General features: G+C 36.8%; 1 pseudogene; it reads right to left on the reverse strand.

Annotated features, from left to right (window-relative positions):
• Positions 1 to 47585: 47585 nt before the first annotated feature.
• On the reverse strand, positions 47586 to 55740 carry LOC148001563 (endogenous retrovirus group K member 19 Env polyprotein-like; annotated as a pseudogene).
• Positions 55741 to 72089: the final 16349 nt, after the last annotated feature.

Genomic DNA, 72089 nt, shown 5'->3' on the forward strand with positions numbered 1-72089 from the left:
CTTTCTGATTTCTTTCTTTTTTCTTTTTTCATTTTAATATCCTGGATGGGTTTGTTCAATTCCTCCACCTGTTTGGTTGTGTTTTCCAGAGATTTTTGTGTTTCCTCTTTAAGAGCTTCTTGCTTTTTACATTTGTTTTTCTGTATTTCTTTAAGAGAGTTATTTATGTACATTTTAAAGTCCTATATCATCATCATGAGATGTGATTTTAAATCCAAATCTTGCTTTTTTGGTGCACTGGAATACCCAGTGTTTGCTCTGTTGGGAGGACTGAGCTCTCATGATAGCAAGTAGTCTTTGTTTCTGTAGTTTAGGTTCTTATACTTGCCTCTTGCAATCTTGTTGTCTCTGGCATTAGCTGGTCTTGCTGTCTCTGACATTGGTTTGACCCTCCTGTAAACCTGTGTATCCGCATTCCTGGAGACTGGCTTTCTTCCAGTTGGTTCTGGGTACAGAGAACTGTGGGACTGTGTCAGCTCTGGGTGCAGGCAGAAACTGGAGGGCTCCTGTCCCAGACTGCAACTTGGTTCATGTGTCCTGAGGGCTCAAGGCAGGTCCCTCAGAGCAGAAGTGTTGGTCTTACCTCTGCTCTCAGGTGTGTCAACACTCGTTGTTACTAGCTTTCAGCTCTGAGCACAAGCAGAGACTGGAAGCATCCTCTCCCTGACTGTTTCTAGGTTTCTATGTGCAGAGGGCTGTAGGTAGGCTCGTCTTATACCAGGAATGTAAGCATAAGTGATGGTTTTCCCTGAGCTCTAAGGATTGTCCACACTTCGGAGCCCAGCAATTGCTTCTTGGCATCAGCAAAAGAGTCTGAGTTTCGTATCTGCAGGTGGGATGAATATCTAGGTGAGGCAGTCTGTGTATGATCAGTTGTGTAGTTCTATTCAGGAAGATAATTACCTTTCAAATGTTCACCTATTTATATGAGTACAGTATGAGTTTGTGTTTTTAAATATACATGTTGTAGAAGCTGCCAGTAACATTCATTCTGTAGAATAAGTTTTCTGTAGAATATATTTGCTATTATTTGAAAACATGGAGAAAAATATCACAAAATTTTGAATTATCCCAAGATTTTATGTACCAGAGGAAAAATGTGTAGGTTTAATCCTTTCAGTAACCCCTACTCTGGGTACTTTCAAAGTCAGACATTGATTTTGAATACAATAAAGAGTTAAGGACAAAATGTTCATTGGATGAATATATTTAGGTAATAATATTCATCCTAATTTTATCCTTTAATTTATTCTTATTCATAATATATACATAGAATACCTAATTTAAACTATGATGAATTTTTAAATTAGAATATAATTATGTGTTATTTTAGTTAACTGAAGAGACCTTATCTGATGACTCACATGACTCACATATGCAAGGATGAGATACACAAAATTAGGTTCTTACTGCAGAAAAAATTTGAACTGATCCATTTTCTTCATATGCTTTTTCAGTTCACAGAAATCAAATACTACATTTTCTATTTTCTTTGCTACACTTTAGATTTCTCAGTTGAAGTATCAGAACATTTCTTGAAACACTTGTTCTTACAATAGTTATTTAAGTAAAGTTCAAAGTAATAAAAATATTAAATAATGAAATAAATATGATTATTAAGTGTAATATAGTTAAATGCATAGATTAGGGCTCAATATGTTGTCCAAAGCCTTGATATCTTGTTTATTTTTTAAATTTTCTTTTTCTTGGATATTTTATGTATTTGCATTTCAAATGTTATCCCCTTTCTCCCTTCTCCCATACCTCCTACCCCTGCTTCTATGAGGATGCTCCCATTCCCACCTCAACATGCTGTCATTGCCCTACATTGGGAAATGAGCCTTATCAGACAGAACCAAGGACTTTTCCTCCTATTGATGCTGGAAAATGACAACCTCTGCTACATATGTGGCTGGAGTCATGGGTCCCTCCATGGGTACTCATTAGGTCATGGTTTAGTCCCTGGGAAATAGACCTTTTAGGACAAATACAAGTTACAATAAGTCAAAGAAATCCATAGAGATCCTCTACAGTTTTTGGTGCCTGAATCCTTAAAAACTGTTAAATAGTAACAATCACTTAAAAAATACTAAAGTTTAGGTAGAATCATTTCCAAACATCTCTTTATTATTTTAGTATTGTTGGTAAATAGAAGCATTGAGAAAGTTTTAAATACTCTGTCTAACAAAAATCGAAATATATAGGTAACTTGTCATATATTTTGTGGTTTTACATAACAGTTATTTCAGTATTTCTAATACTATTGTCCCTAAACAAAGATCAGCTCCAAGCTTTACTGTTTTTCACAGCATTAATAGTCATCTGACCATTTTGAATAAACTGTTACTAACTTATGTCTCTTAAAAATAAGTATTATTTTTATATAAAAACACACAGTATCTCAGTGGCTGAAAATTTGATGCCATGTGCTTCCTTTTCAATATGTATCACACAGCTCAGAAAAATAAGTAAAAGACACATAAAAATAGAAATTTCATAATATTATTAGACATGGGTAAAATTCATGCATTTACCTATAGTATAGAATTTAAAGAGATAGAAATAATGATAAAATGTTTGAACAACATATAGAGAAGCCATTGAATCATACTTTATAGTTACATAGTTGAAATGTCAGCTTTGTTTCACATTTAAAAAAAATGCCTGAAAAAATAGAACAGAACATTCCATGCATTCTGTGGTATACATTTGTCAGTAGTTCAAGTGTAAAATGACATGCTTTTTTAAAGTGTTTCTCCAAGGTATATATTTGATAAGTGTGATTACACTGTTTAAGAAATGTGCAGTGGTACAAGCTTTCAATGAGAGTCAATACACTTTTAGAAAGGAATCACTTCTTGCCCTATATTTGTGTGGTTAGCATGATTTTGGGCATAGTCCTTGGGTGCTTAATATGAAGTGCATCCGACTCTGCATATTACTAGCATCATAGAATTACCTCATAGATATATAGTGTGCTACAATAATGCTTTGTCCACACAATGGTTGCTATAAAACCATTGTGTTCCTTTATTAAGAGTATTTATTACAACAAAATGGAGAAGCTAACAGTGTAATTTACTCAAGGAATAACATCTTGTCTAAAAAACACATTGGCATTAAATTCTTTGGGATTTTATATTTATAACTTACCTTATCATACTCCCTAAGATAGGTCAATGGAAAGAATAGTAAAAAAATAGGTAAAATTTATAGACTGCTAATTCATTTAGTAGGATGTATTATGAATTTAAAATGACAGATTTAATGAACTATTTGAATTTAGCCAAGTCTTGCCATGTCTATTTCTGTATTTCAGTAATTTATAAAGTTCATGAATATTTTCTAAAACTGACAGAAACAAAACAATATTTAGATGAACTGGATATTGCTTTGGCCATCTGTCTTCTACATTCTATGTGGAGCTCTTCCTTTAGCCAGCTTATATTTTCATAATTGGCCCTTTAATCTGAATATCAAATGATCAGTGGTGACTGCCAGCTGGACCATGACAAGAATTACTAGCATATGTATCATACCTCAGCTTATTATTGTCAAACAACTACAAAGTATGTCTGCAATTTGTGTATATAAATACACTCTGGATTCATTATAGTAGATAATAATGTGATCTTTTATTCAAGTCAGGATTACTGTGGATGCAGTACAAATGTTACTAAGTTATATTAAGTCATTCTGTACAACGGTGTCACTGCACAATGTTGGGAACAATAAGAGCAGAACTAGCAGATTCAGTACCACAGACGGCTGAGGGAGACGGATTGTGACTAGATTCACATAGTGTTTGAAAATTTTATGTTTTATGTACACATATACTTTCCATCATGTATTTAATGTGCTATCTATCCTAGTGAAGTGGTACAGTAACTGGTTGGATGTACTTTGTTTATAGACTTGTCATATAGAAAGGCTGGCATCTCATATAATAAAGTGCGATTTTTGAAGTGATAATCATCTTGTTTTTAATCTCCTAAGTGCTCAAATGGCATTAATGTGTCACTGGCATATTTATTTGGCTTAAAATACAGTCAATGAACAACCAAAACAAACAGACAACCAACATAATCTAGACTTTTAACTTATAATTCTTTGGCCAAGACTGATGAGAACAGAATGAGTATAAAACAAAAAATTACTTTTTATGTTATCTTTATTATCAGCAGTTACCAATCACAAAGTGATAGGAAATGTAACATTTTAAACCTTGCGACAAAATCTGAAGTTGGATCCAAATTGTATTTACTTGTAATTTATATTTACTTATTTCATTCAGTCAACGACCCTCAGACCTATCCTTCCCATATATTGTACTCTTAGGAGAATGATAGTTCTTCAGAACTATCTCCTACTCCTCATTTTCTGTATTTCCTCTTGTAGAAAATTAAGAATCATGAATATCCTGCATCAGTTTCTTTCTTTATGGCACTTATCATAATATTTCACTAATGTAATTATTTCTTTTTCTTCTTTATTATATCTAAGGAGACATCCCAGAATTTCACATGGGGGTGGTTATGCAGTATCACTTAAAAGTCACTGTTCAATTAAAATAATATGCAAGAGTCATACAACACACTGAAAAAAATTTCTTAAGAAGTTTTTCTATATTTAAATTATTCTTACTGGGAAGACAGTACACTAGTTCTTTATTATTTTATTCCAAGGCAATTATTGGTCACTAGTTCTATGAGTTATATAGTGTTTCAAAATTTCCTCAGCTTGGATATCCACACAAGTTAAACATGAATGTCACTGTCTTGAATTAAGCAGGAATGGTTGTAGGTATACTAAGACAATTGACTCCTGTTAGTTTAATAATGTTTCCAGATTGTTTTTCCTAATGTAAGGAAAGTGTATGAGGACAATTCGATATGCGTTGGCTTCCTACATCTTTCTCCCTAGCATTTTCTTACATTCCCAAGTTCTGAAATACTTTGTGCTTTGGGACCTTTTCTTTCTGGACATTCAGAGATAATCCATTTCCTCAGTTAATTTTCTCCATTTTATGATTGTTTTATGTTTATTGTATTATTTGTTCTATTCTTTGCAACCAACATTATTTTTATAGAATTTTATTTGAGATTATTCTATCCTGTAATCCAACATTTCTCCCTTTCTTCCACCTTGAAAATTCTCCATGTACCCCTTACTGCACTTCTTCAAATCTGTGATTTTTTTACTAAATATTACTGCATTAACAGCCCTTTTCTTTCACATATTGTAAGCAAAATGTAGAACATATTAAATATGTATTTAAGTAAACACTAAATATGAATGAGTGTTGAATAAATGTTACATAAAAGAAATTGTTGAAATTATAAATGATATGCAGAAAGAAATTGTTGGGATATGTACTTATTTTTAATAAAAATAAGATTGAAAAGTTAAGCAAATTTCTATGTAAGCAAGATATTTAATTTCCCATAATTGTTGTACTACTTGTGTTTAAAACATAAATGTCTTCTGTGATTTATTTTTGCATAAAATAAATATTTTTGCTTTCTTCATCGAATATAAGCTAAATTCTCAAATAATATATTTCCAAATTTCTTGCCAAGTATTAGACTTATTAAAACATTTTACATACTTTCATTTAAATGAATATTAGACTACTTTAAAGATATTTGATCACAAATGTAACCCACAAATATTTAATGGAAATAATACAATCTTATAACTGACTCCTATGTTACTTATAATTTTAATTTCTTAGCACCATTTATTATTTTACCTAAATGCAATACTATATATTTCAGTGCTTATTTCTTTCTTTAACATTTCTTTTATTTTTAATATTATTATATCATTTACCTGTTCCCTTTCCTCCCTCTAAACCTACCCATATACACATTCTTGCTTTCTTCCAAATTCATGACCTTTTTTCAATAATATTTGTTATACATATTATGCATATATATATACATAAATTTCTAAATATATAATACACCTTGCTCAACTTGTCTAATGTTTCTTGTGTATATATGTTTTCTGGACTCATCATTTGGTATTGGATAATCAATTTGTATGTTATTTCCTTGGGAAGATCATTTCTCTCCTCTCAGCATTTTTCTTGTCTATAATATTTGGTTATGATTTAGGCCTTGTCAGTTTTACCCTATCTACTCTAGCATAACTATTGGTGTCATTTTTTTTCAACTCATGTTTAGGAGGTCACAAAGTATATGGGTGTAACTTCTTGATATGATAAACATAAAGGACAAAAAATATCCTCTTCATTACCCTTTAAGTGTAAAATTTTGTAAAAATGATTCCATGTAGTCATTTTAAATTATACTTACCAGAAATTACAATACTAAATGAAGAACCAGTTGGTCAAGTGAGTTATGGAACAACATTATCAGTTCTACACATTTTCATAGCACAAAATGATCTGTCTCCTAACAGTGTAAGAAGATAATTCGTTAATTTTTTTTATCTTTTCAATAGAATTTATAAAATACTAGAACCCTGAAATGTGTCCTGTGTTGCCGTCCAAAAAGAAACTTGTGATTGTTCAAATCCTATCATAATTGACATTCCTAACAAGATGCAGAGGTTTAAAAGTCACAAATGCTCTGAACACAGTATTTCACTAGTAGAGAAAACACCATGTAAAAGTAGAAAAATGACACACAAGCTTAAGTGTGGAACAAATAAATCCTGTGTTGAGGTATGCATGATGCTGATAGTGCTGAATATGTTGCATTTTTATCTTAACCCTGGGACAAGGGAACCAGGGGGTTATCTCAGTATAATAGTATCCCATCCGTCATTGGTTCATGCTCCTCTTGGCAGAGTATTATAAGGCTTCATTTTTGGTTGTGAGCCTAGGACTCGAACGGATGAGCCATCTTGAAAAAGTGGCCATTCAGAGCCTACAGCACCTGGAGCTCCAGCCCATATACATACAGCCACCAAACCCAGACAATAGTGCTCATGCCAAGAAGTGCATGCTGACAGGAGACTGAAAGAGCTGTCTCCTGAGAGGCTCAGCTCGAGCATGACAAGTACAGAGGCAAATGTTCTCAGCCAACTATTGAAGTGAGAATGGGGTACCCATTGGAGGAGTTTTAGAAAGGATTGAAGGGGCTGAAGGGGTTTGCAACCCCATAAGAACAACAATACCACCCAACCAGAGCTCCCAGGGACTAAACCACCATCCAAAGAGTACACACACAGACAGACCCTTTACTTGAGCTGCATATGTAGCAGAGGATGGCTTTGTTGGGCAGCAGTGAGAGGAGAAGTCCTTGATCCTACCCTGGCTGGAGCTCACAGTGTAGGGGAATTTCAGGACCGGGGAAGGGGTGTGTGGTTGGGTGGGGGAACACCCTCATAGAAGGAGGAGGGGGATTGGGATAGGGGGTTTATGGACAGGAAACCGGGAAAGAGAATAACATTTGAAATGTAAATAAAAATATCCAATAAAAATAAAAGCCAGCATTTTTAAAAAGGAATAGAGTGAGTTTTCATGATCATAATTTGGCATTCGTTTCTTTCTTTTTTTCTCCATCTTTATTAAATTGGGTATTTCTTATTTATATTTCAATTGTTATTACCTTTCCCAGTTTCCAGGCAAACATCCCCATAACCTCTCCCCTTCCCCTTCTATGTGTGTTCCCCTCCCTATCCTCCTCCCATTACCGCCCTCCCCCCAACAATCACGTTCACTGGGGGTTCAGTCTTGGCAGGACCAAGGGCTTCCACTTCCACTGGTGCCCTTATTAGGGTATTCATTGCTATCTATGCAGTTGGAGCCCAGGGTCAGTCTATGTATAGTCTTTGGGTAGTAGCTTAGTCCCTGGAAGCTCTGGTTGGTTGGCATTGTTGTTCATATGGGATCTCAAGCCCCTTCAAGCTCTTTCAGTCCTTTCTCTGATTCCTTCAACGAGGGTCCAGTTCTTAGTTCAGTGATTTGCTGCTGCCATTCGCCTCTGTATTTGCTGTATTCTGGCCGTGTCTCTCAGGAGAGATCTTCACCTGGTTCCTGTTGGCCTGCACTTCATTGCTTCATCCGTCTTATCTAGTTTGGTGGCTGTATATATATGTATTGGTCATATGTGGGGCAGGCTCTGAATGGGTGTTCCTTCAGCCTCTGTTCTAAACTTTGCCTGCCTATTCCCTCCCAAGGGTAGTTTTCCCCTTTTAAAGAAAGAGAAGCATTCACATTTTGGTCATGCTTCTTGAGTTTCATGTGTTCTGTGCATCTAGGGTAATTTGAGCATTTGGGATAATATCCACTTATCATGAGTGCATACCATGTGTGTTTTCTGTGATTAGGTTACCTCACTCAGTATGGCATTCGTTTCTAATGCCATTAATTTGGCTAATTAACCACAGACGTGATATGCACGTAGTTCCTCAGGTCTTTGTCTGTTGTACCAATCCTGAAACCCTTTCATAGAATTTATGATAAATCAGTTACTCTGAGATAGTCTAACATAATTCACAAATACTGAAATTATCAAAGAAAACTGACAATGTATTTTTCACAAGAAAATATTTCTGTTATAGTATAGTTTCTAGGAATATGGTATATTTAATGAGATATTATCTTAATATCAACAGAAGAAAAAGGCATACAGATGCAGTAAGTTTCCCAAATTTTACTTTTATTTTTGTATTTATTACACATTTCTCAACACCTAAAATTTAATTTTATATTTTGAATATTGGCCATTTTGCACTTGAGCTGGAAAACTTAAAAGTAAGTCAAATATAACGTTTCAAGAAATGTATGCACATCAAATCATGAATTCAAATCTTGTATATTTCTAACTATGTTCTATTTTGTTGTAAATAGTTGTTTGAAGTTTTGAAACAGTTTAGGAGATTCACCTTAATAATGACTCTGATATGGTTAGTGTCCCTTATTTAATTCTAATTATTTGAATACTCTCAATACTAAATATGCCTATTAGTATAGAACTCTGTAATTTCCTTTTAAGTTTCTGAGCCCCTTCAGAACTTCAGGTGTTTTTAATCTTACTCTGGCTTTATAATATGTGCCACAATATTTACCATATACTTTAAGCGACGTACAATTTAAACAAGAGAGAAATGACCTACATCAGCTTCAAAATGGCATATAAATGTCAAATTGATTGCTCCAAGATTAAGAATCAATAAATGGTATATACAAAAATTTACAGCAGATGTCCTTTCTTACTTTCTTTCAGATCCTAAACTTTGACCAATTATTAGAAGCTAAGTTGCATGGTAAAATAGCAATGGTAATGCCGGCCCTTGAGGTTTTAAAAGTCAAATAAAAAAAAAGATTAGAAAAATAAAGTGCTTTTTTTTTTTAAAGTTTACAAGCTGCAGTTTTCTAACAAATAGTTGCTTTTCTGTTTTGATGGATGTTAAGACAAGGTAACAGACTTGCATTCCCATAGTTCTAGCCAGTTAATGGAATACCCTACTAGATAAAGTGCTTTTGACAGTCAATGTACTGCTCTGTTTATAAATCAATATTTTTCCTTAATTTTGTAATTTCCAGTTTATTCTCTGTAGACAAATATGAATTTGACTTTGCAGGATCAAATGCTTTCTTTTCTGAGTGTTCTTTGCTAGCAAACCTCATCAAGTTGCTGACCAAATACATCTTGTCATCTGAAAATTCTCTTTAGAATAATTTCAGCATTTATTCTATATGGAAATTGGAATTTTATTGTAATGCATATGCCCAAATATCCTCAGAGAAGAGAAACTAAAGTAACAAAAAACCAAATAAACAAAAGAAAAAAAGCAGAAAATTTGTGTGTGCTTGATCAACTAATAGCTAGTTGATATTACAATTATCAGATGTGTTGTATTTTCTGTGTAATTTACTTAAATATCCTAATATATACATTAGTATTAAAATTCTAAGTTTCCTTATATTTATGTATTTTGATGATTACAAATTACTTTTAAAATGTGAATGTTTCATGCAAGTAGACATGAAATTATTTGCATTATTAGGCCTGATTTTGAAGTTACATTAAGAAGAGATATTTTTACCAAGGCTGGAGGAAGCACGTTATATTATGTAGTGTTCTCTTGATATCCAGTGGAAGGCCTGGTCTTTCTGAAGGGAAACTTAGGAACTGTGGTCATGATAGTGATATATTATGTGAAAGAAGAATGAAGAAAGAAATGTTACAAATAAAAAAGAATAGTCACTTTTATTCTGTTGCTCCTTGAAAATCTTTGCCACGAAACTCTAAGATAAGGTTGATAAGAATTTTGCTACTTTTGATAATTTTAGAAGAGTTTTATTATCCTTGTAAAATATTGTCTATTATACATTTTTTGTAAATTATTGGTCATATCAATTAAAAATGGAAGTGAAAGAAAAACATGTTTTCATAGTTTGACCCTGCCAAATTTGATTGATCATATAATTATTATCAGCTTAATTAAGCCCTCGACAGCAATTCTATCTATTTGAATTACAGAAAATTCACAATGAAATCCTTCACAATTTAAAAAAGTGTCATATTTCCACTAAAACTTTTGGCACACTTAAAAATATATGCTTTCTTCACCTTGCCTTTGATTTTTCTTACATGCCTACTATATTTACTGATTTAGTAAGCAGCTAGACACACACTGGAAAAAAAGACAAATGTTTTGTTAAATACTAGCTCTACATTGTGAGAGTGATCAGGCTAACAGGAAAATAGTAAGGTTTTTTCTTCCCTTTATATCATTAAAACATCTCTGTATAATTTCAAACCTACCAATAATAAATATGATTGCTGAACATAAAACATTTAAGACAAAATGCTTCATTATTAATTTAGGAAGTTTACATAGAAACATTTTTAATATGTACTAATAATGAACAGGGCCTCTCATTGTTGTTCGTATTTTTTATACATCAAATGATTTATGGTTAGGCTTAAAACTCTTTTTTATCTGAAACAAAGGGTCACTAAACTATGTGTTGTTTTTTTAAATCTTTGGCATGTCACAGACACACAGTACCTAAAAGAGAACCTGCTATCAGCATCATCTAATGATAACCAGAGAACTTAATTTATGTACATATTTTCATTTTACTTCAAGATATTCACATACATGAAAAACATTAAATAAATCAAGGTACACATTCTAATAGAGTGACACATTTAAGAGTGTCATGAGATCACATTTTTTGTATACTTTCAAGTCAGTCAATTCTAAGTTCATATAAATATCTTCAGTAACTCACTTCTGGAATATGTTCAGTCGCTACAACTAAATACTACTTGTTTTAACCAGAATTTGTGACCCTATTGTTTTCCCTAAATATGCATTCTGAGGAGAATTAATTAATGCCTAATTTAAGAGTGAATTCTTAGTTTGTATTCAGTTTATTATCTATCCATCAAGGTTGAGACAAAAATTCTTTTTTTTTATTGCCTTAATGAGCATCTTTTCTCATTGAATTCAGGTTCCTTTCTGTTTGGGTAAAACCTCCTTTGCAGGTGTCATGCTTGCTACTTATGTTTAGGGAAATGATTTTCTTAGTCCCCTAGTTCTCTAGTATATTTGCCTGTGATAGCTGCTTAGATAACTACTAGATGCTTCTGCAAATAAAATGTATATTAATGCTAAGATTTTTATTAAGTTTTGGAGTATGTTATTATGACTTTTTATGTACAATTATCTATTTTCTTTTTTAATTGGATATTTTATGTATTTACATTTCAAATGTTATTGCCTTTCCCAGGTTCCCCTCCAGAACCCCACCATCTCACCCCCCTTCTCCTGCTTCTATGAAGGTGCTCCCCTTCCACCCAACCACCAGAGCATTCCCCTAATTGGGGAATTGATCCTACACAGGATCATTCGTTGATGCCAGTCAATGCCATCCTCTGCTACATATGAAGTGGGAGCCATGGTTCTCTCCCTGGGTAGTTTTTGGTTGGTGTTTTATTTCCTGGGAGCTCCGGGGTGTCTGGTTGGTTGATAATGTTGTTCTTCTTATGGGGATGCAAACCCTTTCTCCTTCTTCAGTCCTTTCTCCAACTCCTCCATTGGGATCTGCATGCTCTGTCTGATGTTTGGCTGTGAGTATCTGCCTCTGTTTTGTCAGGCTCTGGCAGAGCCTCTGAGGAGACATCTATAACAGGCTCCAGTCAACAAGCATTTCTGGGTTTGTGAAATAGTGTCTGGGTTTGGTGTATATGGGACAGATCCCCAAAAGTGGAAGTCTGTGGATGACCTTTCCTTCAGTCTCTGTTCCACACTTTGTCTCCATGTCTTTAGACAGGAGCAATTCTGGGTTAAAAATTTGCAGGTGACTAGGTGACCTCATCCCCCAATCCAGGGCCTTGCCTAACCTCTGGATAAGGTCTCTACAGGTTCTCTCTCCCCATTGTTGGGCGTTTAATCTAATCTCATTTCTGCTAGGTCCTGAGAGCTTCTTGCTTTTCTGGCCTCTGGGACTTGCTGGTGGCTACCTCGAGTTCCACCATTGAGAATATATGTATATATATATATATATATATATATATATATATATATATAGAGAGAGAGAGAGAGAGAGAAAGTTTACTAATTCTCATTGCAAGTATCTAAAGTATCTATATATACAGATAAACCTATATATTCCTATATGTAACATGCTCACCTAGTTTAATGCTACTTGTCTATATATTTTCAGGACTGACTCTTTGGCACTGAAACACCAATTGGTGACCTTTCTGGGGAAGAATACCTTTTCTTCTCCCAGATTTCCTTACTTGACAGTATTCTTTTTATAGCGCTGAGGCCTCATGGGCTTTTTCCCGTCCATTCTGTTATAACCATTGGTATTGTCTTCATTCAGTTCTTAATTAGGCAATCATGAGTACAAGATTTTTATGGCCATAACTTCTGATACCACATGGGACAAAATTCTCATGGCAAACTCTGATGCTTCAGTATTCCAGTCTTTCTGCCCCATCTCCTGAAATGTTCCCTGAGCCTTAGGTACAGGGGTGTTTTCTAAAATGTAGCCATTTATACTTAACTCTTCAACTCTACATTTTGGTTGGCTGTGATTTTCTCAGGTGATCTAGACTGTTTGTTGCAAAAAGAAATTTCCTTAACAAGAAGTAAAGAGTACATAATCTGTGAGGATTACGCTAAATGTTTATAGACTGCCTCAGAAATAATGCCAGTTTACTAAATTTTTGGTTTTAGATATTTCTCCACTATCCATGACTTCACTATTACTAAATAGGTAGCTAGGTGTCCACTACCAGCCATGTTTTCTATTTTGTTGAGCAGGTCTTAAGTAAGTATAAGTAGAGACATTATAGTACCTCCAAGATATGAGTGATGTTATTTCACTGGTAGTGTTTTCATGTTGATTATTGTCATAGGTAACTGCCATAGGTTTCAAAGTTGTGTATAACAGTTTCTTGACTTTAGAAGACTAAATACTAATTTCTGCTACCATGAAAAACTAGTCTTCAAGGACGGGTCATGTAGATTAGGTGATGTCCTCAACAATGAATATTCACCTTCACCTTCTACAATGTTTTCAAAAGCAAAAAGTAAGATAGTGCAATTTCTGGGAGTCTTATGTAAGCCCTGGCCAATAACTCAAAAAGAGCTATTTAAGAAAGAATCATCAGCTCACACATCTTTAAAATTTACACATGCATAAATATACATGTAATTTCATGTGTTATAATTAATTTTAGGTACATTGCTAACTACTTAACTGAAATGTAAAATGGGACCATTGCCAGAATTGGTGGAGGAGTTTTGAAACAATAGGTAGGGGAACAACAGGTTCCAAGAGATCTAATTAGGGAAAGTGACAATAGGGGCATTCTTGGAAGGGAAGGAAAGGTAAATACAGAAGAAAGTAAGAGTATCCATAGCAGAAGACAAAGGATCTTATAGAGAAAATGAGAAAAAAAATGTGCTTCTCTAGGAATTGAGGGGGGGTGTGAATACTGAAGGAAAAATTTGGGTAAATAATAATAAGGATGCCTGAGAAAGCCAAAATTATGCTGAACTATTTTGATCATTTTTTCATTTCAAAATCGTCTTGTGGTTCTTTTCCTTAAGTAAAACACCCAGATACCATTCAGAATCTACTAACTTGAACCATACAGGAAAAGCACATTTTGTTTTCATCATTTGCTGTGACAGATACTTTCTGGTTGTTCTCATACTTAAAATGAAGGAGTGAAAGTACTCTTTCATAGATTCTTCAGTGCAGTTATTCAGAAAGTGAAAAGAAAGCACACGAGGCACCAGTGTGGCTCTCAGAAGACAAATGCTCAAGACACATTATTTTCAAATTACTTACATATTGCAACTTGTTTAATCTATGCCAGGAGGCCCCTAATTCTCAGTTTGGATGCACATATTTGTAATTTGACTGATGATATAAATTTGCATGTTTAAATTTTATCTGTTACTCTGCCTTTGAAAATCAGAAATCTTGTTGTCTCTGAGAATTAGTAAGCACATTATTAGTTTTAAATTTTCATAGAAATTTTTCAGAAAAAATAATAAAACCAAGGAGATATAAGGAGAATCTAGTAGTTATAGAACCATTTATTCTACTTCCATTGGTAGTACACATCCATAATTGCAGCATGTAGGTATAAAGACATACTGACTTTAATTTGAAGGCTAATCAAGTTTTACATAAATCAAAGGCATTTTGAGATTCACAATTGGATTTTACATATATGCATTCTTATTTTTAAGAGCAAGTACAAAATCATTAAAGTGTTTTATCCAGTGTCTTCTCTCAGAGATGTTGCAACCATCCGGGCATTTTTAGCATAATACGAGCCCACAAATAATGTGAATAGATTAAATCCTGTTATATTTTTTTTGCAACATATCTTTGACAGACTATAATTTCTGCCACAATGAATTGATTTCTAGAATCTGGAAATGATAGAGTAAATGAAAACAATGATAAAGTGTTGCTTTTAATTTGCAACAGCTTCCAAAGCCAAACCTGTTCTTCATATCCACAGGGTTTATATCAATTGTAGATGTCTTTTCCATAAATGCTGTCTAGTTTTAACTTTTGTTAGTCCAAAGTGAGGAACAGATCTTTCTTTCCATTGCAAGCTAGTGGTGTTCACTTTAGCTTCGTTCTGTACTATCTACACTACTTTTCATTTTTCCCCCTTGAGAAAATACCACTTTCAGCTGATTTTCTCCATTGTCACTGTCTATCTTGTGCTCTAAAACATAATGCAGTTAAGTGATTCCACTGTGTTAAGTAATTCTGTGAACTTTCAGTGTCTTCAGTTTAGAGATGAATAACTTCCATACGATAGTAAGCCTTTGATATGACACTAAACTAGCTGTATATTAGTCCACACCCCCCTCTGCAAATGAGATCTCAGCAGGGAAAACTGGTAATGAATGAATCTTCCAAAATAGTATGGTCCTTTCTGCTGGGACAGACTGCTAGCTAGTCTGCTCCCTGGAAGAGTCAATATCTTCAGACATACCAGAGGATCCCCTGCTCTCAGAACATTTGACATATCCTGAAGCATACCAGAAGAACTACTGTACACAAAACATCTGATACCACATCCTTAGGCATCCGAGGAGATATGCTATACACAGGGCATAACATATCACAACTGGAGACATCCCAGAATATCCACTGCACCGAGGACACCATAGCTTGAAGTCATTCCAGGAGTTCCTTTGTACAGAGAGAAACTGGGCAAATGATACCTTTGAAGATCTCCCAGTGGCTCTGAGGTATGCAGTGAAATTGATGAAGACTGAAGGCCTCCCTGGAGTGTGGCTACACACAGGGAAACAAAAACCACAGTCCATTGATATTCCCATCCCAGAACATCTTCTCAGATGACAAGAGTGTGTCTGCTTCTCTGAAGACTCAACAGTCTGAAGGCTTCCCAGCAGGCAGGCAAGAAGTTAGCACCCCCCCCACCAAGCTCCCCAAATACCCTCCAATTGGTAGGCTCCAGAGGAGATCTGCTACATCCAGATTCACATGCCTACAAGGAGATCTGAAGCAAACCAGGGATAAAAGAGGCACTCCAGACAGAGTCACACAGACCAGAAAACACCAGGGATATCCAGGTGGCTAGAAGCAAGAGCAAGATCATAAGCAACAGAAGCCAATACACGTGGTCATCATCAGAACCCAGTTCTTCCAATATAGCAAGGCTTGAATATACCAACACACCTAAAAATCAGGAAGCTGAACTAAAATCCTGTCTCATAAAGATAATAGATTCCTTTAAGGGAGATGTAAATAATTCAATGAAAGAAATGCAGGAAAACATTGGTAAACAGGTAGAGGCCCTTAAAGAGGAAACAAATAAATCCCTAAAGAAACACAGGAAAACACAGTCAAACAGGTGAAGGGAATGTATAAAGCAGTCTAAGACCTAAAAGTGGAAGCAGAAACAATAAAGAAAACAAAGATGGAGGCAATCCAGTAAATGGAAAACTTAGAAAAGAGGTCAGGACTTACAGATATAAGTATCCCCAACCAAAAAAAAATAAGTATCCCCAACAGAATACAAGAGATAGGAGAGCTAATCTCAGCTATAGAAGATGCCTTAGAAGAGATTGACACAACAGTCAAAGAAGATTCAAGGCATAAAAAACTCCTAATCCAAAACAGCTAGGAAATTCAGGACACAATGAAAAGACCAAATCGAAGAATAATTGGAATAGAGGAGAATGAAGATTCCCAGCCCAAAGGATCTTCAACAAAATCATAGAAGAAAACTTTCCCAACTTAAAGAGTTGCCATAAAGATACAAAAAGCCTAGATAACACCAAATAAATGGCACCCGAAAAGAAAATCCTCTCCTCACATAATAGTCAAAACACTAAAAACACAGAACAGTTAAAGAATATTAAATGCTACAAGGAAAAGAGCCAAGCAACATACAAAGGCAGACCTATCATAATTATACCACACTTCTCAACAGAGACTATGAAAGCCAGAAGAGCCTGGTCAGAGGTCATGCAGAGTGTAAGAACACAAATGCCAGCTCAGGCTACTATACCCAGCAAAACTCTCAATTAACATAGATGGAGAATCCAAAATTGATGGACTCATCTCACCTATAAAAGGGCATAAACTAACAGAATAGTTAAGCAAACAAAATCCAGCATTTTGGTTCAGAAAAAAAAAAACCTCACTAACAATGACAGACAATATCTAATAGGAAAAGGATATAAAAATGTGTACCAAGCAAATGGTCCCAAGAAACAAACTGGAGTTGCCATTCTATATCCAATAAAATAGATTTCAACTAAAAGTTATTAAGCATGATGAGGAAGGACACTGCATATACATAAAAGTGCAAACTCACCAAGAGAAATTCTCAAGGCCTCAAATGCAAGAGCACCAACATTCATAAAATAACTTTAGGAAAGTTTAACACACATATTGAACCCCAAACAGTAATAGTGGAAGATTTCAACACCACAGTCATACCCATGGACAGGTCATTGAAACAGAAACTAAACAGAAACACAGTGAAACTAATAGAGGTTATGGGCCAGATATCTACAGAACATTTCACCTTAAAACAAAAGAATACACCTTCTTTTTCAACACCTCATAGTACTTTCTCCACGATTGACAATATAATTGTTCACAAAAAAACCCTCAACCTATAAAAGAAGATTAAAATAATCCCATGCACTCTATCAGACCACCATGGCCTGAGGATGGTCACCAATAACAACAAAAGCAACAGAAATACACATATATGTGGAAACTGAACACTCTCTATTCAATTATAATTTGGACAAGGATGAAAAAAAGAAAGAAATTGAAGACATCCTGGAATTTAATGAAAATGTTGACATGTCATACCCAATCTTATGAGACACAATGAAAGCAGTGCTAAGAGGAAAATGCATAACACTAAGTGTACTGTTAAAGAAACTGGAGAGATCCCACACTAGCAACTTAACAACACACCTGAGAGCTCTAGAATGAAAAGAAGCAAATTCACACAAGAGGAGTAGAAGGCAGGAAATAATCAAACCCAGGACTGAAGTCAATGAAGCAGAAACAAAGAGAACAATATAAAGAATCACCAAAATCAAAACTTGGTTCTTAGAGAGAATCAACAAGGTAGATAAAGCACTAGCCAAACAAATTAAAGGGCCCAGCGGCAGTATCTAAATTAACAAAATCAGAAATGAAAAGGGATACGTAACAACAGAAAAGGAGGAAATTTAAAAAATCATCAGGTCTTACTAGAAAAGCCTATACTCAACAAAACTGGAAAATCTAGATGAAATGGATGATTTTTTTCCATCTTCATTATATTTCTTATTTACATTTCAAATGTTAATACCTTTCCCAGTTTCCAGGCCAATATCCCCTCAAACCCTCCCAGTCCCCTTTAATATGGATGTTACCCTCCCCATCCTCCTCCCTTTACTGCCTTTCCCCCAACAATCACGTTCACTAGAGGTCCAGTTTGACAGGACCAAGGGCTGCCCCTTCCACTGGTGCCATTACTATTCATAGCTATTCATTGCTACCTATGAGGTTTGAGCCCAGATTCAGTCCATGAATAGTCTTTGGGTAGAGGCTTAGTCCCTGGAAGCTCTGTTTGGTTGGCATTGTTGTTCATATGGGGTCTAAAGCCCCTTCGAGCTCTTTCAGTCCTTTCTGTGATTCCTTCAACAGGAGTCCCGATCACAGTTCAGTGGTTTGCTGCTGGCATTCGCCTATGTATTTGCCATATTCTGGTCCTGTCTCTCAGCAGAGATATACATCTGGTTCCTGTCAGCCTGAACTTCTTTGCTTCACCCATCTTATCTAGTTTGGTGGCTGTCTATGTATGGGCCACAGGTGAGTGGGTTCATTTCTGGGTCTTCAATTCTATTCCACTGGTCTATCTGCTTGTCTCTGTCCCAATACCATACAGTTTTTATCAGTATTGCTCTGTAGTATTTCTTGAGTTGAGGGATAGTGATCCCCCAGAAGTCCTTTAATTATTGAGGATAGTTTTAGAAATCCTGAAATTTTTGTTACTCCAGATGAAATTGTAAATTGTTCTGTCTATGTCTTCAAAGAATTGGATTACAATTTTGATGGGGATTGCAGTGAATCTTTAGATCGCTTTTGGTACAATGGTCATTTCTACTAAATTAATCCTGCCAATCCATGAACATGGGTTATCTTTCCATCTTCTGAGATCTTCCTCAATTTATTTCTTCAGAGGCTTGAAGTCCTTGTCATACAGATTTTTCACTAGCTTAGTTAAAGTCACACCGAGGTATTTTATATTATTTGGGACTATTGTGAAGGGTGTCGTTTCCCTAATTTCTTTCTCAGCTCATTTCTCTTTTGTGAAGAGGAAGGTTACTTATTTATTTGTGTTAATTTTATACCTAGGCATGTTGCTGAAGGTGTTTATAAGGTATAGTAGTTCTCTGGTGGAACTTTTGGGATCACTTAAATATACTATGATATCATCTGCAAACAGTGATATTTTGACTTCTTCCTTTCCAATCTGTATCCCTTTAATCTCCTTTGGTTTTCTGATTGCTCTGACTAAGACTTTGAGAACTATCTTGAATAAGTCGGGAGAGAGTGGGCAGCCTTGTCTAGTCCCCGATTTTCAAGACTCATACATAAACATAATAAAAGCAGTTTACTGTAAACCAAAAGCGAATATCAAATAAAATGAAGATACTTGAAGCAATCCCAGTAAAATCAGGGACAATACAAAGATGCTCACTCTCCCCATATCTATTCAATATAGTACTCAAAATGCTAGCAAGAATAATAATACAACTAAAAGAGATCAAGTGAATACATATTGGCAAAGAAAATTAAAGGTATCATATTTGCAAATGATATGATAATATACATAAGTGACCCCAAAAATTATACCAGAGAACTTCTCCAGCTGATAAACAACCTAGCCAAAGTGGCCAGACAAAAAAATTAGCTCAAATAAATCAGTAGTCTTCACTAATATAATTGATAAACAGGCTGAAAAAGAAAGTACGGAAACAATTCCCTTCAAAATAGCCACAGATAATATAAAATATCTTGGGATGATTCTAACCAAACAAGTGAATGATCTTTATGATAATAAAGTCAAGTCTCTCAAGAAATAAATCAAAGATCTCAGAAAATGGAGAGATCTTCCATTCTCATGGATTGACAGAATTAACATGGTAAAAATGGCCATCCTACCAAAGGCAATCTACAGATTCAGTGAAATCCCCATCAAAATCCCAACTCAATTCTGCAAAGACATGGCATGGACAATTCTCAAATTCATCTGGAAAGGCATAAAACAAAAAACAAAAAAACAAAAACAAAAAACCAAAAAAAAATCAATAAAAAAAACAACAAAAAATAACATAATAGTGAAAAGAATACTTAACATTAACAGAAAGCCTAGGGGAGTCACCATCCCTGACTTCAAGCTCTACTACAAAGCAATAGTGATTAAAAAATAAACCTGCATGGTATTGGTACAAAGACAGCAGGTTGATCAGTGGAATAATACTCAAGGCACTGAAGTAAAACCACACACTTATGCAACTTGATCTTTGACAAAGAAGTCAAAAATATACAGTGGAAAAAAAGAAAGCATCTTCAATAAATGGTGCCAGACGTCTATATGTAGAAAAATGAAAATATCCCTGTATTTGTCAACATTCACAAAGCTTAAGTCCAAGTGGATCAAGGACCTCAAGATAAAACCAAATACACTGAATCTAATAGAAGAGAAAGTGGGAAAAAGTCTTGAACTCATTGGCACAAGCAGAAATTTCCTAAACAGAACTCCAATGGCTCAAGCTGCAAGATCAAGAATTCATAAATGTGATCTCATGAAACTAGAAACTCTGTAAGACAAAGGACATGGTCAGTAAGATAAATCAGCATCCTACATATTGGGAAAAAACTTCACTAACCCTACGTCTGATAGAGGACTAAAATTCAAAATAGATAAAGAACTCGAGAAGCTTATCACAAAAATCCAAACAACAAAATCAAAAAATTAGGTATAGAACTAAACTGAGAATTCTCAAGAGAAGAATCTCGAATGGCTGAGAAGCACCTAAAGAAATGTTCAAAGTCCTTAGTGATCTTAAAAATGAAAATTAAAATGACTATGAGATTCCACCTTACCCCAGTCAGAATGGTTAAGGTCAAACGTCGAGTAACAACACATGTTGACAGGGAAGAAAAAAAAGAACACTCCTACATTGCTAGTGGGATTGCAAACTGGTTCAACCACTATACAAGTCAATTTGGAGGTTCTTCAGAAAATTGGAAATAGACCTGCTCGATGACCCCGAAATACCATTCTTGGAAATAGACCCCAAAGAAGCCCCATCCTGCCACAGAGGCACAAGTTCCACTATGTTCATAGTGGCTTCTTTTGTGGTAGCCAGAAGCTTGAAACAATACACAGGCCCTGCAACAGAAGAATGGATACAGAATATGTGGTTCATTTACACAAAGTAATACTACTCAGCTATTAAAAACAAGGACATGCTGAATTTTGCAGACAAATGGATGGAACTAGAAAATGTCATCCTGAGTAAGGTAATTCAGACCCAAAAGGACATGCACAGTATGTTCTCATTAATAAGTAGATATTAGCTTTTAACAAGTGCAGAACTCCCAAGATACTGTCCACAGAAATCAAAATGGTCAAGAAGCTGAAGGGCCCAAGTGAGGACGACTTGGTTCCACTTGGGAGGGAGAAGAGGCAACCACAAGGAGGGAGGGAGGGGAAGGGCAGTAAAGGGAGATGGGAGTGGTGGGAGAGGGGAACATGATCTGGTATTGGATGGGGGAAAAGACTGAGCATTGAGGGCCAGCAGAAGTAATGGAAACAGTTGACCTCAGGAGGAAGTAGGTTGGGAGGACCCTCTAGAATGTACTGGAGACCTTAGAAGTGAGAGACTCAAAAGACTCAAGGGCGGAAGGAACCCTAGAAGAAAGGCCCTGCAGTGTGGAGAGGGAAATTCTTGAATCTACCTCCAGCAGAAAAGGAGGTCATGAAGTGGGGGATAAGGTTTTGCTGTCCTACAGTCAGAGCTATGACTCATAATTTTCCCCATCTGAAAGAAATGCAGAGATGGAAATGGAGAAGAGCCTGAGGAAAACAAGGTTCAGCAACAGGCCCAAAGTGCGATCCGGCACAAGGGGAGACCCCAAGGTCTGACAACATTACAAAAGCTATGGAGCGTTCACAAAAAGGGAACTACCATGACTGCTCTCCAAAAGACCCAGGAAACAGCTGAATGAGTCAAATGCAGATAAATGTACCCAACCAATGAAGAGAAGCTTCTGACCCTTTTGGGTAAATTAGGAAAAAGGTTGGGAAAGCTAAGGAGGAGGGAAACCCTGTAGGAGGACCAACAGTCTCAATTAACATGGACCCTTGAAACCTCTTAGACATTGGATCCCCAACCAGGCAGCATATACCAACTGAGATGAGGCCTCTGACACATATACAGCAGAGGACTCCTGGGTCTGGGATTAGTCAGAGAAGATGCACCTAACCCCCAAGATACTGGAGGTCCCAGGAAATTTAGAGGTCTGATTGGGATTGGTGGGGTGTGGACATCCTTGTGGAGACAGGATTGGTGTTGCAGGGTGGTGGGGAGAAGGTATGGGATGTGGAAATCTCAGGGGTGGGGTGTACTGTGAGGGGAATATAATCAGGAATGTAAAAAATAGAATAAAATAAAATAAATATGCTATTATTTTCCACATAAGTCATTGGATTCCTTAGTATTTTATGTTTCTGGCATGTATCTTTATCCTACAGATATTCTCTTTGATCTTATTGTCTCTTATTGAGACTCAAATGGTGCATTGGTGGGACCATACCTGTTTCTGTCTTTGTCAGCAAAGTGTTCTGGAGTTACCTTTTGGGTTACTTAACTCTCCACATTGTCCTAGAATATCCCCAATTGGCTTCATAAATCTAATGTCTAGACAAATTTAGTAAGAGCCACCAATGCACTAACTTGTTTCTCAGTAAGTGGATGTATATCATTGTTACAATCAATTAACCTGTATGGTACATTATCAGATATGTAGATGTTCAAAGACTGTTAATCCAATTCCCTATATCACTACTTATTTAACACATACTCATAGTCATCATCATGAATATATAAGCACACACATATGCAATATTTTATCATCATTACATGCTGATCTTTAGTTCTGAGTTACACTCATACGTGCTCTAAGAAAGATATTCACCTTTTCAAAGATCAGACAAACCAGTTAAACCATCAAGAAATAAATAATTTTTACCACGCTTTTTGTTTTCAACCCCATGGTACATTTTATTCCCTGAAGTCTTTCTACAGGTTTAAAAATGTATTAACATTTAACCACTGTACATCCCCTCTTTATTGATGAATAATTAACTGTTGCTTCCGGCCATGGCAGATTGAACTTGAAATTACTTGCCTTGGGCTAATGTTGTATCATATAGGACCTGTTACTGAATTAGGGTCTTGAAAGCAATATTTGGAAATGACTAGTAAGTGGATTTCTAAGCTCAGTAGATGACATTAATCCTTAAGGGCTAGTATTGGAGGGAATTGCCTAGCCTTGAAATAAGGAGTTCATTACAAGCCACATGTAATTTTTACCTCACATTTCAGTTATTTGCACTGAAAAAACATACAGGAAACTTTGTATGGGGAGAAGCATTTAGACAAAGTAGAGTCAGCAATATTCATGTTATTTCATTTAATGTGTTATCATTCACAGAGTTATTTAATTCCATGCACATTACTTTTTGCATTCAAAAATATTATCACATATATGACTATAGTTGAAACAAGAAACATTAGATGCACTTGTGTATTTATATCTAATAATTTTATTGTTATTAAGACAACAAAATCTAATTTAAAAATTTGTGATGATTTAAAGTTATAAGGACAGGTAAAGTTATTTTTGTGAAAATAGAGATAAAGGGAAGTTTTAAATTCTTATTCAGAAGTGTATTTATGTAATTATTTTACATTAATTATTGAATCAATTTATTGTAACAAATCCTTAAGAGATGGTAGTTTTGAGGCTAGAGAGATGGCTCAGTGGTTATGAGTGCTTTTTACCTTTGGACAGGAACAGAGTTTGGGTCCTTGCATCTACATCGTGGGTCACAATGGCCTCTTCCAGTCCAAGGGTATTGATATGATAAATACTTCTGATCTCCACAGGTACAAAGTGTTCATATACTCAGGTACACATACAGTAAAATCTTAGAAAAATATTTGACAAGGAGATAAAATTATTAATGCTCACTGCCTTGAATCAAAGCAGAGATTTTATATATATATATATATGTGTGTGTGTGTGTGTGTGTGTGTGTGTGTGTGTGTGTGTGTACACACACATATATATAATCACCTTTGTGGGAACCACATGAAGACCAAGCTGCATGTCTGCTATATATATGTGAGGGGTCTAGATTCAGTGCATGTATATTCTTTGGTTTGCGGATCAGTCACTTGAATCCCGAAAGTGTCCATATTAGGTGGCTCTGTAGGTCTTCCTGTGGAGTCCTTATCCTCTTCAGGGCTCTCAAACTTTCTTTAAACTATTCCATAAGGTAGCCAAATTCCATCCAATGTTTGGCTGAAGTTTTCTGCATGCATCAGAGTCACCTGGTGGGTGGAACAACTCAGAAGACAGCCATATTTGGCTGCAGTCTGTAAGCATAACACCCTATCATTGGTAGTGTCAAGGATTGGTGATGCCACATGGGATGGGTCTATAGTTAGGCAAGTGTTTGCTTGGCCATTCTCTCATGCTCTAATTTATCCTCTGTCCCTTTATATATTTCTTGTACATAGGATACATTTTAATCCAAAAGTTTGTGAGTGGATTGGTATCCCTCATGTTACACTGGATCTCATCCCTGGCTATAAGACACCGTTCTTCCGGCTCCATATTATGACTGCTGTGAGTCACAGGTAAGGTCACCCACACTTAGAAAGCCCTTTATCCTAGGTATCTGGCCTGTGCATGACATGCCCCATAGCCTCCAAGCCCTGCCAACTGCAGATTTCCAATTTATCCTCATGGCAATTTAGTCATCTCTTCTATCTCTCCCAATCCTAATACTGAACCAGCCACATCGCCCTCTAGATTCCCTCTTCCATCCAGTTCCATCCATCTGTTTGACTCCTATCATTTTATTCCTATTCTAAGTGAGATTCCCCAGGAGTAGTATAGTTGTATATTGAAATAGAAATATTGCCAGGTTTCTGAGAAACCACCAAATATATTTTGAAAATGGTTGTACAACTTTGTCCTGCTAACAGCAATGGAGGATATTCCTTTTCTCCACACCCTCATGTGCTACATCACTTGAGTTTTTCGTCTTAGCCATTCTGAGGACTGTAAGATGGATTCTCAGAGTTGTTTTGATTGGCATTTTCCTTATCAATAAGAGCACTGTACATTTTTAAGTCATCTTGGCCATACTAAAATCCTCTGTTGGGAAATATGTTTAGCTCTGTATCCCTTTTTAAGTTGGGATACTTGGTTTGTTGGTGTCCAGCTTATTGAGTTATATATATTTTGGATATTAGCCCTCTATCAGATGCAGGATTGGTAAAGATCTTTTCCGACTCTCTAAGTTGTTGTTTTGTTCAATCGACAGTGTCCTTCGTCTTAAAGGAGCTTTGTTATTTCATGAGGTCCCACTTATCAAATTTGCTCTTAGAATCTGGGCCATTTCGTGTTTTTTCAGACATTTGTCTCCCGTATTGATGAGTTTAGGACTATTTCCCAATTTCTATTCTATTAGTTTTAGTGCATCTGTTTTTATGTTAATATTTTTGATTAAGTTGTACACAAATTTTGTACAGAGTGATCAATATGGAACTCTGTTTTATTATATATGCAGATATCCAGTTGGACTAGCACCAATTGTTGAAGATGCTTTCTTCTTTCCAGTGTTTGCTTTTGCCTTCTTTATCAAAGTATCTATAGGTGTGTGTGTGTGTGTGTGTGTGTGTGTGTGTGTGTGTGTTTCAAGGTATTTGATTTGATTCCATTGGTTAAACTGACTCATACCAATACCATGTAGCAATTATTGCTATTGCTCTATAAAACAACTTTAGATCAGAGATGATGATACATCCAGAAGTTCTTTTATTGCTTAGAATTTTTTTAGCCTACTTTGGTATTTTGTTTTGCTTATGAAGTTCATAATAGCTTTGCAAAGGACTGTAAGGAATTATGATGGGGTTTTGATGGGAATTATATTGAATCTGTAAACTGCTTTTGGAAAGAGACCATTTTTTTCTGTTTCTCCTACTACTCCATGAGCATCTTTGCATCTTCTGATATCTTCCTCAATGTATGTAAACAAATAGTGCTTCTTTTCCAATTTTCTCTTCTTGATCTCCTTGCTCTAGCTTAAAATGTACTTATTTAAAGTACTACATTAAATAGATAGGGGGAGAGTAGACAGCTTTCCTTTGTCCCTGATTTCAATGGAATTAATTTAAGCTCATCTCCAAATAATTTGATGTTGGCTAGTGATTTGTTGTATACCGCATTATGGTTAGGAATGCATCTTGTGTACCTGATCTCTCTAAGACTTTGTAAATGACGGGGTGTTAGATTTTATCAAATGCTCTTTTCAGCAACTAATGAAATTATCATATCATATTTTCTTTCAGTTTTTTGATACTTTAGATTATGTTCACGTATTTTCGTATATTGAGCAATCCCTGCAACCTAGGGTGAAGCCCACGTAATCATGGTAGATGAGGTTTTAAATATGTTCATGAATACAGTGTGCAAGTATTTAAATGAGTACTTTTAATCAATGTTTATTTTTTAAATTGGTCTGAAATTCACTTTCTGTGTTGAGTCTTTGTGTGATTTAAGTATCAGGTGATTATGTGACTCCATTGAATGAGTTTGGCCAAGTTTCCTCTAATTCTATTTTATGAAACAGTTTGAGGAAGAATTTTACTGGCTCTTCTTTGGAAGGCTAGTAGAATTCTGCAATGAAAACATCCAGCCCTGGGCTTTTCTGTGTTGGGAGACTTTTAATGACTTCTTTTAATTTAGGGATAATAGGAATCTTTAAATAGATTTCCTGCTCTTGATTTAATTTTGGTAACTGCTGACTGTCTGGAAAATCACACATTTCATTTAGAGTTTCCAGTTTTGGAGAGAATAGGCTTTTGATCTAAGACCTAATGTTTCTTTCAATTATCTCCATGTCTCTTGTTAGGCCTCCTTTTTCATTTCTGATTTTGTCATCTTGGATACTGTCTCTGTGTCTTTTAGTTAGTTTGGCTAAAGATTTGTCTATCTTATTGATTTTTTCTTTTCCTTTATTGGCTTTCTTTAGTTACATTTCAGATGTTATCCCCTTTCCCAGTTTCCCCCCTGGGGACTCCCATCCCTGTACCACTTCTTCTATTAAGGTGCTCCCCATAGACTCACCCACCTACCCACTCCTTCCCTCCTCCCTGCCCTGGCATTTCCCTACAGTGGGGCATGGAGCATTCATAGGACCAAGGACCTCTCCTCCCTTTGATGCCCAACAAGGCCATCTTCTGTTACATATGTGGCTTGAGCCATGGGTGGCTCATTGTACACCCTTTGGACGGTGGTTTAATCCCTGGGAGCTCTGGGGGGTCTGGTTGGTTGATATTATTGTTCTTCCTAAGTGGTTGCAGACCCCTTCAGCCTCTCAGTTCTCTCTTTAACTCCTCCACTGAGGACTACATTCTCAGTCCAATGTTTGGCTGTGAGCATCAACCTTTGTATTTGTCAGGCTCTGGCAGAGCCTCTCAGGAGACAGCTATATCAGGTTCCTGTCATCAAGCACTTCTTGCCATCTGAAATAGTGTCTGGGTTTGATAACAATATAGATGATGGATCCCCAAGTGTGGCAGTCTCTGGATGGTCTTTCCTTCAGACTGCTTTACAACTTGTCTCCGTATTTCCTTCTTTGAGTATTGTATTCCCCCTTCTAAGAGGACAGAAGCATCCACACCTTGGTCTTCCTTTTTGAGCTTCATGTGGTCTGTAAATTGTATTGGGTATTTTGAGCTTTTGGGCTAATACCTACTTATCAGTGAGTACATATCAAGTATGTTCCTTTGTGACTTGGATGCCTCACTCAGGATGGTATTTTCTTGTTCCATCCATTTGTCTAAGAATTTCAAGAAGTTATTATTTTTAATAGCTGAGTAGTATTCCTTTGTATAAATGTACCACATTTTCTGTAACCATTCCTTGGTTAAGGGGCACCTTACTTCTTTCAAGTTTCCGAATACTATAAATAAGAATCCTATGAACATAGTAGAGCATGTGTTCTTGTTACATATTGAAGCACCTTTGGGTATATGCCTAATAGTGGTATAGCTCAGTCCTCAGGTAGTACTATGTCAAATTTTATGAGGAACCTCCAGACTGATTTCCAGAGTGGTTGAACCAGCTTGCAATCCCACCAAAATGGAGGAGTATTCCTGTTTTTCCATATCTTTGCCAGCATCTTCTGTCACCTGAGTTTTTGGTCTTAACCATTCTGACTGTGTGAGGTGGTATATAAAGGTTGTTTTGATTTGAATTTTCCTGATGACTAAGGATATTAAACATTTCTTTAAATACTTCAAAACCATTTAATATTCCTCAGTTGAGAATTCTTTGTTTAGTTCTGTGTCCCATTTTTTAATAGGGTTATTTGATTCTCTGGAGTCTAACTTTTGGAGTTGTTGGTATACATTGGATATAATAAGCTCAGCATTGGATCTACGATTGGTAAAGATCTTTTCCCATTCTGATTGTTGTCATTTGGTCCAATTGACAGTGTCCTTTGCCTTACAGAAGCTTAACAATTTTACGAGGTCCCATTTGTTTATTATTGATCTTAGAACATAAGACATTGGTGTTCTGTTCAGGAAATTTTATCCTTTGTCCATGTGTTTGAGGCTCTTCTCTACTTTCTCTTCTATTTGTTTCAGTGTATCTGGTTTTATGTGAAGGTTCTTGTTGATTTTTACTTTTATATATGTCTTGAAATATCTTGCTTTATCCATCTATGGTGATTGACCTTTTTTGGGGGGTATATAAGTACAGATTGACAGTGATTATTTTAGAAGTTGCAAGATATCTGCCCTGGTAGATACCAGATATCTACCTTTAATAATCTATGTTGTGAACAGTGTTGTAATTCTAATATGCTGCATTTGTATGCTGCCTGGCATTTTACCCTTGCTGATATTAATGTTCTTTCTTTTCTCTGGAGATTTTGTGTTTTGATTATTAGTTAGTGGGAATATTTTATTTTCTGGTCTAGTATAATTGGCATTCTATAAGTTTCTCTTATGTTCATAGTCATCCCTTTATGTAGGCTGAGAACATTTTTTCTATGATTTGTGTCAAAAATATTTTCTGTTCCTTGGAACTGGGACTCTTCTAATTTGTTTATTCAAATGGTATCTGTATTAATCAGGTTTCTCTAGAGTCACAGTACTTATGGAATGTCTCTATATATTAAAGAAGTTTATTGTAATGACTTTGAGTCTGCAGTCCAACTAACCCAACAATAGGCAGCCATAAATGGGAAATATAGGAATCTAGTAGTTACTTAGTCCCATGGAGCTAGCTCTTTCAATTGGTTTTCTATATAAGCTTAAGTTCTGAAGAAATAAATGCTAACTGATGAGCTAGAAAGTAAGCAGAAAAAGAAGAATGTAACTTCCTTTTTAAAATGTTCTTATGTAGTCTTCCAGGAGAAGGTGAGTGCCAGGTTAAAGGTATGTACCACCATGTCTAGATTTGGCACTTTTTCTCTCACAGGCTGGCCTTAAACTAAAGGATCTACTTTCCTCAGTCTCCTGAGATTATTACCTTTCCTTGATCTAATTTTTCAGAGATATTTTACCTCAAGATTTGAATTAAAATCATGTTTCTTCCCATCCAACTCAGAAGCCCGCATTTTCCAGCCTCAATATCTGGATCACAGGTGTTGCCTCAATTTTTAGACGATAGAACATTCCATATTAATAAGTTAGTCGTCTAGGAAGAGCCATCACAGAGTCCTATTTTCTTGAAAGTTTTGTAATTTCTTTGACAGATGTATCTGTTTCTTCTATTGAAAATTCTACACTAGAGATTCCCTCATTCATCTTTTTTTTTCTGTTGGCTGTCCTTGCATCTGTTGTTCCTGGTCTTGTACCTTGGTTTTCCATTTCCATGATTCCCTCAGTTTGTGTTTTTTCTGTTGGTTCTATTCTGATTTTTAGGTCTTGAAAAATATATTTCCTTCAACTATTTTCCTGTATTTATCTAATGGGCTTATTAATTTCTTCTTTGAAGGTCTCTATCATCTATTCAATCTTTACAAGATTGAATTTATGGTTATTCTTTGAGTCAGATATGTTCAAATATCCAGGGCTTGCTGTAATACAATAGCTGTGGTTGGATTATATTGTTCTGAGATTTGTTGGTTTTGTTTGTTTTGGGGCTTTTAGCCATCTGAATGACTTTACCCCCTGAATGTTCCTGTTGTAGTGCATATTGAAGGGGTCCTAATCTTGATGATCGTAGAATTATAGGCCTCTATTGCATATCCCTGGGCTGTAATATTGAAGGTCAGTGAGTCTGATGAGAATTTGCAAAAAGGTGGTAGAGGAAGATAAGTATAAAAAAGAGAGCTGGCTGTTCAGGGCAGCCACACTTGCTACAGAGGACTCAGTGTGTAGAGAAGATGGATGGCTTCAGGAAGGGTATCTATCCTATATGTTTCTGATTCAGCAGGTTTGACTGAGTTCAGCAGAATGGTAGCCGAAGTATGTTGGTCTGCTGGGGATGGTAACATATTCAGGGCAGCTAGGGCTGCCCCAGATGTCTTGATGGCTGACAGGGAGATGGATTCAGGATGAGAATCTAACCCTGTATGGTTCTGAGTCAGCAGGTCTGATGGTGTTTCAGAGAGGTGGTGGGAAAAATCTAAAAAAAATTTTTTATGTCTTTCTGTTTATCTTTAGCTTAGATTTATAATACAGTAAAAGCTTGATATAATATCTATGTATTCATGGCCTGTGAAAAGATCATGGTGGGCTAAAATGCTCAGTGTCCAACCTTGCTGACCTCAATTTGGGTCCTTAGAATACATTGGCAGAGTTAGATATGGTAGCATGTATCTATAATCCAAGCAGTCCTAAAATGATAGGGATGCAAAGCAGAAGAGTCACTAATAGTATTATAAGTCAACCATCCTGGAGTATGAAACACATAAATGAGAAAGAAGAGATATGATTCTATAATAAGAACTAAGGTAGAATGATCTCCAAATTGTCCTCCATAACTTCTTTATGGAAGGAGTCTTCCAATGATCATGCACAATTTATAGACACATACATTTATATACACACACGCATAAAAAATGTTCACATATTTATATTTTATGTCTTGTTCTAATTAATTTCTGAAGGTTATTTAAATAACTGTTTAATATCATTTCTAAATTAAAATATAATAAATGTATAACCTTAAACACTGATATATATATATACATATATATATATATATATATATATATATATATATAATGAAAACACTTTAATACCAATTGAATCATAATTTTCCTCTCAATGTTTTTCCTAAATTTAATCTTAGGTATAAATGCACTGGTCATTAAAATGGTAAACATATCATGAGCTTATTTTACTAAGTATCACTCTTCCTTAACATTTACTGTATTTTTTCAGTAAGAATTTCTTCAACTAGCCTTTATTTACCTAGTTTATATATCATTGCATTCATATGTTGAAATTTATTTGCTACTTTCACAATGAATAATATTGTTTTGTTTTGATTTTGCACACTGGGATTTTTTCTAAGTGCTTGTAAAGTATGCTACATTTTACAAAATGTTAATATGTTTTAAGTCTACTTCTGATTTAATGTTTTCTGGCCAGTAGAATGGCTCAGCATTCAAAAGAACTTGTACTGAGGACTGATGACTTGAGTCTGTATGCAGATCCCAGAAAGTTGGAAGTGGAGACTTAATTCCAACAATTAACCTCTGACCTTCACATTCATTTTTATATTTGGTGATTTGGAATACTCAAGAAGGCTAGCCTGTGGTGGAAAGTGTAATAACTTTTCATGGTCATTAATGCATAGAGACAAGAAAATATCACATAAGAAGCCTAGTTTGGAAATACGTTATAACTATCAGTGTCTGGATAGCCCACAGTGACTGCTCTTGTCTCTGTCATGAACGTACCGGAAAGGGCAAAATTTAAAAGTACTTCCTCTCCATTTTTATTTGTATAAAAATCTTCATGTATTTAAATCTAGCATAATGTTCAAATGCAGTGTCCAGGAGGCTTGGGCTTAAAAAGTATTAGAGATTTAGACATTATCAGATTTATAATACACAAAAAAGTTAAAAAGCAGTCATGATATAAAAAAGCAGGTCCTGTAACTTCTACAAGTGTTACCTTCTACAAAAGTTGCTTTAATTTGATGTTTCTAAACCTAGTATAATATTTAAATTAAAAATAGTAACTCCAGAATTATTGAAAAAAGTCAGCATAGAAAGCACTATAATTCCATGTAGTTTTCTCTAAATTAAAGTTCTGTAATTTTAACTCTACTAATCAAACAGATTCAGAATGAATATTTTCCTAGATGATACATTTGACAATTAAGTTAGATGATCCAGACATGTATACTCTTTTTACTTCTTTTTCAAAAAAATAATTGTCAAAATTTAACAGGGCTAATTTAAAATGAAATATTGTTCTATCACCAGTACAAAACTTTATTTAAATCTCTGAATTAATGAAGCTTTCACTTACTATTTTACAGTGAATATATGCACAATCCTTAGAATCAATCACTAACCCATTCATTATAAACATATATTTAAAAAATAAAGTTCGTGTGTAGAAAAGACACTATTTTGATGAGAAAGATAAATGTGAATCATATATTGAAACATTGAGTAGTTAGTTGCTGTTTGCCACAAGTGATTTTAGGAAATACAGTAACATGCTTTCATCAAATCATATATATTAATTAAAAATAACTTATTATGAAAAATATTTCACAAATATAGAGTTTGTACTCAAGCCTTGTACTACATATAAAATAGACTCTTATAGTTGAATACCTGCTCCCTACTTTTTGGAACTTTTGGGGAGGTATTAGGAGGCAACTACTTGAAATAGATGTCTCACTTTGTGGGTTCACAAGCCAATGCCATTACTAGATAGCTCCACTACCTCATGCTTATAGAACAAGACTTAACATCAAAGAAACTCCTCTAGCACCATGCCTACCTGCCTAGTGCTGTGCTCCCTTGCCAACATTGATTATGGACTCTAAACATCTAGAACCATAGGCACTCAAGTTAAGTGTTTTGTTTTTTTATTACGCTGCTTTGGTCATGGTATTTTGTCACTGTGAGATATATATATATATATATATATATATATATATATGTGTGTGTGTGTGTGTGTGTGTGTGTGTGTGTGTTGTGTGTGTGTGTAACAAGATGAATTTGGTTGCCACATTCTAGTAAAAAATCAAACACATGAAAACAAAAAAACAAAACAAAACAAAATAAAACAAAAAACAAAACAAAAGGAAAAGAACCTCTTCTGCCAGATATTAGAACATGAAATTAATATTTAGTACTTATAAAAGGAGTAGCCTGCTATTTGTATAAATTACTTAAAAGGCTCTCACGAGTATATTTGTTAAAAACCTTGGTTTGTGACTTTTTGTTGTTGTTCTGAAATTATAATTTACATGGGCATCAAGCCAGAGAACTCAGAGGATATGGGTATCTATTGTCAAATTTCTTTTCCACACATAGTCTACATGCTAGAAAAATAAACTAACTCTTGTATTTGTCCTCTGAAATCTACATGCATGCTCTGACATGTGTTTTAATACCAAGATCCCTATAAACAAAATAAATAACATGAGTGAGTTTTATATAAAACCACTAAATATATTGTCATATTGAGATACATTATTTAAAATAATCTGGTTATTTGTCACCACATCATAATCATACACATTTTATTCAGAATAAACCTACTTTTAGTCCCTGTTAAATGGAGATACTATGAGTGACCAGTGTGTAATTATATATCAGAATGCATAATATGTGTTTAAGTCATCTTTGAGCAAACAAAGGACATATGACAATATGTTGTCTCAATTACTCTTGTCTTCTCAGACTTTTTGCTTAAATTTCATCTCCCTGCTATATTTTGTCTAAAATTACCTTAACTACTTTACACAGTTCGAAGCTGTGAAAATTTCTTGACACTTGTGTGTATCTAATAATCTCCCATTTAATCTCTGTACTTGAGAGTAGCTTAGTACTAACAATATTTTTATTACTGGTTTAGTTTGTTTATCTTATTCTAATAAAACTTGGACTTTGATTTTAAATTTGATTGATGGTTCAATTGTCAAAGTGTCCTTTATTGTTTATTTTTAAATACAGTCTAGGATTAATTTAAGAAAGTTATTTTTCTAAATGAAAATTTCATTTACTTGTGACAACATTAATCTCAGTTCTTCAAGGTTTAATCTGACTCTTGCTCTATGCATCACATATTACAATTCAGAACTCTAATATTCATACTTGTTAAACATTTATATATGATCAGGCTGTCCTTTATTGGCAGCAACTCACAGGACTTATATTATGTTTTTGAAGGTTCATTATATTGTCATTTTCTCCTAAATTGATATTTCTTCAGAAATTAAACCGATCATCTATAAATCATTATCTTAATATTTGAATTTAATACTGTTTCATTTGCATGGTAGGATTCCTTCAATATTCTTAATTTTTCTGTTCATACTGTGTTAGTTTGTTTTCTTATGTTCTTTAATATAGTTGAATGATTAGAAAGATGGAAGAGTTGATTAGGTAACTAGTATAAAAACAAGGTAACCCTAACTCATAACATGCAAGATTTGCTACCATCCTATCATCAAGTATCATAAAAAAAGTAAGGGGATGGAACCCTGTCCTTGTCCACAGGAGAAGCTTCGCCCTCCTTGATATGCTAATATCTACCACACTATATAATACAGGTATTTGTTCTCATTCTCTGCTTCCATTCAGGAATCCTGGTCCCATACCTGATGCAGCTTTTAGAGCCAAGAATCTGTGGACCGATACCAAGAACAACCCTATTATTATATTGCAAAATGTCCATTTTGTCAAAAGGACTCTTAGTGACTTACCATTACATCTAAAGATTAATACATTGTTCAGCACTAATTAATGAAACTTATTTTATAGTATATAATAATAACATAGACTTCTATTAATACTCACAGTAAAAAGAATAAGGAATGGTAGAACACTTAGCTCTAAGTGTTCCCTAAATGGAACATCTCTATCTCATTTTCTCTTTCCAAATCCCAGGCATCATTGCAGAAAATGAGGCTGAAGTAAAAAAAGATTTTAATTTTCAGAGAGAGTGAAATTGCTATGATGAAAATTTTTTTACCTCTTTTTTTTTTATTAACTTGAGTATTTCTTATATACATTTAGAGTGTTATTCCCTTTCCCGGTTTCCGGGCAAACGTCCCCCTCCCCCCTCCCCTTCCTTATGGGTGTTCCCCTCCCAACCCTCCCCCCATTGCCGCCCTCCCCCCAACAGTCTAGTTCACTGGGGGTTCAGTCTTAGCAGGACCCAGGGCTTCCCCTTCCACTGGTGCTCTTACTAGGATATTCATTGCTACCTATGGGGTCAGAGTCCAGGGTCAGTCCATGTATAGTCTTTAGGTAGTGGCTTAGTCCCTGGAAGCTCTGGTTGCTTGGCATTGTTGTACTTTTGGGGTCTCAAGCCCCTTCAAGCTCTTCCAGTTCTTTCTCTGATTCCTTCAACGGGGGTCCTATTCTCAGTTCAGTGGTTTGCTGCTGGCATTCGCCTCTGTATTTGCTGTATTCTGGCTGTGTCTCTCAGGAGCGATCTACATCCGGCTCCTGTCGGTCTGCACTTCTTTGCTTCATCCATCTTGTCTAATTGGGTGGCTGTATATGTATGGGCCACATGTGGGGCAGGCTCTCAATGGGTGTTCCTTCAGTCTCTGTTTTAATCTTTGCCTTTCCCTTCCCTGCCAAGGGTATTCTTTTTCCTCATTTAAAGAAGGAGTGAAGCATTCACATTTTGATCATCCGTCTTGAGTTTCGTTTGTTCTAGGGATCTAGGGTAATTCAAGCATTTGGGCTAATAGCCACTAATCAATGAGTGCATACCATGTATGTCTTTCTGTGATTGGGTTAGCTCACTCAGGATGATATTTTCCAGTTCCTACCATTTGCCTACGAATTTCATAAAGTCGTTGTTTTTGATAGCTGAGTAATATTCCATTGTGTAGATGTACCACATTTTCTGTATCCATTTCTCTGTTGAAGGGCATCTGGGTTCTTTCCAGCTTCTGGCTATTATAAATAAGGCTGCGATGAACATAGTGGAGCACGTGTCTTTTTTATATGTTGGGGTATCTTTTGGGTATATGCCCAAGAGAGGTATAGCTGGATCCTCTGGCAGTTCAATGTCCAATTTTCTGAGGATCCTCCAGACTGATTTCCAGAATGGTTGTACCAGTATGCAATCCCACCAACAATGGAGTAGTGTTCCTCTTTCTCCACATCCTCGCCAGCATCTGCTGTCCCCTGAGTTTTTGATCTTAGCCATTCTCACTGGTGTGAGGTGAAATCTCAGGGTTGTTTTGATTTGCATTTCCCTTATGACTAAAGATGTTGAACATTTCTTTAGGTGTTTCTCAGCCATTCGGCATTCCTCAGCTGTGAATTCTTTTTTTTTTTTTTCTTTTGTTCTTTTTTTCGGAGCTGGGGACCGAACCCAGGGCCTTGTGCTTCCTAGGCAAGCGCTCTACCACTGAGCTAAATCCCCAACCCCTCAGCTGTGAATTCTTTGTTAAGCTCTGAACCCCATTTTTAATAGGGTTATTTGTTTCCCTGCAGTCTAACTTCTTGAGTTCTTTGTATATTTTGGATATAAGGCCTCTATCTGTTGTAGGATTGGTAAAGATCTTTTCCCAATCTGTTGGTTGCCGTTTTGTCCTAATCACTGTGTCCTTTGCCTTACAGAAGCTTTGCAGTTTTATGAGATCCCATTTGTCGATTCTTGATCTTAGAGCGTAAGCCACTGGTGTTTTGTTTAGGAAATTTTTTCCAGTGCCCATGTGTTCCAGATGCTTCCCTAGTTTTTCTTCTATTAGTTTGAGTGTGTCTGGTTTGATGTGGAGGTCCTTGATCCACTTGGACTTAAGCTTTGTACAGGGTGATAAGCATGGATCGATCTGCATTCTTCTACATGTTGACCTCCAGTTGAACCAGCACCATTTGCTGAAAATGCTATCTTTTTTCCATTGGATGGTTTTGGCTCCTTTGTTAAAAATCAAGTGACCATAGGTGTGTGGGTTCATTTCTGGGTCTTTAATTCTATTCCATTAGTCTATCTATCTGTCTCTGTACCAATACCATGCAGTTTTTATCACTATTACTCTGTAATACTGCTTGAATTCAGGGATAGTGATTCCCCCTGAAGTCCTTTTATTGTTGAGGATAGCTTTAGCTATCCTGGGTTTTTTGTTATTCCAGATGAATTTGCAAATTGTTCTGTCTAACTCTTTGGAGAATTGGATTGGTATTTTGATGGTGATTGCATTGAATCTGTAGATTGCTTTTGGTAAATGGCCATTTTTACTATATTAATCCTGCCAATCCATGAGCATGGGAGATCTTTCCATCTTCTGAGGTCTTCTTCAATTTCCTTCTTCAGTGTCTTGAAGTTCTTATTGTACAGATCTTTTACTTGCTTTGTTAAAGTCACACCGAGGTACTTTATATTATTTGGGTCTATTATGAAGGGTGTCGTTTCCCTAATTTCTTTCTCAGCTTGTTTCTCTTTTGTATAGAGGAAGGCAACTGATTTATTTGAGTTAATTTTATACCCAGCCACTATGCTGAAGTTGTTTATCAGCTTTAGTAGTTCTCTGGTGGAACTTTTGGGATCACTTAAATATACTATCATATCATCTGCAAATAGTGATATTTTGACTTCTTCTTTTCCGATCTGTAGCCCCTTGACCTCCTTTTGTTGTCTGATTGCTCTGGCTAGAACTTCAAGAACTATATTGAATAAGTAGGGAGAGAGTGGGCAGCCTTGTCTAGTCCCTGATTTTAGTGGGATTGGTTCAAGTTTCTCTCCATTTAGTTTAATGAAATTTTTGCTTACAGCTTTCTATACAAATATACAATCATGGTGGCAGAATGCATAACTTTGAAAGGTCAACCTTGAAAAATATTCAGTAAAGAAACAAGAGTTGTGTAGGAAGTCCCACCTCAAACTGAGAAGTTATTGACAATTGATCTTTAGAGAAAGAGAGTCAGTTTTGGTTTTTCTCCCAAGTTTGTTATAATTTTGTGTGGAAGGTCACATTCCTAAGAGTGCATAGAGCGGACAAATTATGTTTGATAGGATTGAAAAGAAGAAAACAACGTTTGAAGTATTTCCTGAGAACTAAAATAATTCATCACACTCTTTTGAAATGGAGTCTATAAATATAATTTAAAAATTATATTCTAACTGGGCTATTCATTGCTACCTATGAGGTTAGAGCCCAGGGTCAGTCCATGTATAGTCTTTGGGTAGTGGCTTAGTCCCTGGAAGCTCTGGATGGTTCGCATTGTTGTTCATATGGGGTCTCAAGCCCCTTCAAGCTCTTCCAGTCCTTTCTCTGAGTCCTTCAATGGGGGTCCCGTTCTCAGTTCAGTGGTTTACTGCTGGCATTCGCCTCTGTATTTGCTGCATTCTGGCTGTATCTCTCAGGAGAGATCTACATCTGGTTCCTGTCAGCCTGCACTTGTTTGCTTCATCCATATTATCTAGTTTGGTGGCTCTATATATATTGACCACATGTAGGGCAGGTTCTGAATGGGTGTTCCTTCTGCCTCTGTTCTAAACTTTGCCTCCCTTTTTCCTGCCAAGAGTATTCTTGTTCCCCTTTTAAAGAAGATAGAGGCATTGGAAGCCCTTGGTCCTGGCAAGACTGAACCCCAGTCAACTTGATTGTTGGGGGAGGCTGGTAAGAGGGGAGGATGGAGAGGGGAAGCCCATATAGAAGAGGAGGCATAAGGGTTAGGGAGATGTTGGCCCAGAAACCGTCAAGGGGAATAACAATTGAAACGTAAATAAGAAATACTCAAGTTAATAAAGAAAAAAAGAATATTCATAGAAACCTGTAAAAAATTATATTCTAGATCAAGAATGTTATTTAAAATATATAATTGAATAATTAATGACCCCAGAACTGAATATGTTATAATTTGAGTAATATGACTAGATTTATGCCTGAAGAGATACCTTGCTGTTTAAGAGAAAATAGTAGGCTAACAGAGAATCAAGATTCAATTTCATGTTGAAGAAAATACACCTGATTTTAAATTCAAATCCAGAGATATCCAAACTCTATAGCATTCCTAAGCACAAGCACTCATGTGTGCATACTGACACACACATACATATATACATATACATAATTAATATGCAAAATAAATCTTTAAATTTAGATAAGTTTGGAACTGGGAAGAATATGGCTCAGTGGATAAGTGTGTTACCTCTTCCTAATGATAGAAGTTTTCTTACCAGTACCAATATGGTGACTCAAATCCATCTGTATTTGTAATCAACAGAATCTAATATCCCCTTCTGACTTCCACTGGCTCCAGGCACATCATTGATACACAAATATACATGCAAGCAAAATACTCAGACACATAAAACAATAACAAAAAAAATATAAAATGGGTAGGATCATTGAGGCTTTTAATACAAGACAAGAAAAGGAAAATTATCAAGAGAAAATTCTGTAAGATTACAAGTCTTGTCATTTGCATGTTAGTTGAGTCCCTCGGTCATGATAGATATATTCTGTTATTCCATTGGAATAAAACACTTTTTGAGTCTTTCAACAGATATCAATTGCACAGAACACCTTAGTTAAATGTGGGAGTTTGTGCCTGTTTCTCCTTTCCCGTGTTGAGATGTTGTTTGTCTTGAATTTTGTGTATCTTGTATATACTCTCCAAAACATTTGCTCATATGCATAGCATCCTTGTTTATGCCTTGAAAACATTCATTACATGAAGTTGTCCATCACCTCTAACTCTTACCTTCCCGCATTATCTTTCACATAGAACCCTGGGCCTTAAGGGAAGAGGTTTTTTTATGGACATCATTTGAAGTCATGAATTTAATGAGAGATTATGTGGATTATAACTGGCCTTTAGACTTACTTTTATGGTAGAATCTTGATTAGTGGGAAGAGCTGTTCACTGTATGTGCCTACTTCATTTATTTTTGGGGAAAGACAATGTTCATTACTCTCTGTTCATGATTATCGGTATGATATGCTCTTTCAAGCTCATTTCACTATGACTTCTATGCTTGTAAACTCTAACCTCAAATTGTGAGCAAAAATAACACTTTTTCTCACCCAGTTTTCTTTTGTAAGGGAATTTTACCATAGTGACTGAAAATGGAAAAATAATACAGCATCCACCATCTAATATCCTCTAACACACACACACACACACACACACACACACACACACATCCCTAACTTGCTGTGGTCTTCTCTCTTTGATGCTGAAAACCAGCTTTCAGACTAAACGTAGAACTGTTTTATGTCTTCTGGTGGGTCTCTCAAATTATAGTTTCATGAAAAACTAATAACAGAACTAGAATCATGCAAATGGTACTTGAAGAAAGCAGGCTTAGCCTTTTTTCAAAACCTACTTTATTTAGGGTTCTTAAACTCTTCAACCTCTCTTCTAACCCACTGACCAGAGGCATGTGAAAAAGAAGGATAATAGGGAAAGGGTGCTGTGGATATGTTTAGAAGTAGTTTCTTGGCACAATTCCACTCTTCATTGTCAGCACATCAGCAATCTAGTTCAATAGCAAACACAAAACACAGATCAGTAGCTATGGCATGAGCCAGCAAAACAGCAAGACATTGCCCTGATCTGTATGAGTCAAAATCAGTAGAAGAGGCCAGAATCAGTGGAAATAACAGGAGTTCTTTGACATGTTTCTCATTGTGAGGTATAGGCCAATAAAAAGCAGCAAAGACCAGCAAAGACCAGCAAAGCATTGCTTGGCATACCACTGCAAGATCATCTTATTATTTGTGGAGTTCCATTTATATTCTTTCTAAATATCACATACCCTATCAAGTGTCTGCTTTCAACAAAACGTGTGCCCTGTCACAAGACATCTTCCAGAAAATCATCATGTGACAAAACTGAGTTGTTAAAGAAACTAGAAATATCCACTTCAGCGGAAATTTCTACCCTTAACCAACTTTAATAACTCATTAATGTAGGTGTTTCTAAGCAAAGCCTCACTTTCAGGGTGCTTGGTATTTATAGAGTAAATCAAGGATCCCTACCAGTATGGCATGCATTGGCTTTCAGGAACTGACAGCTCTAATGAAAGACAATTTATGTATTTTATGTAATTTAAGAAAGATTTATGAAAAGAATGTTTAATATCATTATTTTAACTATAGTTTTTCCAAGAGCTAGAACTTTCAGTGCAGTAAAATTAGGGATCATCGTTTTAATATGAATAATTCTTTTGTGGCATATTCTGAGTTGTTTATATATAGTTTGTCACTTATACTCAAAATAACATATGGGAAATCATCTGCTAATTCTGAATATATAATTCTCTTGAGTGAAAAATAAGATAACATTGTGATTCATGAGCAAAACTTCAAAACTGTACATGTACACATAGAATATGACTAATATTACAACAAAAGTAACTTTGGAAACCATTAGAGGTTACAAATATAATGATCATTTTTTAGAAGTCTTTAATATTTTATAATAAGTGATTTTATTTTACTATAACACCTTTTAATAAAACTAAATTTTTGATTCACCAACTTTCTATTTCATATTTCAGTTTTGTGAGTCATCACTGCCATCCTTTAATAATTTTATGGAAATTATTTTACTAATATTAACTAAAATAAAATGTCAAGATGCATTACTGTTTATTTTACTACTCTTTATTTTACTAATATTAACTAAAATAAAATGTCAAGATGCATTACTGTAATCCTGTGATGAACCTCTGCACTCAAGTACTTAATATTATTTATAAATCGAACTCTGGGAAAATATCATTTAGGCAGTAAAATCAACTATTTGCTACTGTAAGTACAGATTATATATTTAAAGTTGATGACATAAGATTGACTGAATTTGCCTGGAATGTATAAAAATGATATGGTTTTCCAAAAAAAGTGTTTTGCACTGTGTGGTAAAGCAATGATATCACTGACGCATTAGTACAATAATAAATAGATTGCTCTTCTTTTAAATATTGCCCATCACTTTTATAACAACAACAATGTAAGAGATTTCTCTTCCTTTTTGTTATCATAGTCAAATATTTATTGTCATTCAGATAATCTTTGTTCTCTGACATCCCAGTCTTTAAACTTATCAGGAAAATCAACCCTGCAACATGTTTCCAAAGCCTGACAAAAATAGTGATGCAAAAGAGAAAGTAGGCTGAGTAAATGTCCAAGTGCTTTGTGCTGCTCTTTTCTCTCACTCTTCCTTGGTGAAGGGTGCAATACTTTTGCAATATTTTTAATGGTTAATTAATTTATTGGTTAATTAATTTATTTATTTATATTTCAAAAGTTACTCCCTTCCCAGTTTCCTCTCGACAATCCCCCTATCTCCTCCTCCCTCCCCTCTGCCTCTATGAGGATACTCCCCTACCTGACGAACAACTCCTGCCTCAGTGGCCTAGGGTTCCCCTCTCTGGTGTCCTCAAACCTCCACAGGACCATGGGACTCCCCACCCAGTGATGTCAGATGGGGCCATCCTCTGCTACATATCCAGCTGGGTAACCTCTGTGTATTCCTTCATTGGTAACTTAGTCCCTGGGAACTCTGGAGGATCTGGTTGGTTGATATTGTGAGATTTTCACATTTTTCAAAAGCACTTGCTTATTTATGTAAGTGTAGCTCCCATTGAAATAACAGAAGCTTTTAGTTCATAGTTGTACACATTGAACTGTGTAAATCTGGATGTATAACTATGGTGACTTCAACCAAATCTACAGGCATGAGGAGAGAAGTTAAAGATTATGTCAAGAATATCAAATTTACACTTTCAGATGATTTATTTTGGTCAATCCTACTAACAAACCAATTAATGAAATCTTAACCGCTGTAAAGTTTTACTTTTGACTACTACTCATATGGAATGTGATTTGTGATAATTGTAAGTAAGTACTTTCTTTTTACAATAAAGCATATTAACTGATGTATGTAACTGTCAGATAATGGAAGAGATTTATATAGTGGTTTCCAAAGTAAATAAAATCACATGATCCTGTTCTTTCATAAAACTAAAATACGTACTATTTTTGGTCACAGAGGGGCTTGTGTTACTGGGAAGAAGATAAGACCTCAAACAACTTGGTTTTGGCTTTTTTCTCTCACACACCAGATTAAATAAAAATAACCTTTCTATACTGGTTCCACTAATATGTAGTGGGAATTATAGCAAAATTTTTCTACCAATAAGATATTGGATAAGAATTAAACATAAATATGTATATATATAATATAAATACTATAAATAATATAAATATAAATAATATATAAATACAAATAATATAAATATATTAGTATATTTATATAAACATATATATAATATATTATTTATATGTATTTAAATCCTTCAGGGAATGTCAATCCTGTTGTCCCAGAAACTGCCACTTTAGATTTGAGTATGATAATGTTTCTTTTATTAGACATAGACATTGTTCTTTTCAGGTTTTATTGAGTAGCCAGCCAACCTAAGGTAGAATGGCTCTGCCAAAGAAATAGAGGTCCTGTCCCTATTATACTCAATGTGTACAGCCAAGCCTGCCTGGGAACAAGGTATGTTGCCAAACGCCTTTGTAAAATCAACTGCTCATTTCTTCTATTCATCATATACATAATGCATTTGTTTTCCTCTGTTTGCTTTCATGACATGGCAATGCTCCCTGTTCTCTGCTTTGAGCCTGCCACTACTTTTAAAGTGACAGTTCTTGACAGTATACATTAGCATCATTAGAAGCCTGATGATGTGGTTCTCACTGGGAGACTGTCAAGGTTTTATTCTCGCTCCAGTTTCAACTTCTGTGATTTGTGTAAATGTGTCATCAGTGGTGAGATAGCAATTTGAAAGACACAAACAAATATATACAGGGAACTCAAGAAGTCAAGACTCCAGAGAATCTTGATTTTCTATGCCCCAAACATGTGGATCTTTTTAGTGTCAATATTCCTCTAAAAATTTATTACTCTTTCTATTTAATGCTTTACTTTTTATTTAATTTTCTGTCAAGAAAAATCTCTTATGTATTGCATGGATGCCTGTCAACTAAAGGAGATTGGCCTGTAGCTGAGGCAGGAAATATAAGGTGGAACAGCCAATAGGCAGAATGATTGAGATAGAGTTAGGCTCAGAAGGATTGGTCTTTAAGCATCAAAATGGGGAATACAAATGGAACCTGAGAAAAGGCAACCTGATGCTACATGGCATAACTTAGATGAGAAATAATGAGATATTAATTTATGAGATGCTCAGAGAATGGCCAAACATATGACCTAGGTATTTGTAAATATAATTTGAATATTAGAGTCCTTACCCAGGAATTTGGGGTCAGGGAGATATTAGTCCATTATATATGGTGCTGATTATGGGATTCAAAATTTAATGTTAGTCTTGTAATCTAGACATGACATTGAATGCTTACTCCAAACATCTTCGGTTTCAAGTTTGTGTAATCAATAATTACTATTTATTTTGGGACTTGTCCGTATAACCTGGTCAGTAAATGGCTGGGCAGAAGAAAGAATATGGCAAGCCGTCCAGCAGTCAGAGGAGTTGGAGAGAGAGGAGAGTAAGGGGGATTCAGCCACAAAAAAGTTGAGAGGAAATATTATGGAAAAACCCATCTGAAGCCCAGAAAGCAAGCACCATATTAAAATACAAGTATCTCAGATATTTTGGCTGGATATAGACAGATTAGCTTACAGTATTAAAATGGATCAATGACTAACCAGGCGTTATGCTTGATTAAATAAACTGAATAGTCTCAGTTGCATTTATTGGAAAGCGAGCCAGAGTAGAGAAAAAAGACACGATTTAAATTATAACTTTTCTTTTGCCCAATTTAAAACTTTGTATGTTTCATTCTACTTAATACATAAACATTTCATTCTATAGACATCTATGCAGTTACTTGATTGTAATATTTAGAGTTTTATTATATAGAAAGTGATGTCATTATCAATCCAATGGTATGTAACAGGGCATTTTGTTGTCTAACTAATTCTTTTATAAATTGCATATTTCCTTCTTTTTGCAACACATAAGATGCTAAAAATATAAATGCTAATTTTATGAAAGAACTACAGGTCCATTGAGATAACTTGAATAACAACTGAAAACATTCAGAGTATTTTAGGAGACCTCACTCAGAATTATATTTCCTTGTTCCTTCAATTTACCTGCAGATTTCATGAAGTCACTGTTTCTAATACTCACATGTAAATGTGCCACATTTTCTGTATCCAGTCATCTTCTTTTGAGAGACATCTGAGTTGTTTCCATGTTCTGGCTATTATAAATAAGGCTGGTATAAACATGATGGAGCATGTTTCCTTGTTATATGTTGGAGTATCTTTTCAGTATATGCTTGCTAGTAGTATAGCTGAGTCTTCAGGCAGAATTGTTTCAAGTTTTCTGAGGAACCACCAGATTGTTATCCAAAGTGGTTTTACCAGCTTGAAATCCCACCAGCAATGGAGTAGTGTTTCTCATAAGTTAGATCGCACTAGATCAAAAGAACACACATATTATTCATTTACTTTTAAGTGGATATTAGCCCCCAAGCTCAGAATATCCACGATACAACCCACACACAATATGAAGCTTAAGAAGGAAGACTAAAGTGCTTCAGTGGTGTTTAGAAGGGAGAATAAAATAATCACAGGAAGTAGAGGGAGGGAGGGACCTCAGAGCGAGGGAGAAGGGGAAAGCTAAAGGGAGGGGATTCAAGATCAGGTAAAGGGACAGGAGAGAAGTACGAGGGTCAGGATATTAAACAGAGATATGTAGACTGGGGGATGGGGAACTAATGGTAATGACTAGAAAGTCCCAGATTTCAGGGAAGCAAGAGGCACTCAGAACCCAATGGGAATGACATTAACTGAAATACCTGTCAAGGGGAGATAGAACCCGTAGGACCCACCTGTTGCGGTCGGCAATCTTGGAGGTTCCAAGGATCTGTGGGGGGACCCCTGTTGAGGACACGCGTGGAGCGGAGACGGGATGGCGAACAGAGACACAGACACAGAGAGAGTGTGGTCAGCTGTTGTAACTTTATTGAGAGAGCATCAGACATTTATATACAATTTTTATTGTATAACAATCTTGGACCATGGCCAAGAACATTTGATTTTTTTGTAAAAAGGTATAGCTTGTTTTTTTTTTTTTTTTTTTTTTTTTTTTTTTTTTTTTTTTAGATGAGCCACAGTCAGCCAGCCTAGTCTAGTTTTCCGTTTGTCACATCAAGGAGGAAGTTTCAGGGGACCGCAAGTCTGGCATATCTTATGCCATCAGGTCTGTGTATCTAGTTCTATCGCTCTAGTTAACCCTTTGATCTCATCTTTGTTAGTCCTATAGATGTACATCCAAGGCTTGGGGCAATAATATTGTATGTCTGATCTCTGTCTAAAGTATCTGGTGATCTGTGACCTTACCTCCCATTTTTCTTTTTTTGAGAGCACACACCAAGGAGGACGGGCTCTTGTCAATCTTTTTGACCAAGGCAGTGACAAATACCTGACCCTATATTCATCTTTAGTAACCCACCTATCAAAATTTAAATCATATTTTCTAGTATATGGTAAAGGAGCATCCGATGGTCGATGTACATATGGTCTCCTGTAAGTACCTGGTTGTCACCACCTGTTTTTATACTCTGTAAAATATTCATAGCCGACCCAAAGCTCAAGGAATCATTTTTCAACAGTTCTACCAACACCCTAATAGAAGAAGCATCACTATCCTTATAAGTATAATTCTTTGTTAAATCTTATATTTTCTTATCTATAAGAGAAGACATAATCTGTAACCTTGGAGTCTCTGTCATCAGAGGCTCTGTCTGTTGTAAAGAGGAAGCAGGAAAGCTTGTGGTATTAGTGATCAAAAATAGATCACGACCTTCTGTCCTATTATTAAAGGAAGTCTCTGTCTTGTCAAGATCATATTCAGAATCAAACAAAGAAAAAATAAAGAAATAAGTGTTGACAACGATCTTTCCCATGACCCAGATGTCCATCAGCCCAGAGACAAGTTTGTAGTAGGGGGCAAGTCCAGGTGTACATCTTCCTGGAGTCTGCCGAATGTAAGCAGGGGGCTTAACCACGTGTGGTGCGAACCCTCGAACCGGCTCCCACTCAGGCGTCATGTCTGCCCCGGAGCTCGGTTATCTCTGTTGTAGGCGTGGCAGTTCCTCTTTTTTTATTTTTTAAAAGCACCAAATTGAGATCTGTTTGAACCTGGGCAATGGAATCTGTAAAGCATCGGAATATAATTGGGAAGATCATTAGTACAACAACAAATAGTAAAATCCCAATTCTAATAAAAATAAAATATTGTGTTCTCTGCACCCAAATCCCGTGGGAGGGAGAGCTAAACCTTCAGAGAGGCAGACAAGCCTGGGAAACCGGAAGAGACTGCTCCCTGCACACACATCTCGGACGCCAGAGGAAAAAGCCAAAGACCATCTGGAACCCTGGTGCACTGAAGCTCCCGGAAGGGGCGGCACAGATCTTCCTGGTTGCTGCCGCTGCAGAGAGCCCCTGGGCCGCACCCCACGAGCGAACCTGAGTCTCGGGACCACAGGTAAGACCAAATTTTCTGCTGCAAGAAAGCTGCCTAGTGAACTCAAGACACAGGCCCACAGGAACAGCTGAAGACCTGTAGAGAGGAAAAACTACACGCCCGAAAGCAGAACACTCTGTCCCCATAACTGACTGAAAGAGAGGAAAGCAGGTCTACAGCACTCCTGACACACAGGCTTATAGGACAATCTAGCCACTGTCAGAAATAGCAGAACAAAGTAACACCAGAGATAATCTGATGGCGAGAGGCAAGCGCAGGAACCCAAGCAACAGAAACCAAGACTACATGCCATCATCGGAGCCCAATTCTCCCACCAAAACAAACATGGAATATTCAAACACACCAGAAAAGCAAGATCTAGTTTCAAAATCATATTTGATCATGATGCTGGAGGACTTCAAGAAAGACATGAACACACTTAGGGAAACACAGGAAAACATTAATAAACAAGTAGAAGCCTACAGAGAGGAATCGCAAAAATCCCTGAAAGAATTCCAGGAAAACACAATCAAACAGTTAAAGGAATTAAAAATGGAAATAGAAGCAATCAAGAAAGAACACATGGAAACAACCCTGGATATAGAAAACAAAAAGAAGAGACAAGGAGCTGTAGATACAAGCTTCACCAACAGAATACAAGAGATGGAAGAGAGAATCTCAGGAGCAGAAGATTCCATAGAAATCATTGACTCAACTGTCAAAGATAATGTAAAGCGGAAAAAGCTACTGGTCCAAAACATACAGGAAATCCAGGACTCAATGAGAAGATCAAACCTAAGGATAATAAGTATAGAAGAGAGTGAAGACTCCCAGCTCAAAGGACCAGTAAATATCTTCAACAAAATCATAGAAGAAAACTTCCCTAACCTAAAAAAAGAGATACCCATAGACATACAAGAAGCCTACAGAACTCCAAATAGATTGGACCAGAAAAGAAACACCTCCCGTCACATAATAGTCAAAACACCAAACGCACAAAATAAAGAAAGAATATTAAAAGCAGTAAGGGGAAAAGGTCAAGTAACATATAAAGGGAGACCTATCAGAATCACACCAGACTTCTCGCCAGAAACTATGAAGGCCAGAAGATCCTGGACTGATGTCATACAGACCCTAAGAGAACACAAATGCCAGCCCAGGTTACTGTATCCAGCAAAACTCTCAATTAACATTGATGGAGAAACCAAGATATTCCATGACAAAACCAAATTTACACAATATCTTTCTACAAATCCAGCACTACAAAGGATAATAAATGGTAAAGCCCAACATAAGGAGGCAAGCTATACCCTAGAAGAAGCAAGAAACTAATCGTCTTGGCAACAAAACAAAGAGAATGAAAGCACACAAACATAACCTCACATCCAAATATGAATATAAAGGGAAACAATAATCACTATTCCTTAATATCTCTCAATATCAATGGCCTCAACTCCCCAATAAAAAGACATAGATTAACAAACTGGATACGCAACGAGGACCCTGCATTCTGCTGCCTACAGGAAACACACCTCAGACACAAAGATAGACACTACCTCAGAGTGAAAGGCTGGAAAACAACTTTCCAAGCAAATGGTCAGAAGAAGCAAGCTGGAGTAGCCATTCTAATATCAAATAAAATCAATTTCCAACTAAAAGTCATCAAAAAAGATAAGGAAGGACACTTCATATTCATCAAAGGAAAAATCCACCAAGATGAACTCTCAATCCTAAATATCTATGCCCCAAATACAAGGGCACCTACATACATGAAAGAAACCTTACTAAAGCTCAAAACACACATTGCACCTCACACAATAATAGTGGGAGATTTCAACACCCCACTCTCATCAATGGACAGATCATGGAAACAGAAATTAAACAGTGATGTCGACAGACTAAGAGAAGTCATGAGCCAAATGGACTTAACGGATATTTATAGAACATTCTATCCTAAAGCAAAAGGATATACCTTCTTCTCAGCTCCTCATGGCACTTTCTCCAAAATTGACCATATAATTGGTCAAAAAACGGGCCTCAACAGGTACAGAAAGATAGAAATAATCCCATGCGTGCTATCGGACCACCACGGCCTAAAACTGGTCTTCAATAACAATAAGGGAAGAATGCCCACATATATGTGGAAATTGAACAATGCTCTACTCAATGATAACCTGGTCAAGGAAGAAATAAAGAAAGAAATTAAAAACTTTTTAGAATTTAATGAAAATGAAGATACAACATACCCAAACTTATGGGACACAATGAAAGCTGTGCTAAGACGAAAACTCATAGCGCTGAGTGCCTGCAGAAAGAAACAGGAAAGAGCATATGTCAGCAGCTTGACAGCACACCTAAAAGCTCTAGAACAAAAAGAAGCAAATACACCCAGGAGGAGTAGAAGGCAGGAAATAATCAAACTCAGAGCTGAAATCAACCAAGTAGAAACAAAAAGGACCATAGAAAGAATCAACAGAACCAAAAGTTGGTTCTTTGAGAAAATCAACAAGATAGATAAACCCTTAGCCAGACTAACGAGAGGACACAGAGAGTGCGTCCAAATTAACAAAATCAGAAATGAAAAGGGAGACATAACTACAGATTCAGAGGAAATTCAAAAAATTATCAGATCTTACTATAAAAACCTATATTCAACAAAATTTGAAAATCTTCAGGAAATGGACAATTTCCTAGACAGATACCAGGTATCGAAGTTAAATCAGGAACAGATAAACCAGTTAAACAACCCCATAACTCCTAAGGAAATAGAAGCAGTCATTAAAGGTCTCCCAACCAAAAAGAGCCCAGGTCCAGACGGGTTTAGTGCAGAATTCTATCAAACCTTCATAGAAGACCTCATACCAATATTATCCAAACTATTCCACAAAATTGAAACAGATGGAGCCCTACCGAATTCCTTCTATGAACCCACAATTACTCTTATACCTAAACCACACAAAGACACAACAAAGAAAGAGAACTTCAGACCAATTTCCCTTATGAATATCGACGCAATAATACACAATAAAATTCTGGCAAACCGAATTCAAGAGCACATCAAAACAATCATCCACCATGATCAAGTAGGCTTCATCCCAGGCATGCAGGGATGGTTTAATATACGGAAAACCATCAACGTGGTCCATTATATAAACAAACTGAAAGAACAGAACCACATGATCATTTCATTAGATGCTGAGAAAGCATTTGACAAAATTCAACACCCCTTCATGATAAAAGTCCTGGAAAGAATAGGAATTCAAGGCCCATACCTAAACATAGTAAAAGCCATATACAGCAAACCAGTTGCTAACATTAAACTAAATGGAGAGAAACTTGAAGCAATCCCACTAAAATCAGGGACTAGACAAGGCTGCCCACTCTCTCCCTACTTATTCAATATAGTTCTTGAAGTTCTAGCCAGAGCAATCAGACAACAAAAGGAGATCAAAGGGATACAGATCGGAAAAGAAGAGGTCAAAATATCACTATTTGCAGATGACATGATAGTATATTTAAGTGATCCCAAAAGTTCCACCAGAGAACTACTAAAGCTGATAAACAACTTCAGCAAAGTGGCTGGGTATAAAATTAACTCAAATAAATCAGTTGCCTTCCTCTATACAAAAGAGAAACAAGCCGAGAAAGAAATTAGGGAAACGACACCCTTCATAATAGACCCAAATAATATAAAGTACCTCAGTGTGACTTTAACCAAGCAAGTAAAAGATCTGTACAATAAGAACTTCAAGACACTGATGAAAGAAATTGAAGAAGACCTCAGAAGATGGAAAGATCTCCCATGCTCTTGGATTGGCAGGATTAATATAGTAAAAATGGCCATTTTACCAAAAGCAATCTACAGATTCAATGCAATCCCCATCAAAATACCAATCCAATTCTTCAAAGAGTTAGACAGAACAATTTGCAAATTCATCTGGAATAACAAAAAACCCAGGATAGCTAAAGCTATCCTCAACAATAAAAGGACTTCAGGGGGAATCACTATCCCTGAACTCAAGCAGTATTACAGAGCAATAGTGATAAAAACTGCATGGTATTGGTACAGGGACATACAGATAGACCAATGGAATAGAATTGAAGACGGAGAAATGAACCCACACACCTATGGTCACTTGATTTTTGACAAAGGAGCCAAAACCATCCAATGGAAAAAAGATAGCATTTTCAGCAAATGGTGCTGGTTCAACTGGAGGGCAACATGTAGAAGATTGCAGATCGATCCATGCTTATCACCCTGTACAAAGCTTAAGTCCAAGTGGATCAAGGACCTCCACATCAAACCAGACACACTCAAACTAATAGAAGAAAAACTAGGGAAACATCTGGAACACATGGGCACTGGAAAAAATTTCCTGAACAAAACACCAATGGCTTATGCTCTAAGATCAAGAATCGACAAATGGGATCTCATAAAACTGCAAAGCTTCTGTAAGGCAAAGGACACTGTGGTTAGGACAAAACGGCAACCAACAGATTGGGAAAAGATCTTTACCAATCCTACAACAGATAGAGGCCTTATATCCAAAATATACAAAGAACTCAAGAAGTTAGACCGCAGGGAAACAAATAACCCTATTAAAAAATGGGGTTCAGAGCTAAACAAAGAATTCACAGCTGAGGAATGCCGAATGGCTGAGAAACACCTAAAGAAATGTTCAACATCTTTAGTCATAAGGGAAATGCAAATCAAAACAACCCTGAGATTTCACCTCACACCAGTGCGATTGGCTAAGATCAAAAACTCAGGTGACAGCAGATGCTGGTGAGGATGTTGAGAAAGAGGAACATTCCTCCATTGTTGGTGGGATTGCAGACTGGTACAACCATTCTGGAAATCAGTCTGGAGGATCCTCAGAAAATTGGACATTGAACTGCCTGAGGATCCAGCTATACCTCTCTTGGGCATATACCCAAAAGATGCCTCAACATATAAAAGAGACACGTGCTCCACTATGTTCATCGCAGTCTTATTTATAATAGCCAGAAGCTGGAAAGAACCCAGATGCCCTTCAACAGAGGAATGGATACAGAAAATGTGGTACATCTACACAATGGAATATTACTCAGCTATCAAAAACAACGAGTTTATGAAATTCGTAGGCAAATGGTTGGAACTGGAAAATATCATCCTGAGTGAGCTAACCCAATCACAGAAAGACATACATGGTATGCCCTCATTGATAAGTGGCTATTAGCCCAAATGCTTGAATTACCCTAGATCCCTAGAACAAAGGAAACTCAAGACGGATGATCAAAATGTGAATGCTTCACTCCTTCTTTAAATGAGGAAAAAGAATACCCTTGGCAGGGAAGGGAGAGGCAAAGATTAAAACAGAGACTTAAGGAACACCCATTTAGAGCCTGCCCCACATGTGGCCCATACATATACAGCCACCCAATTAGACAAGATGGATGAAGCAAAGAAGTGCAGACCGACAGGAGCCGGATGTAGATCGCTCCTGAGAGACACAGCCAGAATACAGCAAATACAGAGGCGAATGCCAGCAGCAAACCACTGAACTGAGAATAGGTCCCCTATTGAAGGAATCAGAGAAAGAACTGGAAGAGCTTGAAGGGGCTCGAGACCCCAAAAGTACAACAATGCCAAGCAACCAGAGCTTCCAGGGACTAAGCCACTACCTAAAGACTATACATGGACTGACCCTGGACTCTGACCTCATAGGTAGCAATGAATATCCTAGTAAGAGCACCAGTGGAAGGGGAAGCCCTGGGTCCTGCTAAGACTGAACCCCCAGTGAACTAGTCTATGGGGGGAGGGCGGCAATGGGGGGAGGGTTGGGAGGGGAACACCCATAAGGAAGTGGAGGGGGGAGGGGGATGTTTGCCCGGAAACAGGGAAAGGGAATAACACTCGAAATGTATATAAGAAATACTCAAGTTAATTAAAAAAAAATAAAATAAAATAAAATATTGTGTCTAATCGATTGGATTTAATGATTTAACTCTATCCGCAAAGGATCTTGTCAATCCAGAGAGGTCCACTGTATCTATATGTTACTTACTCATTTCTGTGATTAAGGACGTCAATTTTTGAATATTATAAGAAATGTTATCATCATCCCATATGTCTAGCAAATGTTTTTTGGTCCTTTCCCATTCTTCTGTAGCATTATAAGATAAAGGAGTCACACAAATAAAATCATAATTAGCGTGACAGCGTGTGGCCATCCTAGTCTTAATGTTTGTAACATCTCGTCTTAATTCTAATACTACCTCTTCTAGGGCATTTAATCTAGTTTCTAATTTCAAATCTATAATCTTCTGTTCTGATAATGTAAGGGTAACATTCTTATGGAGATCATTAACAAAAGTGGCAGTCTGTATTTTCTTAACCAAAGCAGTAGTAGAAACAGCAAAAGAAGTAACAATAGCTATCAAAGCGGTTATACCTAGAATTAAGACTGTTACAAATCTTTTTGTCCTAATCAAACCCGTAGCATACCTAATAGTCTGGATGGCAGAATCATCAAACCATGGCTCATCTCCCAAGTCTACTGGTAACAAAACATAAGGAGGTCTCTTGACAATCAATATAACAGATCCCGATACAGTGGAATCAATGTAATTAGTCAGCTTGTATGATGTACACTTAATACTAAAAATAGATTCAACCTTATCTATGTTAATCAATTGTGGCAATCCTACTAATATTGTATAGGGATAGGTAACACAAGCAGAAACTGAAACAGCATCATAATCAGCAGCTCCTGGTTTCTTCAGCAAAAGTTTCTCACTAGAAGCAACCAGTCGGAACAATTCTGGATGTTCTATCAGTGGTTTGTTCTGTCTATCAGGGAGGTCCGTGTGGAATGGCTCCCAGAACCATGTCGGTTCTACCCACCCCGCATCATACCATCTTTTGATCGGTTTTTCAACTGGAGGCACGTAGTTCCCATAAAGTTTTGAGTTGGTGGAGAGATAATTGTTCTGATCTTTATCAGGTGAGGACATGGAGAAGTCCCAGAGAAGTCCAGCAGCGCCTAAGGGAGAGAATCTTACCCCATTGTCAGGGAAGGCACATGGAAGCCAGCGCGGGAAAGCATTCTCATCTCCCTCCCAAAGGGCGTCCTTTTTAAATGTTGCTCTGTAATGGGGGTAGTGTGGCGGAAGATTCTTTGTTGTGGTATAATGTTGTCTTTTTTCTTCTTTATCGCTCACGGTGGTCATCCACAATTTTCACATATGCCGCCCATTGTCCTTTCCATCTGGTTTGGTATTGTCTAAGGTGGGGGTATCTGTGTTAAACACCCTTTTTCCCACTTGAAAAGAGCCCACTGGCACTGAAGGGGAGAAAGAGAAGCAAATGGGCAGAGAATCGGACTTTCCCTCAAAATCTACATAACCCGAGCTGTTTTTTAGAAGGTGAAAGTCAGGCGATCCCCCTATCACTAATGTTTGATTGGTTAAAACCTTGATGTGATCCGACACCTCCCACCCTACAGGATGTAATATGGGTGGCTTTGGTAAGTAAGCCCAATAACTTTCTCTTAAAGCGGTGGGCGCACTCATGACTGTAAGTACAGCCACAAACAGCAAGGTTGTCGTTTCCGGGGCATGTGTAGCCTTCAATACTTTCTTTGTCTGAGCTGTCAGGGTTTTAAGTTGTGTCCACGTCGGCGTCTGGCGTGGTTTTATTTTTGGCTCTAGGCGAGTCGCCTTGATCTTTTTGGCCAAGTTCTGCATTATCCGGCGGTTCGGCCTCTTTCGGCGTGGGGGACGGATGTCCGTTTCCTTTGGCTGGCCTGATGAGTCTGTCTGGGACCCAAATTGGTGATTCTGTATTCTGTGGGAAAACACAAGCATAGCCTCGTCCAGAGGCAATTAGCACATCTGGCCCCTTTCATAGGCCAGTTAATTGGTCTTTCCATCTGACCAGGGATTTAGGAGCACTCTCCTTCTCTGTCCAATGTCTTTCGGCGGCTGTAAGCCCCTGGTTATCTGTATTTTCATGATTCAAAACGAATAGGGAATGGCTAAGCAAATGATGGGGAGTTGTATACTTACCTGTTGACCTTAACTTTTGAATCTATGCTTTAATATTCTGATGTATACGTTCTACAATGGCTTGCCCTTGTGGGTTGTATGGAATTTCTGTGACATGGGCTATGTTCCACTGTTGATAAAAATGTTCTAAGGTTTTTGTCACATAGGCAGGTGCATTGTCAGTCTTTATTTTCTTCGGGATACCCATGTAAGAGAAACTCTGCACCAGGTGTTGTATTACATCTTTCACTGTCTCTCCCGTTCTGGCAGAGGCAAACACCATGTGTGAGTAGGTATCCACTGTGACATGGACATAACTCAATTTTCTAAACTCTGTTATGTGAGTCACATCCATTTGCCATAAAATGTGAGGTTTTAATCCTCGTGGATTAACTCCCATCTTTAATGCATTCCCCCAATCTGGACAATGAGGACAAGATTTAATTATTTCTCGTGCCTGTTTACGAGTAACTTGAAAATGATATCTAAGTGTAGCAGCATTCTGATGATGTAGATCATGACTCTTTTTAGCTGTCTCTACAGCCTGTATGATTTTTGTTAGTGAATCTGTTAAAGCATTTCCTTGGGCTATAGGACCTGGAAGCCCCGAGTGGCCCCTCACGTGCCCTATAAAATATTTATTTTGTCTCTGTTGAATAGATTCTTGTAACTGTTTTAATTTGAGATAAATCTTGGTTCTCGGCGACAGGACTGTCGTCTCTATTTCCGGAAACAAGTTAAATATATATTTGGAGTCTGTGTAAAGGTTGAAAGCCTGTTTCACTTCTGTAAAAGCTATTAAGACTGTTTTAATTTCCGCCTGTTGAGCTGAATACCCTGAATTCTTTTTAATAATGGGGTCCCTATTTTGTATACACACCACTGATCGTCCATTTGAGGACCCATCAGTGAATATATTGATTCTATCTTCTAATGGAGTTTTAGAATATCCTCTAGGGAAAATCACCTCATTTTCTAATATAAAAGTTAAAACTGGGTCCTGAGGTAAATGGAAAAATATTTTCCCTGTAAAGCCAATTAAGGATATGATCCATTCATCATTTTCTTGTAATAATTGTTCTAGTTGAGCTTTATTATATGGGATGACAATATTATGTACATCTCTTTCAAATAATTCCTTAGACCTGTGTCTTCCCTTGATAATCAATTGAGTGCATAGGGTATCATAAGAAACCAAAACTTTATGTGAAATATGAGGTAAATGAATCCATTCCAATATCCCATTCTGCCACAGGCAGGCTGTGGGGGTATAATTAGTTTTAGAATGCACAAGGACCACTCTTCAGCATGATCCAAGCGTTGGACCCTTGTTAGAGTCAATTTTTCATTTACTTTGTTTAATGTCTCACAGGCCTCAATAGTCAATTGTCTGGTAGATATGGGGTTAGGATCTCCATTAAGTATCTCAAATAATGGTTTCAACTCTCCGGTAGTTATTTTCAAATAGGGTCTGATCTAATTAATATTACCCAAAAGCTTTTGAAAATCATTCAACGTTCTTAATCTATCATGTCTTATCTGTAATTTCTGATATGTTATATTATTACCTCTAATATTGGTACCTAAATATTTCAAATTATCATATTTCTGAATTTTCTCCTCAGAGACAATCAAGCCAAATTCCTCCAAAGCATTTACAAGGTCAATTAATTGTTGGTCCACTATGGCCCTCTGAGGGTGGGCTATCAATATATCATCCATATAATGAATCATATATGAATTTTTATATTTTTTCCTGACGGAAGAAATGGCCTGATCCACAAATTTTTGACATAATGTGGGACTATTTTTTATCCCCTGGGGGAGTACTTTCCACTGATATCGTTGATAGGGTCGTTGGTAATTTGAAGAAGGAACACTAAAGGCAAATCTCTTACAATCTTTAGGATGCAACTTTATATTAAAGAAACAATCTTGTAGATCTATAATTATTACCTCCCAGTTCTTGGGGACTGCCACTGGGGATGGCAGTCCAGGCTGGAGGGCCCCCATGTCATGTATGGTGTTATTAATTGCCCTTAGGTCTTGTAGTAATCTCCATTTACCTGATTTCTTCTTTATAACAAACACCGGAGTGTTTCATGGGCTATTGGTTTCCTCTATGTGTCCTAACCTCAATTGTTCCTGGACTAATTTCTGTAAAGCCTGTAATTTTTTTTCTTTCAGGGGCCATTGATTGAGCCATACAGGCTGGTCAGATCTCCACGATATTTGATCTGTGAACAGGTTGCCCTCAATGGCCCCCATCAAAAATCCTGTTCTGCTGTGACCAATTTTACATCCATGTCTTTCATAATGTCTCTTCCCCAGAGGGTAAATGGTAATGTAGGTATGACATAAGGCTGTATGCTACCTGTCTTGTTCTCATGTTCCCAAATCAGAGGCTCACTGTTTCTGGCTACTCCTGAGGCCATGCCTAAGCCCTGTAGGGAATTCTCTGTTTGATGGATGGCCCAATGAGAAGGCCAGTCTTTTCCTGAAATGCATGGCTTATCTGCCCCTGTGTCAAGAAGGCCTATAAACTTTCTACCATTAAGATAAATAGTGAGCATTGGCCTGCTTTCCTTGATTTCTTTGACCCAATGTATGTGGTCAGTAGATCCAAACTCTCCCAGTCCCCTTTCTGACTGGAGCACTGGATTGGGCAGCTTTAAATATGGCAAGAGTAATATCTGGGCGATACACTCTCCTTGGTGTATGATGACTGTATGTTTGGTTGTTTTAACCATAATTTTTATTTTTCCTTGATAATCTGCATCTATGACTCCTGGAAGGACCTCTAGGCCCTTCTTATAGTTGGAACTTCTTCCTATAAGGAGCCTTGTAACTCCCTCAGGTAGAGTTCCCCTTACTGTTGTAGGGACTAAAACCGTCCCTTCTTCCATAGAAATGATGACATCGACCTTGGACGAGAGATCTAAACCCGCGCTTCCGGGTGTAGCTCTCGGAAGGTCATGAATAGTGAATGGAATGGCCTCGGGGTTTAACTCCGAGGTTTGACCTTTGTTTTCCTCTCTTTGTACGGGGCTGAGAGGCTGCCCCTCCTCTAGTTTTTTGTTTCTTCCTCCTTTTTATCTGTAATCAAATTTCCATCCTTGTCATACTTTGATTTACACTCACTTTTCCAATGCCTGCCCTTCTTGTAGCGTGGGCACAGGCCAGGAGGGGGGCGTTTGCCCTCCCCTTGACCTCTTTTGTAATCTTTCTTTAAATGTCCCACTTCTCCACATGAGTAACAAGTGGGGCCAGAGTTGCCCCTAGCATTGTTTCCTCCATATGTTTGTTTAACAAAGGCTGAGTACTTCTGTCCTCTCATGGCAGCAGCATAGGCCATCCCCTGTACCACTGCAGGGGAGGCATCTATGCAGGCTTTGACATAGTCCTGTATACTTCCCGTTTTTCTCACTGATCTTATAAGATCCTGGCATAGTGAATTAGCATTTTCCCATGCCAATTGCTTTAAGAGCATTTTAGCCCCTTCTCCTGGGGGCATCATTCTGTGGATAGCTTCCTCCAGTCTAGAGACAAAGGTCTCATAGGATTCCTCATTTCCTTGTTTTATTCCTGTCAAGACAGTCTTTTTTGACCCAGGAGGCGGGATTGCTCTCCAGGCCAAAACAGCGTTGGTAGTAACCTCTTTTAGGATAAACTTGGGTATTTTTACCTGAGAAGCAGGGGCAACAAATGCTCCTGTCCCCAGCATCATCTCTAAAGTTACCTTGGGCCCCCTTTTTCCTGAGGATTTTTGTACAGTTTCTTTGCTCTTGTCTTCATATTCTGTCCTCCAGAGGATATAATCCCCCGGGGAGAGAGTTGCTTTGGCAGTCTGGTGCCAGTCATGCGGAGTTAACCATTGGCTGGCCACCATGTCCACTATCTGTATAGTGTAGGGCGCCGAAGGCCCCATGGTTCGTACTGCAGCTTGTAATTCCTTTAATGTTTTTAATGGTTCCCATGTGGGGGAATCTTCATCATCACTGTCTCCTGTGTAGACCACTGGGAAAACGAAGGAAGTGTCACCTTGCTCCCTAGCTTGAGCCATGGCCCCTGCGAAACCCACTGGAGGTAGTAGTTTTCTGTGAGGGGCTGGTATTGGGCGTGCTTTAGATCCTTTGGATCCCTTTTTCACTGTAAAGACCAGATCATCATCATGGTGATATCTAGCTGTCTCCTCTTCTAGATCATCCCAATCCCCTGGGGAGAGGTCATTGTCATCATCCAATCCCAAGAGGTTCATCTTTGGGGGGTCTTTCTTAACAAGGGGTTTATTAGTTCCATAAGTCTTTTCCTTGACTTCCTTAACCTTAACTTCAGTAACATCATCATAAGGCAAATCATACACTGGTTCCTCAACATCCTTCTCTGATTGTGCCTCAGCTGATAACAAGACCAAATCAGACTGTTCTGTCAAGATTTCTCTCATCTGTAACCATATGGGATATGCCTGTTTAGGAATGGTTTCTTCTCCATGCTTAACGGTGTATCTTCTCATTTTTCTACCTACTTTCTTCCAATCTTCTAGATTTAAACCTCCTTCTTCTGGGAACCAGGGGGAAACCTTCATGAGGAATTGATAAAATTCTACAGCAGTACTTTCCTTGACTTTGAGGCCTCTTTCTGCTAAGAGCCTCTGTAATACTGAGACAAACATTTTTTTGTCCTTTTGAGCCCGTTCCTCCCATAATGAGTGACTCACCCTCACCTACCTCTTCTCCGTAGGCGGGACTGCAGTTCCCTTCGGTGAGTCCGTTCCGCTCCTGTAGTGATTGCAATTCTAAAGCAAGAGGATAAAAGACAAAAAGGAAAAACACAAGACAACAGCATGCACGTGTCCGGGGGTCCCTGTTCGGGCGCCAGCTGTCGCGGTCGGCGATCTTGGAAGTTCCAAGGATCCGCGGGGGACCCCTGTTGAGGACACGCGTGGAGCGGAGACGGGATGGCGAACAGAGACACAGACACAGAGAGAGTGTGGTCAGCTGTTGTAACTTTGCTGAGAGAGCATCAGACATTTATACACAATTTTCATTGTATAACAATCTTGGACCATGGCCAAGAACATTTGATTTTTCTGTAAAAAGGTATAGCTTGCTTTTTTTTTCAGACGAGCCACAGTCAGCCAGCCTAGTCTAGTTTTCCGTTTGTCACATTAAGGAGGAAGTTTCAGGGGACCGCAAGTCTGGCATATCTTACGCCATCAGGTCTGTGCATCTAGTTCTATCGCTCTAGTTAACCCTTTGATCCCATCTTTGTTAGTCCTATAGATGTACATCCAAGGCTTGGGGCAATAATATTGTATGTCTGATCCCTGTCTAAAGTATCTGATGATCTGTGACCTTACCTCCCATTTTTCTTCTTCTGAGAGCACACACCAAGGAGGACGGGCTCTTGCCAATCTTTCTGACCAAGGCAGTGACAAATACCTGACCCTATATCCATCTTTAGTAACCCACCTATCAAAATTCAAATCATATTCTCCAGTATATGGTAATGGAGCATCCGTTGGTCGATGCACATATGGTCCCCTGTAAGTACCTGGTTGCCACCACCTGTTTCTATACTCTGTAAAATATTCATAGCCGACCCAAAGCTCAAGGAATCATTTCTCAACAGTTCTACCAACACCCTAATAGAAGAAGCATCACTATCCTTATAAGTATAATTCTTTGTTAAATCTTATATTTCCTTATCTATAAGAGAAGACATAATCTGCAACCTTGGAGTCTCTGTCATCAGAGGCTCTGTCTGTTGTAAAGAGGAAGCAGGAAAGCTTGTGGTATTAGTGATCAAAAATAGATCACGACCTTCTGTCCTATTATTAAAGGAAGTCTCTGTCTTGTCAAGATCATATTCAGAATCAAACAAAGAAAAAATAAAGAAATAAGTGCTGACAATGATCTTTCCCATGACCCAGATGTCCATCAGCCCAGAGACAAGTTTGCAGTAGGGGGCAAGTCCAGGTGCACATCTTCTTGGAGTCCGCCGCATGCAAGCAGGGGGCTTAACCACGTGTGGTGCGAACCCTCGAACCGGCTCCCACTCAGGCGTCATGTCTGCCCCGGAGCTCGGTTATCTCTGCTGCAGGCGCGGCACCCACCTCCAATAGATAGGCAGCTTCCCATTAAGGGATGGGATCATCCACCCATCTCAAAATTTTTGACCCAGAATTATTTATGTCTACAAGAAATTCAGGGATAAAAATGGAGCAGAGACTGAATAAAAGGCCATCCAGAGACTGCCCCACATAGGAATCCCTCCTACATGCAGACACCAAACCTTGACCCTATTGCTGATGCTGGGAAGCACTTGGTGACAGGACCCTGGTATGGCTGTCCCTTGAGATGTTCTGCTAGCACCTGACTAATAGAGATACAAAACTCAGTCAACCATTACACTAAGCCCAGGGACCCCAATGAAAGAGCTAGGGGAAGAACAGAAAGAGCTAAAGGGGATTGCAACTTCATAGAAAGGACAATTTCAACTAACAAAGAGCTCCAAGAGCTCCAAGAGAATAAACCACCAACCAAAGAGTATACATAGAGGGATCCATGGATCCAGTTGGATATGTAGCAGAAAATGACCTTAACTGGTATCAATGGGACCAGAGGCCCTTAGTCTTATGGAGGCTTTATGCCTCCACAAGAGAAATGTTTGAGACATGATGCAGGAGTATGTGCGTGGGTAAGCACCTTAATGGAGGCAAAGTGGAGGGAAGATGGGATGGGGGACTTGTGTAGGTGAAACCAGGAATAAGGATATCATATGAATATGATTAATGGCTTTATGTGATTAAATGGATAAAATGAGTAATAAAAATATTAAACAAAATATCTTAGGGAACTATTTAGAACATATTATTAAAGTTACTATTTTAGACAAAATTGAACATCTTAATTATGGTAGAAAAATAGACAAATATAAAGAAATTGAAATAATTCTAAGTTATCTGACTATAGATCAATAAAACTTAATATCAACAGCAAATGAATGATTCCATTGTAATTAAGCAATGTATTTATATTATATAGAGATGGGTCAAGATGAAATAAAAATGCAATTTTTTTAAATTGTGGAATTAAATGAAAATGAATATACAGAATACACACACACACACACACACACACACACACACACACACACACACACACCAAAAATTAAAAGAAAGCAGGACATTTATATTCTAAAAATATTATATTAAAATTTTGAAAGAATATTTAAATTTATTAATCTAACTCAAGAATTTTAAAAGTGAAAAACAAACCAACCCCTAGTTCTGTAGGTGGGAAGAAATGATAAAAATCAAAGAGAAATTAATGAAATAAAAAATATGGACTATAGTTCACATAATCATTGTGAGTTGATTCTTTAAGTTAAGCAAGATCTATAGACTTTGTCTATTTCAGTAAACAAAGAAAGTGGGGGCCAACATTAAAAATAACTAGATTTTATTTGTTAATAATAAAACTGGGAGATTTTCCAGCAGACACCAAAGAATTTCAGAATGTTTTTAATTATGAATAATCATTTAATTAGATATAATCAATGTATTGTTAGCATACCCATATTTATTTGATCAAAATCAAATTAATGTTACTCTTATAGAATATGTTAGTCAGAATTTTAAATGTTAGCTTCTAATAATATGATGTAAGAAAATATTTCTAATATTATACCTGTATAAATTGATTATATCTCCAGCTCTTTTCCAGATAATGTACATTGAGTCCTAGAAAATACATGATTGAAAAACTGAAATGTATCCAAATTTATCTTGCAAAAGTACTATTGTGTAAGTGGAAAATTATTTAGCTTGATGATTTCGTTCAGTGAAAATGTCATATTACTATTCATTGCCTAATATCTGCTATGAGATGAAGAGTTTCTTTTCTTAAAAGGATATTTTCATTATATATATATATGTGTATATATATATATATATATATATATATATATATATATATATATATATATATATATCTTGGGAACTAGAGTTTAGGATGTTTCTATTCTGCTATGCGAATAACAACCTAAGTGGTCTGCAACTACTGAACCTTCTCTACAGACCCATATGAAATTGTTTATTTGTGTATTCATTTAACAGCCCTTCTCTACTCCCAGTAACCTCTTACCCAGATTCTCCCCCAATTTACTGTCTCTTTTTGCTTGGGAAGGGGGAGTCACCTTCTTAGTTTTAACCCCCTATAACCCTCTGACTATGCACATCTAGTTGCTGCAGAACTAGGATTGTTCCTCTCCAACTGAGGAACAGGGTCCACAGGAAAGCATGAATGAGCTTCAGGGACAGCCTCTTCTCCAATAATTGAAGCAGCCTGATGATGACCAAGCTGTTCATCTGCTACATATGTGCAGGAAATTTAAGTGCAGCTTGTGCTCATTTTTTGGTTACTCATGTAGGCTCTGGAAATCCCCAAGAGTCCAGATAATTTGACCGTATTGGTTTTCCTGTGGAGTCCCTTTCTTCTTTGGTTCCGTCTTCTACCAAACCTTCCATAAGAGTACCCAACCTCCATCTAATGTTTGGCTCTGGGTCTCTGCATCTTTTCCCCTTGGCTGAGGGGAAGAGCCTGTCAGTGGCTAGTTCCTGTCTGCAAGCATAACAGATCATCAATAATAACTAAGGGATGGTTCTTACCTATGACATGGAACTCAATTTGGGCAGTCATTTCTGTCTTTGTTCCTGTACTTCTTGTAGGTAGAACAGATTTGGGGTTGAAGGGTTTGAGAGTATGTTACTGTTTTACTCCTCCACTAGGAATACTGCCTGGCTAGAGGAAGTGGCCACATTCAGATAACTAAATCCCATTCCTAGTAGTCTCAAATACAGTTGCCCCCATTTTACTCTATTCATCCCAGTTCTCTGGAACATTCTAGAAATTGCTCCCCTTATCACTGCTGCTTTCCCTCACCTCTCCCTATATACAATTTTCCCATTCTGTTCCCCAAACCATCCCCTCTCCCACAGAGTTGCATCCTTCCGTAGACCTCAGGAATCTATTTTGTTTTCCATTTTCAGAAAAATTCAACCATTTTCCCTTGGATCATCCCTGTTATTTGGCTTCTTAGAATCTGTTTTATTATAACATAGTTATCCTATATTTTATTGCTAATATCTACCTATAAGTGAGTACATGCCATGCATATCATTTTGGTCTGGGTTACCCCACTCAAAATGATATTTTTGAGTTCTATCCACTTGATGGCAAAATTCATGTTCTCCTTGTTTTTAGTAACTGTGTAATAATCTATTGTGTAAATGAATCACATTTTCCTTATCCATTTTTCTGTTAAGGACATCTGTGTTGTTTCCAGTTTCTGGCTATTACAAATAAGGCTGTTATGAACATAGTGAATCAAATGTCCTTTTACAATGGTGTAGCATCTTTGGTTTATATGACAAGGAACAGTATGGTATGTTCTTGAGGTAGAACTATTTCCAGTTTATTGAGGAACCAACAGATTGATTTCCAGAGACGTTGTCCAAGTTTGGACTCCCAACACTAGCATTTGCTACCCTTTAGTGATTTATCTTACCCATTCTGATTGATGTAAAAAGGAATCTCGGAGTCATTTTGATTTGATTTTCTATGGCGACTGAGAGCATAGAAAATATCTTTAGGTGCTTCTCTCAGACATTTGATATACTTCTGTAGAGATCTATGTTTGGTTTGTATACCATTTTTCCATTTTGTTATTTTACTTGCTGGTGTCTAATTTTTTGAGTTCTATATATATTTTGGAAACTAGCCCTCTGTCAGGTGTGTAGTTGGTGTAGAATTTTCATCAATCTATAGCCTGTCCTTTTTTCTCTATTAACAGTGTCCTTTGACTTACAGAATTTTTTCCATTTCATGACATCCCACTCTTTAGTTCTTGACCTTATTGCGTGAGCCATTAGTGTTTTATTCAGGAAGATTTTTCCTGCACTGATGAATTCAGATCTATTCCCAAATTCTATTCTACATAATTTAGTGTGTCAGATTTTATGATCATGTCTTTGATCCATTTGAACTTGAATTTTGTATAGGATCTATTTTTACCAGATCTATTTGTATTTTTTCACACAGAGACATTCAATTAGACCATCAAATTTGTTGAAGATGCTCTCCCTTTTCCATTGCATGATTTGCTTTTTTTGTAAAAAATCAAAAATTGTGGGTATGTTGTTTATTTCTGATTCTTCAATTCAGTTCTATTAATCAACCTATCTATTTTTATGCCAATATCATATAGTTTCTATTATTATTGCTCTGGATTACAGCTTGACATGATGAATAGCAAAAACACCAGAAGTTCAGTTATTTTTACGTAATATTTTACTTGTCAAATTTGTTTTTTGTATGAAGTTGAGAATTATTCTTTCAAGGTCTCTAAATATTGTGATAGATTTTTGATGGAGATAGCATTGGATCTGTAGATTGATATTTATAAGGTGGCCATGTTCACTATGATCCATGGGCATGGAGAACTTCCATTGTTCTGTTACCATTCTCAGTTTCTTTATTTTTTTTTTACATTTTTGGAGGGTGTTTTTTATATTTATATTTCAAAATGTTATCTCCTTTAGCGGTTTCCATTCCAACCTCTGCCATCTGATTCTCCATCCCCTATATTCTATGAGGGCGTTTCCCCACTCTTCCACCCACCCATTCCTGACTACCCACACTGACATGCCTCTACACTGGGGAGTCCAGCCTTGGCAGGACCAAGGTCTCCTCCCATTGGTGACCAATAAGGTCATCCTCTGCTACGTATGCAGCTAGAACCATGGGTCTGTCCATATATACTCTTTGGGTAGTGCTTTAGTATCGGGGAGCTCTAGTTTGTTAGTATTATTTTTCTTATGAGATTGGAAACCCCTTCAGCTCCTTCAAACATTTTTCTAATTCCTCCAGCGGGGATCCCATTCTCAATTCCATGGTTTCCTGCTAGCATTTGCCTTTGTATTTAGCATGCTCTGACTGAGCCTCTTAGGAGAAAGTTATATAAGGCTCCTATCAGCTTTCACTTTTTGGCATCAGAAATATTGTCTTGGTTTGGTGACTGTATGTATATGGGCTGGATCCCAGGTGGGGCAAGCTCTGAATGGCCAATCCATCAGGCACTGCTCCAAAATTTGTCTGTATATCTCCTCCAATGAATATTTGTGTTCCTCCTCCTAAGAAGGACTGAAGCATCCACCCTTTAGTCATCCTACTTTTTGAGCTTCATGTGGTCTGTGGATTGTGCCATGGGTTATCCAAGCTTTGGGGCTAATATCCATGTATCAGTGGATAGAACCATAGAAGGGAGAATGTATACAATATGTGGGTTTTGTAATTGGGATAATATTTTCTAGTTTCATAATTTGCCTTTAAATTTCATGAAGTCATTGCCTTTAATAGCTGAATAGTACACAATTATGTAAATGTACCACATTTTCTGTATCCATTCCTCTGTTAAGGGACATCAGGTTTCTTTCAAGCTTCTGACTATTATAAATAAATCTGCTATTACCATAGTGGAACATGTGTCCTTGTTATATGTTGGAGCAATTTTTGGGTATATGCCTAAAAGTTGTATAGCTGGGTTTTTAGGTAGTACAATGTCCAATATTCTGAGGAACTTACAGAATGATATCTAGAGTGGTTTTACTAGCTTGCAATCCCACCAACAATGGAGGAGTATTCCTCTTTCTCCACATCCTCACCAGTATCTGTTGTTACCTGAGTTTTTGACCTTAGCCATGTTGACTGGTATAAGGGGGAATCTCAATGTTGTTTTGATTTGCATTTCCCTGATGACTAATGATGTTGAACATTTCTTTAGGTACTTCTCATCCATTCAATCCACTCAGCTGAGAATTCTTTGCTTAACTCTGTACCCCATTTTTAATAGCATTATTTGAGTCTCTGGGGTCTAACTTCTTATGTTCTTTGTATATATTGGATATTATCCTTCTATTGGATGTAGGATTGTTAAAGATCTTTTCCTGATCTGTTGACTACCATTTAGTTCTATTGTCAGTGTCCTTTGCTTACAGAAGCTTTGAAATTATATTATGTTTCCTTTGTCCATTCTCGCTTGTAGAGCATAAGCCATTGGTATTCTGATCAGGAAAATTTCCCAATTGCCCATGTGTTCGAGGCTCTCCCCCACTTTTTTTCTATTAGTTTGAGTGTATCTGGTTCAGAGTGTATCTGAACTGTGGAGGTTCTTGATCTACTTGGACTTGAGCTTTGTACACGGTAATAATAATGGATCTATTTGCATTCTTCTACATGCTGATCAAAGTTGAACTAGCACCATTTGTCAAAAATACTATCTTTCTTTCCCACTGTATGGTTTTAGTTCCTTTGTCAATTATCAAGTGACCGTAGGTGTTTGGATTCACTTCTGGGTGTTAATCTATTCCATTGATCTACCTGTCTGTCTATACCAATAACATACAGTTTTTATCAGTATTGCTCTGTAATATTGCTTCAAGTCAAGGATGGTCATTCCCTCAGAAATTCTTTTATTGTTGAAGATAGCTTTGGCTATCAAGGGTTTTTTTTATGCCAAATGAATTGGCAAATTCCTATTTCTAATACTATGAAGAATTGAGTAGGAATTTTAATGGGGATTGCATTGATAGCTTTGGGCAAGATGGCCATTTTTACAATATTAATTCTGCCAATTAAGCATGGGAGATCTTTCAAACTTCTAAGATCTTCTCTAATTTCTTTCTTCAGAGATTTGATGCTCTTGTCATATAAATCTTTCACTTGCCTGGTTAGAGTCACACTGAGGTACTATTAGTTACTATTTTGAAGGTGTTATTTCCATAATTCCTTTCTCAGACTGTTTATCCTTTGAGTAGAAGAAGGCTTCTGATTTGTTTGAGTTAATTTTGTATTCAGTCACTTTGCTGTAGTTGTTTATCAGGCTTAGTAGTTCTCAGGTGGAACTTTTGGGGTCACCTATATATACCATGATATCATGTGCAAATAGTGATATTTTGACTTTTTTCTTTCCGAATTATATCCCTCTGACCTCCTTTCATTATCTGATTGGTCTGGCTAGGACTTTGAGTACTGTACTGAATAGGTAGGGAGAGAGTAAGCAACTTTGTATAGTCCCTGATTTAATGGGACTGTTTCACTCCATTTAGTTTGATGTTGGTTTGCTGTATATTGCTTTCACTATTCTAAGTATGGGCCTTAAAAACCTGACCTTTTAAGACTTTCATCCTGAAGAGGGGTTGAATTTTCTCAAATGTTTTCTCAGAATCTAATGAGACGATCATGTTTTTTTTTTCTTTTATATTTGTTTATGTAGTTGATTACATTGACAGATTTCTGTATATTGAACTGTCCCTGCATCTCTGCGACGAAGCCTACTTGATCAGGGTGAATGATTTTTTTTGAAATGTTCTTGGATTCAGTATGCAAGAATTTTACTAAGCAATTTTGGATTGGTATCTATGAGGAAAATTGGTTTGAAGTACTCTCTCTGTGTTGAATCTTTGTGTGGTTTAGCTGTAAGAGTAATTGTGGCTTCATAGAAGGAATTAAGTAGTCTTCCTTCTATTTCTATTTTGTGGAATTGTTTGGACTTATTGGTATTTTGTCTTTTATGAAGTTCTGATAGAATTCTGCACTAAATCCATCTGGTCCTGAACTCTTTTGTTGGTTGGGAGACTGTTTAAAAATGCTTCTATTTCTTGGGGTTGGGGATTTAGCTCAGTGGTAGAGCGCTTGCCTAGGAAGCGCAAGGCCCTGGGTTCGGTCCCCAGCTCCAAAAAAAAAAGAACCAAAAAAAAAAAAAAGACTTTCTCAGAAAAATGCTTCTATTTCTTTGAGAGTTATGGAACTGTTTAGATGGTTTATATGATCCTGATTTAACTTTGTTACCTCTCGAGAAAATTGTACATTTTATCCATATTTTCTAGTTTTGTTGAGAATAGGCTTTTGTAGTAAGATCTGATGATTTTTTTGTATTCCCTCAGATTCTGTTGTTATGTCTCCCTTTTCTTTTCCGATACTTTCTTTGTTCCCTCTTTCTAGTCTGTCTAAGGGTTTATCTTCTCGATTTTCTCAAAGAACCAGCTCATGGTTTTGTTGATTCTTTCTATAGTCCTTTTTGTTTCTTCTTGGTTGATTTAAGCCCTGAGTTTGATTTTTCCTGCCTTCTACTTCTCTTGGGTGTACTAGGTTCTTTTTGTTCTAGACCTTTTATGTGGGCTGTCAATCTATCGTATGCTCTCTCTAGTTTCTTTTGGAGGACTCAGAGGTCAGAGTTTTCTGTTGTTGTAAATATATAAAAAAATAAAAAAAAATATTCAGTTGTCTTTTACTCCCACTAGGTCTGGCACTGCAGTGCCCCAAGATATCTGCTGATATCTTGGCAGAAACACATCCCAACTCCTCAGCGGAGGCCCAGTGTCTCCAGCTGCTGCATGCTTTCCTACACTCAAACTGTCTCATAAACGAACATAGAGCACTATAATCTTTGACCCAGTGGGTAAGATATAATTGCCCACCAAAACATTCAAAGCCCAGTACCATCCATCCCTTAAGAACATTAATAAGAACCTGTAAATACACAGAACCAAATCTTAACATCACCTGCCATGGCTTCTCACCCTCTCCCTCTTGTCTCTCTTTCTCTCTCCTTTCCATTCCAGTCTCCTCCTCCTCCTTCAAATTTTTCTCCTGCCCATCTTTCTTTCTTTTCCAATGACAGGCTTCCTTCTTTTACGCTCACCTGTGACATCATCCCATAGTTTTCCTCTTAGCACTGCTTTATTTGTGTTCCATGAGTTTTGTTATCTTGTCCCTCCATTGTCATTAAATTCTAAAAAGGCTTTTATTTCTTTCTTTAGTTCTTCCTTGATCAAGTAATCATTGAGTTCAGCTTCCATATGTATACAGGCTCTCTGTTGCTTATGTCGTTATTGAAGGCTATCCTTAGACCATGCTGACATGATAAGATGAATGTGATTATTTCTATCTCCTTGTATCTCCCGAACCCTGTTTGAGAATGATTATATGTTCAATTTTGGAAAAGATATCATGAGGTGCTGTGAAGATATATTCCTTTGTTTTAGGATGAAATATGCTATAGATATCTGTTAAATCCAATTTATACATAACTTCTGTAAGTTTCTCAGATTCTTTGTTTAATTTCTTTTTCCATGATTTGTCCACTGCTGAGGGGGCAGTGTCTAATTCTCCCACTATTATTGTGTGAAGAGAAATGTGTGCTTTGAGCTCTACTAAGGTTTTTTTTTGTTTGTTTGTTTGGTTTTTTTTTTTGAAATATAAATGCCCTTGCATTTTGACCATAGATATTCAGTATTGAGAGCTCATATTGGTGGATTTTTCCATTGATTAATATGTGTCCTTCCTTATCTTTTTTGATAACTATTAGTTGAAACCCGATTTTATTCTATATTAAAATGGCTACTCTAGCTTTTTTCTGGGACCATTTACTTGGAAAATTGTTTTCTATACTTTTACTTTGAGATAGTGTCTTTGATTGTCACGGAGGTGTGTTTCCAGTATGCAGCAAAATGCTGGATCCTGTTTATGTATACAGTTTGTAAGTCTATGTCTTTTTACTGGAGAATTGAGTCCACTGATGTTAAATGATATTAAAGAAAGTGTTTCTTGTTTTTTTGTTATTATAGGTGGAATTATGTTTCTGTGTCTCTCTTATTTTGTTTTATTGCAAGATTACTTTCTTACTTTTTCTATTGTGTAGTTTCTCTCCTTGTGTTGGAATTTTCCATCTATTATCCTTTATAGGGCTGGATTTGTGGAATGATATTATGTAAATTTGGTTTTGTCATGGAATATCTTGGTTTCTTCATCTATGTTAATTGAGAGTTTTTCTGGCTATAATAGCTGGGGCTGTGTTCTCTTAGTGTCTGTATGACATCTACCCAGGATCTTATGGCTTTCGTAGTCTCTGGTAACATGTCTTGTGTAATTCTTATAGGTCTTCTTTTATATGGTATGTGACTTTTTTTTCCTTACTGCTCTTAATAT

This window comes from Rattus norvegicus, chromosome 13, assembly GCF_021556685.1.
Source record: "Rattus norvegicus strain SHRSP/BbbUtx chromosome 13, alternate assembly SHRSP_T2T, whole genome shotgun sequence".
NCBI classification, from domain to species: Eukaryota; Metazoa; Chordata; class Mammalia; order Rodentia; family Muridae; genus Rattus; species Rattus norvegicus.